The sequence below is a fragment of the Nesoenas mayeri genome, assembly GCF_963082525.1.
Source record: "Nesoenas mayeri genome assembly, chromosome: 14".
NCBI classification, from domain to species: domain Eukaryota; kingdom Metazoa; phylum Chordata; class Aves; order Columbiformes; family Columbidae; genus Nesoenas; species Nesoenas mayeri.
The window spans coordinates 18182097-18253450 of NC_137556.1; positions in this window are offsets into that span (position 1 = coordinate 18182097).

Here is a 71354-nt window from a genome sequence, read left to right on the forward strand (position 1 = left end):
AGAACATGGGGATACTGATCCCTGACCTGTCTGGCAATATTGGGACACTGATCCCTGTCCTTCCTGGGGCCAGGGGGACACTGATCCTTGCCCTGTCTGGGGGCACTGATCCCTGTCCTTCCTGGGGCCATGGGGGCACTGATCTGTGCCCTGCCTGGGGCATATTGGACATGATCCCTGCCCTGCCTGGGGACATGGAGACTGATCTGTGCCCTGCCTGGGGCACTGCAGGCAGCACAGCAGCAGCTCAGATTCCTTGGCATGCTGCAGGCAGGCAGGTGCAGAGGCAGGGCCCCCAGCACCCCCACAGAGCTGGAGTGCCCGGCGGCAGCAGCCCCATGGTAATTGTAGGTCTGCCTGTGCTTAATCACAGCTTTCAGAGCAGGCAGAGCAGCAGCCAGAAAGTGCCATGGAAACCGCCCCAGCACTGCACCCAGGGCTGGGTGACAGGCCCCCAGTACCGCTTTGGGCTGCAGCTCCCACATGTGAGCTGCTCTCAGATCCACTGCTCTGGTGCTGCCACCAGCCCTTCCCCTTCTCCTCTGCATCTCCCACTGCCCAGCCCACTGCCTGCTGCATCCCTTCCCTCCACCCTGTCCCGCTTTCCCAGAACAGCATCTCTGCTCTCTGCCCCTCTCCACTTTCCAGTGTCCCCCCTCTTCTCCTGACACCCCAGCAAACACCCTGGTTCCTACTTGAGAACATACAGTATTTTTTCAGGTTTGAAGAGATATTTCAGCTCTGAGAGGACAGGGGTTTTCCATGGAAATACAGGGCACTGGAGCTTCGATATGTCAGCTGGGAATAAGACTTGGAATAGCAATTTGGGAAGTGGTGATGCACACAACGTGCCACCCCTGATACCCCTGCATGCTGCCCTTCTCATGCCCCTGTCACACATGCCCTTGCTGTGCTGCCCGCATGTGTCCCAAGCCTGTCTCAAGTCCTCACTGTTCATTCAAATGTGGGCAGCTGCCCCCTGGCCATAAGTTTGTGTTACCAGGTTTCCCCTGTGGTGGGCTCTGCCTGTGAGCTTCCATATGGCCTCAGGACCTGCATCCAGGGAGGAGCCCAGGAGGCACCAGGCACCCATGATGCTGACCAGGGTGCTGGGTGGTCGCTTACTCCTGTGGTCTCACCTCTGTTCTGTACCATGACGTACCTGAGGTAGGTTCCCCAACTCTCCCCCATGGCACTATTTTATCAGCATGCAGCTTTTGGGGACATTTCTCACCTTCTCCATGGCCTGGGATGCTGCTGGATACATAGTCTTCCCCACATGGAGGCTGGTCACTTTGGAAGAGGTTGTCATGGGCATGCAGACCTTTGTAGCCTTCTCACCTGCCTTTCTTCCAGCTCAGGGAGTGGACTTTGCTCCTCCGTCCTTACCGTCCGCAAAGGTGTTCTCACATGTAGTCATCGAGGTGGGACTAACAAGAATCACCTGCTAGAAATTAACAAACACCAGAACCCTGGGAAGCCCATCCACATGAGTTGTTTCTGGTCACCAGAGCTATGACCAACTGATTCAGCAGTCCAGTTAAGCAGAGAATGACACATCATGCTCTTGGCAGGCTACGGGATCAAACTTTAGCTGGGTAGACCCAGAAGGAGAGAGTGACTTAGTAAGGTGCAAAGTAGGACTCAAAACACCTCATGGCAGATCCAGACAGAGGTGATGACCTGGAAAGGTGGTGAGTAGAACCCAGATAATCTCATGGAATATCCAGATGAAGATGATGACTTAGAAGGGTGATGGGTAGCAAGACGTGTTTGGGGTTCCCACCTTATCCAGCTTATCCACCCAGCTTATCCAACACCCATACAGGACACCTGAGAGATGTCCAGGCTCCACTACACAAAGCCTGGGCAACTCCATTAGCACTGGTAGCAAGCAAGGAGGCCTGTGCTCTCCTGAGTTTGCTGGAAGGGAGCTTGGGATGCATTTGTTCTCTCAGCAGTTTCCAGTAGGAACATCCCAGTGCTGTTGCTGCCTGGACAGTTCAGTGTGGCTCCACAGGGGCATGGGTCGGTGAAGTCCATCACATGGGGGCTCTCTTCTCCCATGGATTTAGGTCCTCGCACTGATGCATTTTGTCTTGGACTTGTCTTTGTCAGGAAATGCAGGTTGGGGTGCAGTGAGGTGCACCAGGAAGGCTCTGCAGCCAAGTCACTCAACTGCCTGCCTTGTGATGGAGAAATAACTCAGACACCTCCAAGTCCTTAGTTCATTTTCTTGCCTGTATGTTCATTAATCAACAATTCTTATGTAAACAGGCACATCCCCAACCCTCTGCTTCCTATCACCCAGGCAACAGCACAGTAGAGCTGACCCTCCTCTTAGGAGGTGCTCTGGGCTCCCACCTGCTCCACAGCCCTGCCTGTAGCTTTTTGCCTGCTCACTTTGCTCCCACACCTTTTCCTCCCGCAGAGCTTGAATGATCAAGTCTTCAGGCTCCTCTTGCCCAGCAGTGGATCCTGGATCTCCTCATTTACAGCAGCTGCTGAGGCAAGGAGTGAGGAAGCAGCAGCTCAGTGGAGACTGAACTTGGCGACTGTCCTCCTTGGCTGGTGCATGGCCAGAACCTGGTGAACACAGTGCATGAGGATGATTACTAGCTACAGGCATCATGGCAAAGACCAGCCAGACTCACTGCAATGCTGCAAAAACCATAGCTGGGCTCACACTGTGCTGCAGGTCAAATGGGGGGTGAGTAGCCACCCACCCCAGGGTCCAGCTGAACTGCACAAGGTGCAGCGTGGACCAGGGCAGGGAGAGGTGATGGGTGTGTGGGGCAGGGTTCAGAGGTGCCTGCTCTGTTTCAGTTTGGATGGTCTCTCTGAGAAGCTCTCGCAATGCAATGAGCAGATATCCTGTCCTGCCAATTCCACCAGGAACCTCTGCCAGGGCAAGAACAAGTCCTGGAGCTCCCTCAGGGTCCAGCCAGGTGCTGCCAGAGGATCATGCAGGGGATGGCTTCCCCCCTGGGGACTGCGCCACAGCAGGACAGCTCTGGGCTGGAGGAGAAAAGCCCTGAATTGGAGCTGAGAGAATCCAGAGGAGCTCAAGTCATTTAAGGTTGAAGAGAAAGGTTAAAGACAGCAGGAAAAGCAAACATTAGTGGTAGCCATGCAGCTAAGGGGAGTAGGAAAGGCTTTTACAAATATATCAAGGGGAAAAGGAAATACTAGAGAGTCAAGACAAAGTAGGGCCATTAATAAATGAGGAAGGATATTAAATTAATGATGATTCTCAAATGGCTGAGTTAGTGAACTACTTATTGAGATCTTCCTTTAACAAGAACAACAAGGAAAAGTGGCTGAGACAATCAGAAAGCAATGGAGGATGCTGAAAATGTCCTAGATGGAGCAAGGGGAAGGGGACCACTGGACCCCAGATGGCAAGTGCCCGGGATCGAGCAGTGCTAGCACAGCTCACCTGTCCGTGTCTTTCACAGCAGGAGCAGAGGGAATGAGCTCCATGATGAGCTTCAGTGTCTGGAGCAGGCTAATGCTTGGCAAAAGTACCAGAGCAAATAAGGGGTCTGGTAGACCATGGCTTCTTGCCTTGGAGCAGGATGGGACCAGGGTGGAGCTGGAAGGGAGACTCCAGAGAGCTCCAGGTGCTGCCCAGGCTGAGAAGTGCAGCCCATGCTGCATGGATCCAGCATCTTTTGGAAGGGTTGGGGACTGCTGGGGAATAGCAAATACAGAGCTTGTATTTAAAAAGGAGAAGGAAGGGGTCCAGCTAGCCAGGCCTGAGTCCTCTTGGTTCATTAAAGTTTGTTCTTGTAAAACAAGAACCTCTGGCACTGACCTGCCTCTGTTTATCCTCCCATTTTATTTGCACTGAATCAATTAGTGACTGCTCAGCTCAAGGTTGCTCCTGTGCCCACCTCTCCTCCACTGAGAGGAAAAGCTCTGGGAAGGAGATTTTTCTGTTTCTCAAGGATAACCTGAGAAAATTCCGAAGACCCTTCATCTGCTGATCACTGGAAAGGGTTGGTTGGATCCCTGGGATCAAATCAAGGCAGCAGCGACTCTTGCTCATACATCCCCGGGGCTCTGTGGGATTCAGCACAGCTCAATGCCCCAGGCTGCACCCACTGAGGGGGAGCAGGAGCTGATGCAGCCTGAACAATGGCTGGAAACAGTGTCTGACACATGGGATGTGTCCCCATATATGTGGTGCATGTCCCAGATACGGGGAAAGGTGTCTAGTGTCCACCTGGGGATCCTAGGCTGGGTCCTGTGGGACGGCACGGGATGGAGTGAGGTGGGATGGGTGCACATCCCTCAGCAGGGCTAGGCAGAGATGTATGGCAGAGCACATGTACCCGAGAGCTGAGGGCCCAGCTCAGCCCCATTCAGCCCCTGCCTCGATGAGATGCTGAGCTGGTGCAAATGCTGTGGGCTGCACAGGGTGGGCAGGTTACGGGGTGAAGGGTGACCCTTCTCTTTCCCCATCACACCAGGAACCAGGGCTGTGTTGTGGCAGTTCCCGTCCTCGGACAGCTGGGAGCACGCGGGCTGTGGATGTGCCATCTGACAAAGGGGTCTGTGGGGGACAACGTCCAGGAAATGAGGACCCTTGTCAATGTTTTATATGCCCAGACATCCCCAGGGTGTGTTTACGGGGCAGTAAATTAGAGCACTCAGCCAAGTGACATTTGTGTTCTGCAAATGTGATTATTATGCATGATTAGCAGCCAAGTGCACTGAAAAACCCACACTCACAGTGCACGAGAGCGGGACGCTCGCCTGGCCTGCCTACAGCTCCTTGCTCTGGAGATGTACCCCTGGGCAGGCACCTTCTCCCCAGAAAAGCCTCTCCAAAGGACACAATGCAAAGGTGAGCCCCGTGTCAGCATGGGCAGGGACCACCAGCACCACTACCCTGCCCCTCGCTGGGTGTCCCTGGCCCTTCTGCCCTCCCCGGTCCCTGCCCAATGCGCCAGCCGAGGAGTTAAAAGATTTTCTTTCCAGCTGCTGACCTGACTTTCCAGAGGAATGCATCCAAACCCACTTTTTAGCTTTAATTATTTATCTGTAACCAATTTGGCAGGAAAACCAATTAAACGAGTGGGTGATTAATGACCTGCTGATTTTCACAGGTACCTAATTTAAATGTCTATATAATATATAAGCACATTTTGGAGATGCTTCGATGGCTCAGTTTGGTCCCTAGCTGCTCAGACGTGTGTGTAGATGGTGTTGGGAAGATCACTTCTTGGTGAGCCAGTGCCACTGTCTCACTGGAGCATCTTATGCCTCCTGCCAGCCACAGGAGCATGAGGGATGTCTGGCCTGGGATCCCACCACTCTTACTCCATGGCCAGAGCTGTGCTCATCACGTGTCTCCCTTGCCAGTGTTTCTCATCTGACCCAGATGGAAAGGAGCCACCAGGACAAAGGCAGGTGCCATCTCCTAGGCAAAGTGCCCTGTGCCTGAGCCAGGGAGAGACAGGCTGGAGTAACCAATTAACACAGGCAGGACCTGGTGCCAGACTGGACTCTCGGCCCCCAGGATGCTGGGCAGAGGCTTTTGCAGCTTGCACCAGTGTTCACACCTCAGCTGGACACAGATTTTGGTTGTCACTGACTGGCAGGCACAGTAGAGCCAGCCATGCTCTTCCCTCCTGGTCTGTGTGGCTCAGAGTATCCCTGTTCTCCCCCATCCCACCCATCCTTCCCACCACTGCACTGTCCTACCTCCAGGTATTGTCTTCAAGGTGGATGAGGCTGTAGACATCAAGTGGCCTGAGGCAACCAGTCTGGGAAAATGCCTTCGCAGCCCTCAGCCCTGTCTCCCAGAGGGACAGATGCCCTGTGGATGGACAGCAGGAGCTTTGGTTTCTTCACAGCTGCTTCCCATTACAGCCTGGGGCTGGGGCAAGTCAGAGCTGAGGCCAAGGGCTGCCAGAGCCCAAAGCCTTCACATGTCTCTGCAAAGCAGGGCTGTGCCATTGGCTGAGACACCTTGGGGATGGAGGCAGGGGGATGCACCTCGCAGTAACGGGGAGGAGTGGGGAATGGGACCATTGTTGGGATAGAAATGGTAAATCCATTAATCTTTAGTAATACAATTCACCCTGCAAAACAGAAAAGGAAAAGAGACACCTCATTTGTTATCAGGTGCATTGTGAGAGTCAGGTTCTTTAATTATCTCACCAAATTCTACAGCCCATTCATCAAGTTGCCACCACCAGCCTGCCGAGATTACCACCCACAGACCATCTGGGGAGCTGTGGAGGGAGCCGAGGCGCTGCCGGCCCCCAGGCACGCACACGCTCTGCGGCGCAGACACGCACACTGCTGGGGCTGCTCCACACCCCCCTGGACCCCATCTCAGGGCTGTGCCCCATGAGCTGTGGTGGCAGCCCCTCTCCCTACCTGGGAATTCAGCTCCTCAGGAGCACTGGGTGACTCAGAACTGCCCGGCATGTTGTCCTCTACATTGACAGATAGCAACCGGTCCACAGAGATGGCAGCATCCCCAGGAGAGGGGCCAGAGGCCAGGGAGGTACATCATTGGGAGCGATGTCCTGTGCTCTAGTGTCTAAGCAATTGCTGTGGGCTGAGGGAACCATCTCCCAACCTGGGGAAGAGCCTGGGTCTTGCACATGTTGGGATTGGCACAGCTGCAAGTTCCTTAGAGCTCCCGGTGTTTGGGTATGGCTTTATCCAACCTACGGCTGAAGTTTCACCTCTTTCCTTTCTGGATCCTGGTGTTGAGCAGCTCTCTGTCAGGGTGTCAGCCCCAAACCTGCCCCAGTGGGACCCTCTCCAATGCACCAGCAGTTGCCTGGGTGTGCACACAGGAGCATGCTGAAGGCACAAAGGCAGCTGGGGTATATATTGCTTCATCCTGGCTGAACTCCTTGGAAAGTCTCTTCTGGGATGCTCTGGTGACTCGGAGCAGTCTGCTACAGGGATGGAGTGGACTACAGGGGGGAAAAGGATGAGCTCAGTCCCCCTCCTTGGTTGTCTATTAAATCTGCCATGCTGGGTGGAAATGCCCAAGGGAAGAGGCTGTGTCAAATGTTGGGCAGGAGTGGGGCTCTGCAACCAAGATAGACCCAGCTCCTGTCTCATTCGAGCCTGGGAACAGGGCTTTGACATGTGAATATCCACCATGCACATCAGAGCCTACAGGCTCCCAGGGTTTGAGGAACCACTGCCTTGCTTGGGCAGAGCTGCATCCAGGCCTGGCTTGGCATCTCCTGCCATGAGTATGGTGCTGACAGATCTCTGCTGCTTAGCTCCTGCTGTCTGTCCTGGCATGAGGCTGCTCAGCTTGGACAGCCACCGATGGGTCAGGAGGAGATGCTGATGGGATGGATACAGGGAAGCAGAGGATGGTCAGGGCAGCAGGTGCATAAGCAAGAAAGATGGCAAGGAAAGGGACCTGATGGAGACCTGGGATACCGCACCTATCATCAAAAGCAGAGTGTTTTTCATAAGAACAGAGAGACTTGGGCACACACAGGAGGTGCCTGACTGCATGAATTCTCCGTTTGAATAAAGCCTGAGAAGCAAGAGGTGGCTGCACCCCACTTTGTTCCTGGAGCCCCGCTCTGAGCCTGGCCCCAGGTGTGTGGGTGCAGTGTGGGGTATGCAGCCCTGTGCCCCACTCTCCCTACAGACGACTGCTCTCCCTCACCCTCTGCTGGTGCCCTCCAGAAACCCTGCGAATTGGGGAGCACTCCAGTTCCTGGCAACTGAAGCTGTAGTCAAGGGAGCTGGTTTGCAGAGTGCATGGGACCCATGAAGGGCTGGACCGGGCTGCTGGCCCCAAGCCACCTTCCCCCAAACCTCCTGTGAGGGAAACCAGTTCTGGCCCATCTGGAGTCCAGATCGACTCCTGTGAGTAAGAAGGGAGTGGGAGGGAAGGCAGACGTCTCCCTGTTCTTCCCGGCAGCGTAGAGGAGAGAACAGACTATCCTGGGAGCGCAGATGCGGTGGCACAGCACAATGTGTGGAGTGCACTTAACCGTGCCGTGGCCAGGATGAACCTGGGAGAGGTGTTCATGGTGGCCAGACCTTCATCTCCCATTGCTTTTCTGTGAGGGCAGGGAGGGGACCTCCCACCCTGGTCACCCTGGAGAGGTCACAGTGATGGCCACAGGGCACAGTGCAGGATCGTCCAGTCCGGGTGACCTCCCATGCCTGCAGCCCATGGGCTGTGCCGCTGCAATTGCAATTCAAGCTGCGTCCGGGGACAAAGGAGGTAAAAAGCATTGCAGATGCCCTCAGCAAACACTTCCTTTAGTGTGAAATCTTGAGCACAAGAAACCTCACAAAGGCCACGAACAGCCAGTACACAGAGAGATGTTTAGTCAGTGCTGTCACTGAAATCACCTCCTTTTTCCCCAAGGTGCCAAGTGAATTTATTTTAAGGCCTGACAGAAAGCCAAGCTTCCCCTGGGTGCAGTGAACACGCAGCAGCCATGCCAGGTCCCAGCAGCATTGGGACCCTGGAGCAGGAGCAGGACGCTTCCCCTTTGGTATGTTGGGGCACCTCAGCCCCCCATCAGCATCTCTTGCTCTGGGGCATTGCCCTCCAACCACGCACTTGCTGCTTCTGGGACAGGGACCCTACCAGACCTGCCACATGGTGTGTTCATCATAGACAAGGCCTTGCATGGCCCCCAGGGCTGTGATGCTCCGAGCAGGATGCCTGTACCCAAACACAGTCTCCTCTGGTCTGGGATGGAGAGGCAGCACAATGCAGAAGTCAAGTGTCTTCTGCTATGAATATTTGTTCTTTTCTATTTTTTGGTCAAACGAAAACATTTCTGCAGGGAATGACTGTGACTGATTACATTTGTCAGGGTTTTTATCAAGCAATTGAAAGAGCCGGAGATTTTTGGAAACCAAATAAGTGAAATATTTTGGCTAGTCAAAATTGTTTCCAGTAAAAATCCCCAGAAAAAGCAGAGAGAAACGGTTGTAGAAAATTTGCAGCGCAAATTAAAATGTGTTTTTCCAAGGCAAAACAGCTATAGGGAAAATAAATTTCTAAGCACCGTTGCTGAAAGGCTGCTCTGTGCTGAAAGCATCTCCCCATGACAGCACCCAGGGGAGCATCCATGGGTGCTCAGCCCTGGGAGCGCAGCACCAGCCCATGAACAATGGGACCTGCTTTCAGCCTCATTTAACTGGAAAATGGCTGCATGGATTTTGCTCACATTTTCCCCAAAACATCACCTTTAGGCCACAGCAAAGGGAAGAGGATTTCAGGCTGAGCGTGCTGCATCTGGCAGAAGAGCTCTCCCATGCACGGGGGCTGGCAGGGGAGCAAGTAGAGGGGATGTGGTGAGGACACCCTTCGGTTGACAGTGTTGGAAAGCTCAGGGGGTGCCTTAGGAGGGGGATTTGTAAAAGCCGGGGTGCTGAAGGGATTCCCTGAAAAATTCCTAGGAATGTCTAGTGGGAGGGATAGGCAGGGAAGGATACTAACAGGAAAGGATGCCGAGAGGGAAGGAAGCCAGGAGGGAAAATACATTAATGCTCTGTCTTTCCCCTTTGGCTTAAAGATCGGAGCCCTTTAGCTGTCAGGCTCCACGGATGGATTTGTGCCCTGAAAAGGGAGAGGGCAGCACCTTCTCCAGGCAGATCTGCCAGGGCTGTTTCCAGGGCTACAAAGAGGTCTCCTGCAAAGCCAGAGGCTTTTACCAGAGAACCTCGAGCTCCTGGATCCCAATATGGTTGCTTGGGCTTCGGCTGGGGCTAGTGCTCAGGGAAACCCAGCACAGTCAGGCTGGATGGCTGTGCTGTGCCTTACATCATCTTACCGTAGAACTGTGCCATACCCTGGGCACTCTGTGCCACTCTGGTTGTGACATTCTAGCTGCACCCCATCTTGGATGTCCAGAAAATATGAGGCAGCTGAATAGGGTTAAAGTATTTGGCAGAGTCAGGCCTGAGCTGGGGACAGAGTTTGCAGCCTTGTCAACCCATTGTGGGCTGTGGTTTGGGACCTCCGCATCTGTGCCGCATTTCTCATTGCTCCTGGTGTTGTCCCAGCAGCTTTGTGGCCACGAGGATCCTCCTCCTCTTTAAGCCCTGCGCATTCCCGACATGGCACAGTACGGTCTGATCCCTGACCCCAGAGCAGGCTGAGCTCTGTGCTGAATGAGCTGAGCTCCCAGGTTAAAAATAGCTCACGACCATGCAAATCACCAGCTGGATATTAATGCGAATGCAAATAGGCCCTGGCAAAGCTGGCAAAGACACCCTGCCCAGACATTCTTACCTTGAATTTGCAACGTATGGGCTTTTCACATCTGCTGCTGGGGGCTGTATGTTGTTCTGGGTGGCAGAGGCTTAGGCAAGAACAGTGAGGGGCTGCAGATCACCCCTGCCTGGGGCTCAGCTGAGGGTTGGGGAAGGGGCCATGGGACAAAGGGAAGGAGATGGGCCTGGGGAGGGCTGACCACCCTTCCCAGCATCGGTTCCTGCTGGTGTCAGTGGTCAGCACGCCTGAAACCACCAGCATGGGGATGATAAATAACAGAGCCCCAGGCTGTGCTTTTGGGTGCCACATGCAGCTACCACTGTCACAGCACCCAGGGGGATTTGACCACCCTAAAAATGCCAGCCCGGGAATGGGCAAAGCAGCTGTTTCGAGCAAGCTGGTTTCTCCACCCCGGAAACGCCTCGGCAGCCTGCACCCCTGAGAAAAAGCCATTTGCCATCTCTGTTGAAACACTGTGCATGTCAGATGTACTGCTCCTGCGGGCACAGCAATAGTCGAGAAGAGCCAGAGCACTCCACGGGCAGAGAGAGTCATGTGAAAAATGCTCTTGTTCCCTCTTAAGATGCTTGGAAGCAGCCTGAGGGCTTTAGCACTGTGCCGCTTTGGTTTAAGTTTCTCTAATGAGGTTTGCCTTCTATTACTGTCAGGGAACATTTTTCATTGTTGAAGCCACTGTAAATGCAAAGCCTTAAAAATGAGTTTCCATTTCAGATCTGACAGCTCAGCTGCTAATGTAAAATAGAGAAAAACCACAGATCAGGCTGCCTTTTAGTGCAATTAGCCCTCCAAATGGAGCAATTTACATTGGCACACTTGTGTATCTTCCTGCAGAAGCAAAAAAAAAAAAAAAAAACCCTCATTACTTAAGCTCAGACCTTTATGAACAGAAATGAGAGGAAGAGAGAAAAAACACACACCAGGGACCGGAGCTCTGGGATGTGCACTCCCGTCCTGGCGCTGCCACGCTGCTCGCTGCGTGCCGACCTGCCAGCAAGCTGTGGGTTTGTTGGTGGCACAGGGCTGGGTTTGCACATGGTGCCCCCCAGCTGTGCTCCCCGATGTGCTCTCACTGGTGCCTCTCGCAGTGCACGTGCTCGTCCCGGTGCTGTTGGCGCATCCCCTCAGTGGGCAGGTGGGTGCAATGTGCCAGCGTTTGTCAGTGCACGGGAAGGCATTTCTTCCCCGTGCCAAATGCTCCACGTCCCTCCTCTTCCAGAAGGGTTTACAGATTATAACCTCCCATCAATTTTTCAGGCCTTGCAAAAGGCCGCAGCACTCCAGTGCCATTGCCCTTTCTGTGACACATGGGTGGGACCGGCAGCACAGCCACCATGGGCCATGGTGAGGTTCCTCCCAAAATGTGCTGCTGTTTGCTTGTCAACACCTGCGTGGCTTGGAGCCTCGCTCTTCTCACCAGCTCTGTGCCTGCATCCTTAATATCCACCCAAGGCCACGGCGCTGTGGCCCCAGCCTCTCTCAGAATAAAATAAGCTTCCTTCGAGGCCTTGGTGCTCTGATTCACGCGTTGCTCTCACCTCCTCCTCCCCTCCCCGCTCTGTCCCTCTGGCTAATGAGGCCGGAGCGGCTCTGTGTGCAACCCCTCACCTGTGAGGGGAGAGCAGACCTTGAAACACAGTCCAGCCGCAGCCAATTCCAGCAGCCCCTCCACGCATTTATTAATACCATTTGCAAGGATGAAACCCAGCTGCCTTGGCAGGAGGGGGCAGGCAGGATGCCGGCGGGGAAACCCATCCCTGCAGCACACAGAGGACTGACCCTCCTTGGAGGCAGACGTGGGGACGAGCTGGAACTGGCTTAGCAATGCCACATGGGCAGGATGTGCAGCGGCTCTGGGTGGTGATAAACCAGTATTAACTGAGCAGCTCACGAACTGCTTTGGACTTGCAGACAGCTTGGCCGTGGGGGGTGCTCTCTGCCTACCAGTCCTGCAGAGTACAGGGCTGAGCCTGGCGTACTGCAGCCCAGCACAATCACCAGCCTGGTACTCCAGCCTGTCTGCTCCATCTGATTGTTTGACCTCTCTTTTTGCGCATCCTGTGCCTGCATCCATTGCTATTCTCACCCTTCCAGCCCCCAGCACGGGGTTTTGATCCATGAGTCCCCATGGTGAGCTGGCTAGGGTTGCAGTAACTGTCCATGCATGAGAGCAGGCTGTGTGGCTGTGGACCCTGGCAGGATCAGTCCTTCAAACCAGGGTTTTCAGTATCTCCTGAGGTGGCTGCAATGGCCTGGGCGCTCTCCCCAGAACTCATGTGTCTGCGGAGTAAGGAGTTGTGGTTGTGCCTCAGTTACTGGGGGGCACAGAGGAATGGAGGAAGGATGGGTGATGGGTCTCTGCCTCATAAGCAAGGAGAAGTAACCCTTCCCTTTGGCTATCAATCACACCTATCTCACGTGCCCAAATGATCCTGTCAAAGTGACACCAGGCATTTCCCACAAACCTATGCTGACTGGTGCTGGTTACACCACCTTCCTCTGGCTCCTCTGTCATCAAACCCTGTACAATCCACGCTGTGGCATTACCCGGGACAGATGTCAGGTCAACCTTTTCAAACACCAGCATGACACCAGCTGCCTCCACTCACCTGAAACCCCCTTGCTACTCATCTGCTCCCGGAGCAGCAGCATGGCATGGCACAGAGCTCTGCACCCAGCTCTTTCTAACCTCCCTGCTCTGTACCCTCCACCTAAGTCACCCCCTCAACAGCAGAAAGTGCCTCTTCATTTCATCCAGCCAGAGTCTCCATGGGACATCACCCACCAAACCCCCCCGGCCCCGCTGCTGATGCTGGATGTGCAAGATGCTGCAGGTGTCCAAATGCTGCTTCCCATTGTCTCCCACGGTTGTTTTGTCACTTTGCAAGGTTGAAAATGATCGGCTTCCCGTTCCCTCGATTGCTGTGTATTGCCGCTTTCCTTCTCTACAGCTGGTTTCACTTTTGTTTAACGCCACCCGCTTTTCTTAACAGGCCTCTGCTCTCCTGATTGAGGGATTGTCTCTTTGGGTAGCTGGTAAAGTATTCTTCACAGCTCAGAATTATGATTCAAATTTTTCAGATTAAATGTGCTCTTCCAGCTGATTCAGCTCATAATTGTTTTCAGCTTTGTGGAACTGGTCTGCTCAATGCCGCAGGCATGTTCAGCATTGGGGGGGCTCAATTTGAGCCATGCCATGGTTACTCACACCTAAGAAACAACTGCTTTTTAGCTCAGAGATCAATTTCTCTTTATCTGCCAAGATAGTCTGATACAGACTTCCCTGTGCTGCATGAAACTTTTTTTTTTTATTGAGGATATTGATTTATGAATCCACAGCCCCATCGGATACCAGCAAGTATAAGATGCTTGCAGGACACTAGATGTTAAGTACTCTCATGCTGTCATTTCCCTGCCATGCGAGAAACATTTAAGGAGCAGGTCATTCAGCTCCCAGCACGCCCAACTTTGCCTGGTTTGCTGGGTGCAGCTGGATGCTCAGCTCCCTGCACCCAGTGCCAGCTGGCTGGCCAAAAGCAGGGGGAGAAAATGGCACATCGACCTATGGTCTTTGAGCCGTGCGATGGTGTGTGTCTGTCCTGCAGAGCTGATGGCATCTGGCAGGTAGGATCACCCCAAAATCCAGGTAGAGGGACCTGGTAGTGGGTGCCACCTCCTGGACCCAGTGTTTGAGGGTTGTGCAGGCACATAGGGCATTCAGAAGTGTCTGTTAGATGCTGCAGATTTCAGCAGCTGCTTCTCCTGGGACTGATGTTTCATGAATGTCTAGAGGTGCTAACAGTGGGCACGTATGTTTGTGCTTCCTGATGGAAGCTGCTGACCCCAGCCAGCTGAGCTCAGCAGGAGCAGGAATGGCTTCTTCTCTCTCCGGGGACTGTGGCACTGGCTTGTCTGTCCCATGGATCAACACTGAGGGCTGTGCAGTCCCAGGGCACCTGGGAATAGGGACTGCCTTCTGTCACACCACACTACTGTTCTCTCTGCTCCAAACTTCAAGCAGGTCATTGTTTTCTTCCATATCTCCTGTATGATACCCAGTCACCCAGTGCTGAGCCCCCCGCCCACATTTGGGAATGGGCCAGAGAGTGAAGGGTGCCATGTGGCTCCACCAGCATGAAGCTCAGCCTGTCCTGCCAATGCACAGAGCTCCCGGCCCTGTGGTGTGCTGGGCCAGGAGTGTTACCTGGTTTTGCACCCAAGCTGGGGTGTCTGGCATCAGCACCAGCCCTAGCACCATGTCTCCAGAAGGACCAGGGACACACCATGCCATCAATTGCTATCTTTGGTAGCAATCCAGGCTGAGGGAAGAAGGCATGAGTAGAAGTCATGCAGAGAAGGACTTGGGTGTGCTGGGGTATGAAGGACTGGACATGGCAATGTGCTCTTGCAGCTGAGAGGGCAAATTACCTCCTGGGCTGTATCACCAGCAACATGGGCAGCAGGTTGAGGGAGGGGATTCTGCCCCTCTGCTCCAGTCTGGTGAGAATCCCCTGCAGTGCTGGTCCAGCTCTGGGTCCTCAGCACAGGACACACATGGACCTGCTGGAGAGGGGCCAGAGGAGCCACAGGAATGATCTGAGGCTGGAACAGCTCTGCTGGGAGGACAGGCTGAGAGAGCTGGGGTGTTCAGCTGGAGAAGAGAAGACCTTATTGCAGTCTTTCCGTGCTTAAAAGGGGGTGATAAGAAGGATGGGGATGGACTTTTAATCAGGGCCTGTTGTGATAGGACAAGGGGTGATGGTTTTAAACTAAAGGAGGTGAGATTCAGACTGGTGATACTGAGGGTGGTGAGACCCTGGCGCAGGTTGCCCAGAGAGATGGTGGATACCCCATCCTTGGAGACATCCCAGGCCAGGCTGGACGGGTCTCTGAGCAACCTGAGCTGTTGAAGATGTCCCTGCTCATGGCAAGAGTTGGATTGGATGATCTTGGAAGGTCCCTTCCAACCCAACTACTCTATGATTCTGTGATCATGGGAGACCATTGCACTTCCCCCATTTCTGCCCTCATAGCGACTCACTTTGGGCCACTCTGGGGCTCCTGTTTCCCTAGCCCTCACTCCAGAGACCCCAGAAAAGCTGATCACTGATGTGGTTCGTTCACATGGGCACCAGATTTGGGCCAAACCAGCATGCAGGCTTGCTCCAGCTCTGCTTGTGGTTTTGCAGCTCCTTGGAGCTCCTCAGCTCAGGGGGATTTATCTTCCATCAGGCACCAACTGGCATTTGGGTCAGCATCCCCTGCCTGCTTGTTGCCTGTGCTGGGTCAGACCCAACATAGAAAGCTGAATGGCTTTGCTGTCCTGGCACTGACTCTGCCCTGCACTGGTCCTCCCCTTCCTCCAGAGCCAAGAGCTTCCCATTGCCTGTGGTTACTGTTGGATTCCCATCTTCAGCTTGTTGTTTTTTTCTTTCTCTCTTTCCTTTTGCAAATCCATCCCTGTCCTCCCCAGGCTGAAGTGCTCCACATACTGCAGCTTTTTCCTTGCTCCCCACCTCCTCCAGCCAGTGCTGCCCCGCACTGTGGGCACTGCCTGAAAACCCTCTGGGGGCTTCAGCATCTGGCCGGTAGCTGTAGGGGGCTACTGCTGCCCTCCCTTTCCCAAAATGTCAGTGTTGGGGGGGTGAGCCAGGTGGGATTGTCCCACGTGTGTCCCCTGACAGCCATGGCAGGGCTGGGGCAGGGTGGAGGACATGAGGACGGGAGATGGGGCAAGGGGTTCAGCTGATGGGATTTAACCCCCCTGTGCCTTCACACGGAGCTGGCTGAGGACGGATCTGTCCCTCTCCTGGCACCAAACCTGAGAATTCAGAGCTAAAACCAATTCCATGTACAAGGCAATGGGCGACTGCATTTTTCATGAGCCAGATGACTGCAAACAAAACAAGTCTTTTCCAAACAGGGGGATATAGCTTGGCCCATGTTCGGCTACTGCTGCTGGTCACGGTCACTAAGCAAATGAGTGAGGAGCAGATTTGACAGGCCATCATGTTCCCACGATCCACTGACAGGATCTGTCCTTGCTCCCCAGCCTCCAGCCAGCTTTTCACACCAGCAACCGGCAACGGCGGCCACGCTGGGCTCCCCAGGGATGCAGTGGAGCCACCGACACCAACACACATGTGAACAGCCAGCAACACCTCCCTCCACATGACACCCTCCCCATCTCACCGCCCAGTCCTCCCAAACCAGCTCCAGTGTCAGGCTGGGATGGCCCATGGGAAGAGCTGCTTTACTTGTTGCTGTTTCCTTTTTTATTTTTAATTTACTTTTAACACAATTAATTAAAATCCAGCTATCCTCTCCCAAAAGATGCTGTGGAAAAGCATAAACTGAGGAGCAGCCAAGCTGCCAGACAGCTCAGGGATGCCACTGTGTGTTTCATCATGCCAGGGGACATAGGAGGAGGAGCTGCAGTGGGCAGCTCTGGGGTGGCCATTGTTGGCCAAGGCATGAACAGGCCTGCTGGCATCCTCCCAGCCCTGGTGCAGGATGCAACCGGGTCCCAGTCCTGCCATCCAACCCAGGCTAGAGTCTCTCCAGATCAGCAGAGCTTTGCAGAAGTCTCCAGCTGTGCCTTTTCCCAGCAATGCTGAGCATGCAGCACCATCCCTCCAGAGCCAGCAGTGAGCGTGGGGACACAGCAGTGGCCGAGCATGGTGCAGCAAGGCTGGTGGTTATGAGTAACCACCACGTTCACAAGCCTCCAAGCCTTTGATTTTGGTACCGTCTAGACGGGAGCATGTATCAAAGCACAAAAGCTGAGTGCATTTGCAAGAAGGACCTAAAAAGAATGTGCAGCACACCCCCTGCTCTTCCAGAGCTGGTGTCAAAAGCCTTTTGACTCAGAAACTAATGAACAGGTTCCCTAATGACTTCTGAAAATGCTGCCAGAGCCCAAAGTGAAGTGCTGGGAGCCTCAGAAGGGACCTGTTGGCCTATTTTTTTCTTGCAGAACAAGGTTTTTGAACATAGGTCTCCGTGGACATGATGGAGAAGTTCTTCTGGGTGGATGAGACCAGGTGTCTCTGGGAGAGAGGGCATGGGGGGATGGGATGTGTTGCAGGGCTTGTGGTGTTTAAAGAGGGACTTGGCTGTATTTGACTTTGTAACCAGTCCAGAAGGGTCATTGGAGAGTATGGGTTGACCTCGCCCTGCCTTGGTTCCCCCCTTCATGGAAAGTGATGGCTGAACCAGTATTTTAATGATAAATTGGCACAGGCCCACAGAGCCAGTAGGGAGTGATGAGCTCCTGTCCATCATCTGCGTGGTGCCAGCCCCAATAAGTGTCCATCACACATCCAGGGAAAAGAGCCTGCTCCATAAAACCAGTGAGGCAGGGCGCCCTGCGAGCCAGCATGCTTCTCCCACCCAGTCTGTGGAGGTCCAGGGGTACCCCAACCTGTCCTGTGACCAAGGTCACCAGGTCACCATGGGGAGGTCAGGCCTGTCCCCACCATGTCTTGGGTACTGCTATGCACTCACTGGGTCTCTCACCAGCACTCGACCCATTTAGAGGAGCAGAAAGAGTGCGGCTGAGCTTGAGTGTGGGGTTTGATTTATTTATTTATGTCCAGGCAGAGCTTTCCTGATGGAAAATCAATTCTGGCAGGCAGATGACAGCTCCGCACCTGCAATGGGAACAGCGCAAGGCCTGGTGCTGGATCCAGACGCTGCAGGTGACAGCCAGCACATCCCCAGCTGACAACCCCATCCTGGGGGGCACCCCTAGTGTAGGACACAGCCCCTGTGGGCACCCCCAGCCTTGGGTGCCTTGTCTTCATCCCAGGGGCAGTGCTGGCAGCCCCTGAAACATGGGTGGGTGGGAAGCAACAGGTACCCAATGAGCCAGCCCTACCCAAAAGGCTGTGATACTGTTAAATTTGGGGCTACTCTGCCGTCACATCCTCACCAGGGGACAATACTTCTGAGTCTGCTGTCCTCAGGGCAATAGCATCGTGCTCCTCATGCAGAAAGACTTCCAGGGCTCAGCTGGGCTGGTTTGCAACGGTTTTGGGGATGAGTGGGAGGTTTTGGGGGATGCAGTGGTTTTGGGGACCAGTAGCTGTGGATGGGTGCCCACAGCTGTGGGTGATTGCAGCGCAGCAGCCAGAACGTGGATGGTCACAGGGTGCTGTCAACACGTGCCAGGTGGTGTCAGGGGGTGCTGGAGCACAACTGGGTGCCAGCACAGCGCTGAGAAGCAGCTCAGCGTGTGCACATCTGTGCCTTGCACAAGCTGGGAACGCACCACATCTGTGACATCCTGGTGGGCACCCATTCCAGCTGCAGGGGCTGTCCTGATGGGAGGCCCAGGAGACTGCAATTTTCTCCTATCCCTTTCCAGGGCAGTGCCTTGCTGTCCGCTGCGGTGCAGAGGTGCCACCCCATAGGAGGGGTGCTGTGCTTGGACCCTGCCAAAGGCTCCTCAGGGAGCCAGAGGCTGCTCCTAGTGCCAGTGCAGCAGGTCTTGGGGCGGGGCGCTTAGCAACAAGCAGGCAAATTTGTGCCCATTTGGAAGGAAATGGAGATGCTGGAGTCAGAGTAAATAATTAAAGCTGTTAACTACAAAGGAGAAATCAGAGATAACGGAGGGAGCTCAAACAGAAAACCTGGGATTGCCTGCCGCCAGCTTTCCTGGGCACAGTTGCCCCGTTGCCCTGCTCCTCCATGCCCAGCCTCCCTGGGTGCTGTCCCTGCTGTTTCCCCATCATCCCCCCACACCCCAGCCATGGCTTTGCCATCTCCCACCAGTTTTCACACCTCAGCTGCTGGCTTTCACACTCTGGTTTCCTTCTGGTACTGCTGCAGCTCACCCCATCTGCCCATAAGCTTGTGGGTGCCTGCCTGGGCAGCCGTCCACTGTCGCTCTTCCTCCTCCTCTTCTGCCTCGTCTGCAGTCCCCCACTGCCCTCCCTGTGCCTGGCCCCATCACCAGGGAACCCCCCTTCCTGCATGCACGCCTATTGATTCGTCTTGTTTTGCTGCTCCCTCCTGTGCTTCATAAATGTCAACTTTTTTCTCTGACAAAGAAATTTTGTGGTAATGACTCTTTGTGCCGCTTCTAAATCCCCAATTACATAAGAAGCAGCAGCACAAAGCCATTCCCTTTGGTGGAAATCTCCGCGTAATCCCTTTTCCAGAGAAGCAGCTCGCCAGTGACACGCTTCTAACTCTTTGTTTGTTCTTTTGGATCAAATCTAACTGATTGCCGTGACTAATTAACTTTCCCTTTCTTCGGGCCTCTGTTGTCTTAATTAATTTCACAAATACTTCATTCCCAGCTCCCAGCCAACAGACTCAGTGGTGCAAATCACCGGCGAGCAGCAGAGTAGCTCGCAGCATGCCAGCGTTCAGGCTGGGCTGACCTTGTGGGCAGTGCGGTTTCACGGCAGAGACACCCACTCAGCCGTGTCCCCGGTGCCACCGAGTCACTGAGCAGGGCTGTTGGGTGGCGTCCCTCTGGGCACTGATGCTGGTGTGGGTGCACCCAACGTGGCAGGGCAGGAGCTGTGTGTGCGTGCACCATCTCCTGCTGCTGCCCGTGAGGCTGCTCCCTGTGCAGGGCCTAATTCAGGTCCTCTCCAACTTCCAGCACTGACTGCATGTTAATCTTTGGCCTGGGCATTTTCTCCTGCCCTGCAAGCCCCTCCTGAGTCAATGCCCAGGCATGGAGAAATTAAACCCATGCACAGCAAAGTCTGGTGAAGTCTTGCGGCAAAGGACTGGTTTTGTGACAGCTCACCCCATTCCCTGCCTGCTGCATTGTGGTGGAGTGGCCTCTGCCACTGTTCCCCCCAGCTGCCACTCCAGGACCCCTGATGCTTGTGGCATCCCCCAGCATCACTCCTGGGTGAGCAGCAGACGACATAGACCATGTTTTGCAGAAATGGACATGAGGTTTTTAGGGCTAGTTCTTCTGTGGGATGGATATGCATTTCTCTGTGGTTATCCCCCAGGCTGGGTTTTTCAGGCAAGGCCTGGGTTGAGATCAGCATTAAAATATGTCCCGTTGTCCTCTCCAGCACTGCACAATGGAGCTGCATATTCATGAAGGCAGTGCATTACACAGTGGCTAATGCCTTGTGCTGTGTAGTGATCTTTGAGATCCTATCTGCTTTTTCAAGCAGCCTGTTGTGTTCGTTATCAGTCAGTTGGTATCTGGGGTCTGCCCTGGTTGAATAAACATCAGAGCTCTTCCACTCAAAGGCATTCTGTCTGTGGAGTGCAGCAATAGATGCTTGATGGAGATAAAGATTGGGCAGCCCGGCAGCTGGGAGGGAAGGGGAGCAGAGCAGCTGCAGCCCAGGCTGAGGTTGCTGCCCGCCTTTGTGTGTATGGCCTGTGGCCAAAAGTGAGGCTGGTTGCCCTTGACACCCTGTGGGGAGGTGGGGATGGCTTTGGTCTGTGGGAGGATCACAAGTCTTGGGGGAACCTGGGACAGGAGAGTAGGGGCACATGCCTTGGAGACTGCTCTTGGTGTGGCAGATTTTGTAGAGTCATAGGATCATAGAACAGTTTGGGTTGGAAGGGACCTTCAAAGCTCATCCAGTACAAACCCCTGCCATAAGCAGGGACATCTTCACCCAAACCAGGTTGCTCATAGCCTCGTCCAGCCTGGCTTGGCATTTCTCCAGGGATGGTTCATCCACCACCTCTCTGGGCAACCTGGGGCAATGTTTCACTACCTGAGGTGGTGTCCAGCCTGAATCTCCCCTCTTTTAGTTTAAACCCATCACCCCTTGTCCTGTTAGAGCAGGCCCTGCTAAAAAGTCTGTTTCCATCTTTCTTATAGGCCCCTTTTAATTGGCCACCATGTGCCATGTGGCGGGGGATGATCGGGCCACGAGCGTGGCAGGTGTTGTGACATCCCTTTGGCTGTGGCATCTGTTAGATGTGCCCCTGGCACAGACCAGCACGACTGGCAGAGCTTCAGCATCCTGAAATCATGCAAAGTGGTGAGAGGGGGTAGGCAGGAAGTTGTGAGCTCTGAATCTGCGTTGAAGGGTTGATCCTGTTTGCCATCAAGGCCTTTGGTAGCAAATGAAAGAATTGGAGGAAATCCAGGAACTTGGAGGGGATGCTGGGGGTGCAGCCCATCACTCCATCAGGTTCTGGGATCTCTGTGCTTTGGAAAGCATGAGGCATTACTGGAACAGAATGGCTTCGTCCTCAGGCTGCCAGGAGAAATCAGATCCTTCGCAGAGGCTGGATTGAAATCCATTTGCAATTAAGCAAAGGCAGTGCTGCTGCATTTCCTCCCAGGTTGGCCAGCCTTCACAAAGCAGGGAGTGCAATTGACGGCTATGTTGTCATCCCCAGCGGCAGCACCTACCGCTTGCCTCGTGAGCGATAAGGCTTCCACTTCCACTCCCAGGAAACTTGTTTCACTCTTGCAGTGCTTGTAGCTAAAAAGCTTATATCACTAGACAGAAGGGTACTTAGCCCCTGGGGACAGATGCTTCAGCACTGCGGCTTGACTGTCCCACTGGCAAACGGAGGGTAGAGCTTCAGAGGAAAGGGCTAAGGACAAATTTTAAAAGATTTGGTCTCCCTTTGTAGAAACCTTTGATTGAAGTGTGGCAGCTGGGATCGAGTTGGGGCTCATCTCCCCGGCCTCCCACCCCCTCCTACTTCTTCATCTCCCTCTCTTCTGGCTTTTCTTCTTTTCTCTTTTCTCCTTTTACTTTGGAAGGGAGATCAATAAATAAATAAACCAACAGAAATGTTATTTCTCTGGTGAGAGGCTCCTTGAAGTTCAAGAGAAATAACAATCCAACCCCTTGTGCATGCGCAAGCAAGGGAGAAGGGAGGCGATCAGCCCCTGGGGAAAAGCACCAGTGCAACATGTTTGGCCTGTTTCAGAGGGCGGTGACTGACAGTTTAACAGCAGTGTTTGAGGTCTTACTCAGTGGCTCGAAGATTTTGACATGAAAGGGACACCAGGCAAACGAACGGAAGGATCATCTTGCAGGATTAAATGTCCTTGTCACTAACCCATCAAAACATGGCATTATTTTGAAGGGACAAATCATGCCGAGGAGTTTACAGCAGATTAAACCTGAAATCCCAGGGGATATTTGGCAGATAAAACCACCACAGGTGGCATCAGCGTTCCAGGAGCACCGGGTGACTGCACTTCAAGTCCTGAGACAACTAGTCCTCAGGAGGATAAGGATCTGCCTAGCCCCCAAGGAAGCCCCAGCCACTCATCTGCCATGCAAAAGAGTTTGCAAAGCCCTGGAGTTGCTCCCAAATCAACCTGACGCTTTCTCCAGAGGATGAGTGAGCTCGAAATCCAACGTTTATGTAACTGATGCAATGAGTCAGGATTCAAAGACTTTAATCTTGGGGCTTGACTGCAGTCAGAAGTGCCCCAAACTGTCACCTGGAAGAGTTTACAAAGAGAACGCTCCCGCAGACATCCCCCGGCTAACATGCACATCCCTACAAAGACACGCAGCCAAAGCTGTCTGGGTGCATTCCTGAGACCAGGCATGTCCCTGTGTCCCACCAGCAAGGGCAGGGTCCCCAGAGCAGCACCCTGCAGACTGGAGCCAGGAGATGAAGGCTGTGTGTGGGACACAGCCACAGCTCCTCAGCCCAACTTGGGGAAGGGTAGGAGCCAGGGTGAAGGTGGACAAGACCCTCCTGGTTTTTGCCATGCTACAACACTGCCACAGACGAGCTCTGGTTGCATTTGACTGAATGAGGGAGAAGGTTTAGGGAGGTAGCATCCAGGGAAAGTGCCTGCCAGGACAACCTGCATATGGTGGTGCCAGTGAGGAACCATGGGGTAATGATGTGTGTGCTGAGACAAGGTAGAAATGAGGGACAACCTTGGCTCTGAAATGTCAAACCAGCTCCTCTACAGGTGCAGGTGTTGATGGGAATTCAACTTGAACGTGGGCCATAGGATAGAAGAGAGTCTTGCATGGACGGTAGGCAGCTAATCTGAGAGTTATTGGCTATGGGTCAGCAGCACTGGCAGTGGCTGAGAAGAGTGAAACCCAGCACTGAAGAAGCTGAGGTTTCTCGCTCTAAAGCAGACTGTAACTGATAAATGTTGTGACTTCCTCTGCTGCATGCGATCCTTCATGGTTTACAGCAATAACAACCCACTGACCTATGTCTTCACCCCTGCAAAGCTGAGCGCCACAGTACACTGCGCTGACGGGTTACAGGCTTAGCTGGCTTTAATGTCCCAGTTAAGTAGCATTTGGGGAAATCTAATATGAGGACAGGTGCTCCATCCAGAGTATTCTTGCAAGGGTACACTGTGGTGGGAATATTAACACTGTCTTGCAGTCCTTGTCTACAGGATACAGCAAGGTATCTCAGTTAGCAGGTATTGCTGTCAGTCAGTTGACTAGAAAATACTTGTGTGCAAAGTCTGCCCCATAGCCTATTCCACGGGAAGAAGTTGACAGCTTGAAAGAGAACTGCAGCAATTGCTAAATGTCTTCCATGAGGATTTTCACAGCCCAGTGTAAGGAAGAGGGTGCATGGGAAGAAACAGTATGAACACTCCTCTGTCAGCATTGCAATATTGGTTATGGTTGGGTAAGGAGAGACTGCAGGATGGGTAAAGCAAGTCAGAAAACTGGCATCACCTGGGAAATCCAAACTCACAGTGAAGGGACAATGGGGCTGAAATGACATCAGCTTGGAGGGATGGAGACCTGAATATGGTGTGGCTTGAGCCTGTCAAACAGAACCACCACAACCAAGAGCGGCATCTCTCACATGGCTCCTGGAAAGCTCTGGAGCTCGTACCCATCTGCTTTGTGCAGCTAGGCAGCAGCACCGAGAGAGGGAGAATGTCAGAGAGGACCATTTCACTGGCTTTGTCCAAACCTTCTGTGCTGCTAGGAAATCAGTCAGAGGAGCGCGGTGGCAAGAGACATCTTCAGTTACTGCGTTTTAAATTTCTCCTTCTTTCTGAGAAATTCAGTGTGACCAGACCAACCGGTTTCCAAATCACTTACCCTGAGGTAACTTACTCCCCAGAGCGCTGCAGAACGAGCACGTCTCTCCTGTCCTGTCCCCAAGCCACCTGCTTGGCAGAGTGCACGCGGAAGCCAGTGCACGTAGGAAAGAAAGACTCAGAATCGCAAGACACTGGTGGGGACACATCTTCTGGAACTGCCCTAGATTACTACCTGCATTCACGGGTGGTGCAGGACACCTGTATTTGTCCTCTGCCATATAAACAAATTACTAGAGAGACTACCCTCGCCTGTCCGTGACGCCTGCCTGCACCCTGCCAAACATGCAGCCAAGGAGAGGAGCCCAGGGACACCTCGTGACTCTGCCAGCACCCGGTGAGGCTCACAGCTATGCAATGAGGCAACCGGCGGTCGTGACGGCAGACAGGCAACCCAAAGGGCAAAGAAAGGGATGTGGATAAGCCGCCAGCCTGGATCTGTGGGGTTACTGAAGTGGTGCAGGATGAGCAGGTCTGACCAGCACAGGGAGAGACAGCAGGAGGTCTGCTCCGGGTCTGTGCCCAAAGCGGGTGGCTCTCCTGCCAGCTGTTAACACAGCTTCCACAGATAACCCCCAGCACCGCTGCATGGTTGCTACAGCCCTGCCATGAGGATGCAGGCTGAACTGCTGAGCTGATCTGGTTTGAAGGAAAGAAGGGCTGAAGAGAGACGGTTAAGGCTGCTGAGTACTTTGCAGCATCAAAGCGTGGCCTAAGCTCCTCTCCTCTCCCCCTCTATCCTGCTCAGCTTGTTTCAGTGCCTCAGGGATGATCACAAGCCCCAGCTCCATGTCTCTTTTCAAACAGCCTTTTGGTCCATCATTCCAGGGAATTCATTGCTAAATGCTCAAGCCTGCTGTTTGCTGCCTTCACATCACCAGAAAGGCGGTTCCTGCAGGGATGTTGCGGTGGACCTCAGAGGAATCATGGTTCTGAAAGGAACAAAGGGCTGTGAAAGAGCCTGGACCTCCCATTCCTCACATCCAGGCCAGGCCTCAGCCCATATCCATGAGTAGAAACAGCAGCTATGAAAAAAAAGTGGGAAGTGTGAGGAGGTATGCAGGGTACACATAATCAGATTACAAAGTATTCTTCCGTTTTCCACACTCTGATAAGGAGAGGGAAGAGCAACAGTGTTTCATGCTGATAGGAGATGCTGTTCATGGCACAAACAGCTGTGCCTGGAAAATGAGGATGTAGAACCTGGAAATGAGAAAACTGCCCATTAGGTTAATGTGACATTAATGCTGCACGTTGCAGAGACTGGAGTGCCCGCAGTGAGCCTGCAACCCGAGAGCAGCGGGGCCAAGGGGAGCGACGGCCACAGCAGCGCTCGCTCACTGATAGGAGCCGATGGGCTGCCAGCTGGCACCCCTTGTGGCAGCCTCACCGCCCTCCTAAACACGTACGCATTTGGGGTGCTCCATGCCGCCCCCCAAAAAACCTCCGTTCCTTTGCAGGATTGCTGTTGTAGCAGTAAATGAAATGCGATTGCCCTATTACAGTCAGGATATCACTCTAAATTGACTGTTTTATAGTCTTGGGTAATTTAATTTTTTTATTTAGTGAATGGCTTGCCATATGCCCACTGACTGAGCGATACAGCTATAACATGGATCATGTCAGAGCTGCTGGTTGAGAAGAGCTCCCATCGCTGGTCTAGGTCTCCACCGTGTTCAGCCCCGTTGCTGGTCAGGACGGTGGTTTGCTGCAGGAAATCCCTGCTCAAGCAGGCAGAAGAGCCATCCACAGACTCTCAAGGGAGACCAAGCAGGAATGTGTGGGCAGATGGCCCAGCAGTGGGGTGCATGGTTCTGAGACTGGGATTGGCATGGTGAGGATGCATGCGGTGCGGGCACCCCGGCTGCTGCCGAGCGGGGTGTGCAATGGCTGAGGGTGTGATGTGCACCCAGAGCTCTGGCACAGTGCTGGGAGACCAGGGCACTCAGAGAGAGGCTGCATTTTGGGCTGAGAGTACTTGATAAAGCTCCTAGTTATGCATTCATCCTACCTTATCTTTGCCACCCTCCCCTGAGGTAGCAGCATCCCCAGGGCTCATGGGGAGCCAGACTGGCTTAAAATGCTCTGTGAACAGCAGAAGTATTTTCCAGCCAGACTCCTCTTAAAACGTAGGATAGATGGCGAGGAAAGAAAACAGTGGTGTGGCGAGACCCCCTTCAATAGCAGAGATAAGTCTTTCTCAGCCTCACTGCACCACGGGGCTCCCCCTCCCAGTGACTCAGACCATGATTCGGATCATTTTCTCCTAAATGACCTGGCTGTGTTTTTCCAAGTGGATCGCATTCTGTCACTGACTGCCTGCAGTCTCAGCGGGACCCACTCGGTGTGTCCTCTATCCTCCTTGGTGTTTTGATCTCTTCTCCAATTTAGTTTCATCTGCAAATTTCAGGAATGTGTTATTTAGGAGAGCTGCGTGTCTTACTCATTTCAATGAAGACCGCTTGGTAATATTGCTCTTGTTTCTGATTTTAAATCATTTTTTCTAGCTTTCTGCAAAACTCCTGATCTTTTTTTTTTTTTTTTCCCCAATGATTTTTTCACCTAAATTGGGAGAAAACATTTCATATGCACTGGTCATAGTGCGTGTTGTACATACAGGCTGTTCATGGGGTGATTTTGCTTTGCTCCATCATGGGATGCTGTAAGACACAACATGGGATGCCCCTGAGACCCAACAGCCACTGAAAGCATTGTGGGACATATACAAAAATATTTTTTTATTATATGACTCCCTCCATGTCCTGTCTGAAAGCAGACAGGATATGGCACCTCTTGTAGATTCACATCAATGGGCTTGGTGGTCCAGTGCACTGCAGACACACAGATAATCCCATCCCCAGTGCAGGTCTGGTTTAAGACAGGTCAGGCTCAGTGCAGATGTGCCCATTGGAGTGTCTTCAGGGCAGCAATTTGTGCCAGGAGTCTGGCAGCGATGGGAAATATTCCCCATGTGCAGGGGAGGCTGGACCTTTGCTTGTGTCTGTGGCATCCAGTGTCCTTCGGGAAACCCTCTGGAGATGTCTTCTAAGTTACAGAAGAAAAACTAATGAGTAAAATCGTCCTAAAATTGTGAGACCTTTAGGACTCAAAGCCATTTTTGCAAGTACCCTGAGGGCTGTGAAATATTCAACCCTAGCAAAATATTGCTTTCACACTGGAAAGTACTTGCGAATCCCTCACAGTTGGTTCTTCTGTTTACTCTCTCTGCCAAGATTATTAACGAAGGTGTTAAACAAGCAAACCTAGCATTGGTCCCTGTAGTTCCCCTGACACAGACTGATCTTCATAATTGTCCTTTGTCCTCAGCTTTGAGGGTGGTTAGAGTGCTTTGCCAATACAGAGATACCAGGAAGTTCACAAGTAAAGACTTCCCAGTGGAGATACAGATTTTATTGCTAGAACATGGATGAAGTTTCTACAGTGGCTTTGCTGTTCCTATACCCGTATCTCCATCCCTGGGGTTGCCTGGAGGAGAGTGCTGCCTTGCACTGTCGTTGTCTGTAGGACAGTGTCCACGTGGCATCTTTCTAGATGTCTCTGCTGAGTGGAACCACCACATTGCTGGCATATATGGGATGACAAGCCCTACATCTGCCCTTCCTCCACATGCATCCATGCAGGACATAGGGAGGGAGGTGATGCCACATGGAGGGGGGCAGGAAACAATGAGGAGTGAAGGGGGTCTCATCCTGAAAGCAGCTCTTTACAGCAGCTCTGGGGCAGAGAGGGACTAAGTTTTGGGTCCCCTGGCACTGAGAGAAGTCAAGCAGCTGCAAAGGTGCACCATAAGCTTGGAAGATAAACCCAACCACAGTCCCATAGTGTGAGCCCTGGCTAAGCTGGCTGGTAGGACTCTTCCCAGCTGGGAAGGAGAGGCAGCACCTGCCCAGCCCAGACAGCAACTCTCTGCACAAGTCCCTGGCTCCAGTAACCAGCTGTGACCTTAGGAGTAGGTGGGAAAATACAGGATGTGCTTGTTGTTCCACATTACTGATGCATTTGCTGTGGGATGAAGGCTGGAGACCTCCATCAGGTCTCCACCATTGCTGTCATCCTGGTGGGTTTGCCCTTTCTCCCCTGCTCAGATCCCCCAGCCACCATGGGAGTCACTGAGCACCCATTGCCTTCTCTAGAGGTGAAAAAAGGGGGAGTCTATGCCTTGGGGTACCAGCACCCCCTCCCTGCTTCCCCTCACCCCCAGTCTGAGTGCCAAGGCAGTGCCGGGAAGCTGCAACCCAGCTCCTGGGCTCATTAACGCGGAAAGCATGCGTGCCCTGCTACCCGTGCATCGATCTGATAAATGAAGAGCCGCCGATGGTATTTTCTACCCTTTTAAGTGTTAAAATAACATTTTAGTGAAATATGAGTAGGTCAGAGTCAAGTTGCCCCCTTTCATCTTGCAGCACAAAAGCAGGCTGGCTTGGGGAGGGGTGTCTGCACACGTGTGTGTGTGGGTGCTCACACATCTGGGGAGGAGGTTCCTGGGTCCTGAGGGCAGATGCATATGGGGTTGTACACCAACATTTTCTGCATGTCTGTGGGAGAGGATGAAGAGTAAGTGTGGGTGTGCAGATGTCAGTGAAGGCAAGGTGCTGCGCATGGACAAGCATGGAGGTTGGGCTGTGCACAACACTTGGGCACGGGACAACAAGGAAGACCCATACCCGTACATATCATAGTGCAAACCTTCACAGGTGCAAAGCTCTTACACGTACAGAGCTCTTTTGGAAACTTTAGCAACTCATGACTGCTCCTTGAATCTTTCTAGGTCTTCTTTTTGCAATTCCTTTGTGCAAATGCAATGACTTACCCTGGGGATTGGGAAAATGAAGTCCTTGAGCTTGGCCCTACCCGAAGGAGCCCCTGTGCACTCAGTCTCTGCCTGGCAGGAAGATGAGGGCTCAATGCAATCGAAACCAAACCCCACATGAAAAATACGGGGTTTCAGCCTAGTTTAATCTATAAGATGGAGTGGATGGGAAAAAAAATAAGGTAAATGTTCACTAGGCTGCCTAATGATATGCTCAAAATTGAAGTATATCACTGTCTGTTGCTCTTGATGGAGTCAAATGTGTCAGGAAAAGAAGTGTTAGTGGTAGCAGGTTTGGCAGGTCCCAGGGGATCCTGCCCTGTTCCTGGGGACTGATGGCCTGACACTCCTCCTCTGGGATATCCAGCACTTACTGGGCTTGAGGGATCAACTGTAGCTGGCAGTTGCAAGGGTAGAGTGCCATTTTCACACTCTTTTTTGACTGGCCCCTTCAATGCCCAGGATTTCTGTGCATGCCCTGGGACCTGTCTGGAGTTGCCTTGTGCATCCATCCCCTGCCCACCTCAGGCATCTTTCCCCTGCCCATTGCTGCTGATGGCCCTTTGGTTTCCTCTCCTTCCCCTGCCTGCAAGGGAGTGGTTCTTCACACGGCTTTGCATCCCCTCTCTCCAGCCAGCTGAGTCCAGCTCAGCCTCGGGCCCCAGCCCCACTTTCCACCCTGTTGCCCAATGTCTCTTCCTTCACCGCATATCTAGAGTATGATTACTCCGCGCCTTGGGTGAGAGCAAGAGAAATATGTGCTGAGATGACATTTCAGTTATACACGATGCTATTAAAATATGATAAGAACGCTATTAACATTAATAATCCTTTTCATTGTATCATTTAGGGAGCAAAACAAGCCATTAAATATTACGGAGTCATTGGTGCTTTGATGGCTTCAGGGAGGGGAACATTTGGCCGTATTTGTCTACATGCATTCTGAAAATATAACATTATCTCTGGGAAACGGGTTTCTCTGGGCTCATCGTCTCCCTGTGGCTCAGTGGATCCAGGCCAGTTTCTGATGTGGTGGGATGGGCGAGCATTGCAGAAGGGGCAAGGTGGGTTGGCTGGGTCCTAGGTGAGGCAGCGGTGTTGGAGATGGCACCCATGCACCCATATTGGTGCAAAGGGAGAGCAGACAGGCCAGGACAGCCTGGGAAGGGTGAAGGGGATGTCTGTGTGTGAGGAGGCTGAGATGGACTCAGTTGGCTGGAGAGAGGGGATGCAAAGCCATACGTTGCCCATACCCAAGGGAAGGAGAATGCATGGGTTGGGAAAGGGCTGCTTAGTTCAGTGCAGGTTTGCAGATAGTTATGGGTACCTGTCTTGAAGTTTAATTTCCACTGCCCTTCCACCTGCTTCCTCCTCCAGGCTATGTGTAGATGTTATAGTAGGGGAATCACTTGAATTGCCCAATATTAACTGTGTGGTCCAGACCAGAAGCTCTCAGGTAGGGCTCAGCTTTTGAAGCAGACTGCTCCACTTGCTTACTGAGTCTGCTGATTGGTGCTCCCAGCCCTGTCAAACAACCTTTAAGCTCACTACAATTCACCAAAACCTCAGCATAAATCTACGTATTCTCTCTGATGCCCTGCTCAGGCCCCAAAGTTCATTCATGTGGGAGTTTCATGGACACTGAAGAATTAGCTCTTAAATGCTCTGAAAGGCACCTCGCTCCCAGCCACATCCCCAGAGAAGACCAGTCTCTGCATGCCTAATGCTCTGCCTACACTGGTTATGCTCAGTCTGAAGCCTGGCAGCCAGAGCTGGTGACAGCAGCATCCCCTTTCTGCACAGTCATCCACTGGTGAGAGGGCAGCGGGGACCTGAGCTCCTTGCCCTTCTTTTTTAGCTGGAAAAATCCTCTTTTTTGGACAGCTGTCATATGCCAGACCCACTGACTGCTTACTGCTGGACAGGAACCAGTGCCCACTCCTTGCCCAGCCCGTCCCCAGGATTCAGCCACGCAAGGTCCAGGCTGCGAAGTGGCACTGGGGCACAGGGCCAGCGTTCTGCTTTGATCTCTAGTGCTGGGGAGCCCTTTGATACCTACAGGCTGGTTGGTGATGCTGCTGCAGGGACCAGGGCAAGGCAGGGGGGCAGCCAGGTGGTCTGAGTCAGGCTCAGCATGCAGCTGTGCATCCTCCAGCTCATCAGTGACCACTCAGCATGCCAGGCAGGGACAATGCAGCCAAGCCAAGGCCCCTGAGCTGCTCAAATGCCACCAGGGCTGTTGTTATCTGGATGTTTCCCCATGGTGACAGAAGCAAATGAGGGAGAGAACTGAAAAATATGCAGAAGCTTTTGACAGGACTGTCAGAGCACCGAGTGAGCGCTAACAAGGACAACTGTGGGCTCTTTAAACAAATCACTGTCATGTTGCAGGCATATCATTGTTTAACACAGCTACCACAAGTCACCAGAAAAGGTTAAATCAAGAATGGAAGACTTAGTCCTAGGAAATGTGTCACAGCCAGGCTGTCCTCAGGACTGTTCACCTTCTCCCTGCATCGTAGCTGGCTTTAGGTGTGGAGCCCACAGTCCTTGGAGCATCCTTGGGAGGGACCTGCCACCGTGCTTGGTGTTGGAAAGACTGTCCTGTGCAGGTTTGCTCATGGAGGGCACACCAGCAAAACCAGCTGTGCTGCACCTATTCCTTCTGCCCTGCACTGCTGAGGGGCTCAGTAAGAGGCTTATCCCTGTGCACTGACAGCCAAATGCCAGCACATACCTGTAACAACACACCCGGGATGCTCCAGGAATGTGACCTAGACAGCTCTGGGAAGGACACACTTCCCAGTAGGCTCTGTGCCCCCAAGGTTTGCCTGAAGAGGCCTCCTTGGCTATGTTTGACTTGTAGTTGTCCAGGATCCATCATTCAGGAAGCCTCAGGTGTTTCAACATTATGGGCTTACTGGCTTCTCCATGGGGATCAGTACTCTGTTCATGGCTGTGCACGGTTCCACAGGACTAAGGTGTGCAACAGTGAGGTCCTATTGCAGCTGCCCACGGTCCTGCTCCATCCATCCCACCTGCAGGAAGACGATGGGGAGGTGTGCCAAATGGGCCGGGGCTCCTGGATGAGATGGGCTGCTGCAAACCCAGTCCAAGCTCAAACCCTGCTGCATGCTCCTCAAGACACAGCAGTTCCCTGGGAGGTATGAAGGTGTCTCTGTCCTTGGAAACTTTCCAGGCTCAATTAGATGAGACAATGGCCTCAGCTAGTGTTGGATATAGTCCCAAGAGAGGACCAGGGACCTCCAAGGAGCCTTTCCACCCACTGTTGTAGGATTTTGTGCAGAGAAAACATCCTGGTAATATAAGCCATAACTCTTTTTAAAGTGTAAGAAATGAAATAACTGAGATTGCTCGCTGACACCCAGGGTCACTGCATACAATTCACTGCGCAGAACCAAATGTTCCAGCGTATGAAAATCATATGCCAAGGTCACATAAGCAATCCGGACTACGACCTCAGCACTCTGCTCACGCGCAAACCATTAGGCAAGGAAATATATAACAAACAGCCCCCAAAGATCCTAAAGGCCCTACACAGCTCCTACAATGCCTGGCAAGTCTTCTCTATCCATCACGTAGCTTCTCCCAGAGCAGTGCATCAAACTTTAATATCTTACTCTTAGTCACAGAAAGGCTGTAACAAGCCTGGCCTTTCATGCTACACAATCCACCAAATCAAAGGCTCTCTGACAGAACAGAGCACCTGAATATAATCTTTCTCTCTCGTCTAAATCTCATCTCTTTCAGGGCTCTGCATACCCCTCATCCCTGCGATATGCATCAGTATTGCCAAACAGCCCATTTTCCTACTGTGTAAAACAATTGAGCATGTTTCTAATTAGACAAATATCATTAGACATAAGGCTATTGTATGAGAGATGAAGGAAACCCCTATGTGAAATCAGAGCCAAGCCCACTGTGCTACTACAGCAATTGCTTATTCCTCCATCCCTCCTTAAATACAATGCGATGGGGCACTTTGCGCCTATTTCCAAAGATAAAAAGCACACAGAGCCTACTCCTCGGGGTGAAAAACGTTATAGTGAATCAGGCTAAAAAAAAAGGAATGCAAATAGAAGGATGTGAAGAAAATGCCTTCAAAATGGCTGCAAAATAACAACGTTACGACTAATTCCTGGCAGCCAGGGATTTCACAGCTTAGAGGAGATTTTACAGAGGAAAATTTGGGGAAATGGCAACAACAAGTACATTTCCCTACAAAAGAGGTGGTGTGACGATGTGTGCCACTGCCATGGCTGGGCACTGCCCACCCCTGCTGGGTGGTGGGACATCGCTGGTCTCCACATGCCACATGGAGACTGAACCATGCAGCTTGACCCTAATGTCAAGATTTTCCCCTTGGACAAAGTGTCCAGAGAGGGAAGACGTTTCTTGGACATGCTATGAGCTAGGCAGCATCTTTCCAGCCTGTCACTTGCTTTTGTGCAGAGGCCTGGCTTGTCCTGTAAGCACTGGGGCAGGAGCAGAGAAAGGGATGAAGTGGGATTAGTGTGTTGGTTGGGGTCAGGGCATCCTGCTGCAGAAGACATGTGCCATAGGGTATGACTTCCGGCAGCCTGGAGATGCTTCCAGCTCCTTGCCTGCCCACAGCTGCATGTAGAGAGGGTGTTGCACAGACCCTGAAGGACATGGCTGGCAGAGCAGGGCATCCTTTGCCTTGGTGTTGGGACTGAGGCTTGCTGGAGCTGGTCAGCCTTGTTTTCCATCCCTCAGACAAAGCACCCCATGGCTGCAGTTGTTCTGGAGCCCACACACAGCCTGTGTCCAACACTACCCATCCCTTACATGTACATCAGTGGGGACGAGCTGTGGCCAGGAGACCGTGCATCCCCTCCTGGTCCCCAGAGGGATGTCTGGGCTCTGTGCTCTGCCATGGGGTTTTCATGGAATGTGGGCATCTCTGTCAGCGTAGTGCCATGGCTTTCCTTTCCTGGGACCTTTTCTGGGCTCTAGGGTCCACAGGAGGGGAGCAACAGGACTGGGGCAGGGATGGAGAGTAGGAAGACATCTTTAAAGTTCACCACCTGCATCCATCCCCATTTGGGTCCCTGCGCAGCAGGAAAGCATCTCGATTTGCACAGCTGGCAGAGCAATCCCATGATCCCAGTGAATCAGAGATTATTGAGGGGGGAAAACTTGGGGCTTAGGTGGGATCAGGAGGAGGAGAGGAGGATTTGAAGCTGGTCCAAAGGGTTAAGGCACTTGTACTGTCTGAGATTAGGTAGATAAGGAGTCTGGTTTTGATATGAAATCTACCGCCACCTCCTCTGAGCCCAGCTCACATGCTTCAGTATCTTATGGTGCAGGAGGATAAGAGCTTGTCCCAAAGCAATATGTGTCAAAGGGCAGGAGTGGGACCTGGCGGCTCTCCCTTGCCCTCTCCAAGGTGTCTGTGAGTAGTAAGAAGTGTTCCCTGCCTCTACTGCTGTCCTCAGAGATCCTTTCTCTGACATGGCATGTCTTGATGTCTGTTCGTTTGGTCCTGCCTCTCCTCTGCCCTGCCTCTCTCCCCTCTGGACAAGCCCCTTGTTAAGCCTGCAGATGGACAGAGATGCAAATAATTGGCATTTAATGCTTCCTTTTCGCACAGGAATCCATCACCAGTAGTGTCACAACTTTCATGTCTCCAGTCCTGTCCAAGAAAAGGTCACCTCAGTGCCTGTTTCCCTGCTCTGATGGGGTCCAATTCACTTCTTGCCTTGAAGTACTGCTTGCCCACAAGGAAGGACAGCACTGAATCCAGGTGGGAGCCCTGGGTCCCACAGAGATGCTCTGCTATTTCCACTGTTTTCCAGGATCTCGGGTCTCCTCTTGACTGGTTGCTTCTGAAGCCCTCGGCACCACAGCACTGGCCTTGCCCTGCAGTGGGATCTCTGCTGGTACCTGAGTGCTGCTGCAGACACCTCTGCATCTTGGCGTTTGGCTGCTGGATCACAGTACGGCACCCTGCCAGCTACAGAGCAAAGCTGGGTCTGTGGATGTCCTCCATGCCAATGGGTGGCAAGACCTAGGCAATTTTGAGGGTGAGGGTAAGATGAAGGAAATCTAAACAGAGCTAGTGATGTGTAACAGCCGCTGGAAGCAAAAAGAGCAGTCAGTAATGACAACACCTCCTGGCTCTTTTCCTTCTATGGCGCTTCCAAGCGATGTCCCCCTGGGCTGCTATGCAGACACTTCTGGGAGTGGGTCCCAGGCGCCAGCAGCATGCAGCATCTTCCCGTGGGTGCGGGGAGAGGAAAGCAAAAGGGACCTTGTGTAGCTGTGAGAGGCAGCCTGGAAAGGAGACGCAAAATGTGCCTCTGAAAGCAGTCCCCATGCCTTGTGGTGGACAAGGGTGGCAACACAACCCTGCACATGGCCACCATCTCTGGCCAAGCACAACCAGGAGACAGCCTGGATCCTGGGCTCACTCTTGTAAACGCTCTGGAGAGGCAGGAACCAGTGCAGGAGACCCAAATGTGACACTACAGGAGGCTCTGGGTGGCAAATCCCCAAGCGCAGCTCTTGTTCTTTGGAGTCCCTGTGCCCCCTGGAGGGTGGTGAACACTCTTGCCCTGGTGCACTGGCACTGCCTGGCAACAGGGCTCTCATGAGCATGTGGAGGAGTGCTAAGAAAGCCAGAAGGGTTAAAGAGTCCATTTCTAATTGTAAAGAAGCCTCAGGAGTACAAGATCAAAGTGCCAGCAGCCCTGAAGTCGTTGCTGGTTCCTGTGCATCAGGTGGGACCATATGAGCAAAGCAGCACAAGTGATGGGCAGTGGTTAACACTGGTCCCAGTGTCTGCATCAGGGCAGATGCCTTCTGCATCCCCACCACAGAGTGGTGGGTTTGCATCATGCTTGTCCCCCTCTCTGCACCCTGGGCATAGAGAGCTGTCCTGCAGGAGCCTGGGGATGTAGGACACTTGGGCAGGACAGTGGTGGGATATATGCCATCCAGCCACAAGACACCATTCCAGAGCAGCATCCTCTTGATGCCCTCTCTAGCCTTCTGAGAAGAAAATGAATGTCTCCTTATGGCAAGCAAGAGCACCAGACCTGCAAGAGCCGGTAGCGGGAGCTGCATGCTCGTATAGGAAGGAGATCTAATGAGGTGCTTTATTAATTGTGTTGTGAACTTTTCCTTTAATGATTCTCCCCGCAACTCCCTCTAGTTAAAGCTAATGGCCTGTAGCATGTTCAGCAGATGGATTACCCATAGGTGCCCAGGCAGCTGGGCCCAGCTGATGGAGGGTTGTGTGGGGGCTGCCAGCCAGGCACACATCACCTGCTGCTCCCTGGCTTACCAAGGTCCCACAGCACTGACGGGGCTTTGCTGGACCCCTGGGACAGAAAGGGTGCTGGGGCACTCTATCCTTGCCTGGGAACCCAGTGCAGCAGCCTGCAACAGTGATGCTGGTACCAGTATCTCTCTCAAGCCCTTGGTGGTTGAATGAGCAGGTGGTGGGATGGGCTTCCTCATCACTGGGATTCACAATGTGGGGAATTGCTGGGCTTCATTGCCCCATGGTATGACTGTGGCTCTGTTTGGGCCAGCTGGGTCTGTGCTGCAGTGCAGTGTTTCCTTCTTTGCTTCTGCACAAGGCAGAGCTTGGCTTGGAGGTGGCAGAAAAGCCCATCTGGGAGCAGGAGTTCCAGTTCACAGACACCATTTGCAAACCTGGCTGCACCAAGGCAGCGGGGGGGTACTCAGAGGCCAGTATACAGCCACCTCTGCTCATCCTATGGTGTTGGTCTGAGGGCTCCACAGAGCCCATTTGAGTTCAAAGTAGGGATTCAGACTCATTATTTAAGCTATACTAAACCACAGTGAATGCTCCCCCAAAATGACCACATGCCACCAGCTGACACTGATGGCCACTTCCTCTAAAATAGTAGGGGGAAATGATTTGTGTTGCCCCGTCCCAGGCTGACCCTGGCAGATCAGGATGGCCTTTCCACTAAGTCAGCAGTGCACATGCTACCACACAGATTAAACAGTGCCTTGTGAGAAGATATTGATTTCAATCACCAATGGACTGCAGAGGTCATGGTGACCAGCTGCATTAACCGCTGTGCATTAACAAAAAGTGCTTGCTGCGAGCGCAGAGTGCTGTGCTCCACAAAAACTCCCATGGGTGCCACAGCTGAATTCATGATGGGACCACAGAGATGCAGCATGGCCCCACACACCCACCCAAGCCCTGCGTGGTTTGACCACGGGTTGTTCTTCCATGTTCCTTCTCCAGGCACCTCTCATCAGATAACCCTGTGTCTTAGAGTTGCATCCCACCCTACACCCCTTCACAGACCTTCAGCCCTTTTTTATGCTCTCCCCTTTTTCCCTGCTGCTTCTCGCCTGGCATCAGAGCTGCTCTTTTCGTGGTTCACAGCTGAGTCAAGGGTGGGCATGGGCAGCTCCAGAGCTGGCTGCTGGGGCTCATCACACATGCTGGGGCATGTCTGCAGGCTGAGCAGCAGGAAGGGGAATAAATTAGCAGCTTCAAGTGGAGCTGGAGGTTTCCACGTGGGAGTTTGCTTCATTTTTAAAGCAAGTGCTGGTGAAGGCTCTGCATTTCAGCCTGTCCACGTCCCATTAGTGAGTAACATGGATGTGTTTGTATTTAATGTTGGCATTAATTAGTGGTGGGAGATGGGGTGAGCGTGAGCTCCAACTCTCTGCAGATGAGGTGACTCACCCATCCCCTCTACTTTGCCACAGACTTTCTGTTGTAGCTCCGTCAGCCTCAGCTGCCCCCCTGCACCCGGGAACCTCCGCAGAGCTGCTCACACGTGCCCACCATTCCCCCGTGGACCGCACTACGGTGAGTGCCTGATGTAAATTCTCTTCCCAGCCTTGAGTGCTGCCACATGATGAGCCTGTTGCTTTGCAGCTTCAGTCTGCACTGAAAGGTGGGAGTATTTTTAGTCTTGGACCTATTATTTCACCAAGGAACCAGCTTGTGCTATGGGTCTTGTGTAGCACCAGGTCACTCTCCCATGGCTGGGGCTCTCATCCAGCTATGTCGGAGTGTTGAGAACTGCATATATCCCCAAAGCAACACCCTCTCTGAGCCAGGAGCCCTGCAAACAGCAGACACGCTGCTGCTCCCCTGACTCTAGAGGGTTTTGCCCCCAAGTCCATGCTCCCACCATGCTCACCTTGTGTTTTGTGCAGGCACACAGGTTCAGGTGCCTGTGGACATGCTGGGGGAGGTATGGGCACGTCAACCCCTTTGCAACCATCCATCCCATGGTCTCTACTAAGCACCCAGACTGAGGGGTTGTGCTGGGCATAGGGAAGGGATGGGGCAAGATTGGTCAACCTGGGGCTGAGAGCTGCTCAGAGGAGCAGGGAACCAGGAGAGACCTGAGCAGGGGCTGCTTTAGTGCAGGGGAAGTGACAGTTATTGAGATGGAGGCACAGGGCCACAGCGGATGGGTGAGGGGAGCTTAACAAAACTGTATTTCCCCTGTTCTGACTCTTCCTGAGGCCTCTGTACCTGACACTGATCACATTTCTGCTGAAATGAAGCCTGGCAGGGATGTTTAGATGCTCTCTTGGCCACAGAGGTGGTCAGACCCCCTGCCTGGGTGCTGCAGGGCAGCAGGATGGCTGGGCTGCGGGTGCAAGCAGGCATCCCTGCCACTGTCTAGGGGATGTCCCAGGAACAGGCTGAGAGCAGGCTCAGGGAGTGCTCTGGGTGGAGGCCACCATGCAGGGTCTTGAGCAAGTCTGCTAGAGCAGCTACCCAGCGCCGATGTGTCTGGAAACCCCTAAGCTCCCCATGATTTCTCAGAGACACCCCAGATTCCTCATCTGTCATGCACATGCCCTTTTTAGCTCCCCTTCCCCCTGATTAGAGGTTGGGGGAGTGGGCTGTAGAACAGCCCAGCAGCTCCATGTGTCCGTGATGAGAGAGACCACCTCCCTCTGGTGGGCATTGCAACGCACTCTGCCAGACCAACTTTTTGCTTGAGCCACATCCTCAGAAGTCAGCATGCCTTAGTGAACCACACCTTGTCCATCACAAGGACATCCATGGTGACCAATGCCATGTCCTCTGGTGTGAAGTTCCTCCACGGTGCAGCGCTTGGCCAGGCTCGAGCTCCCAGCCATCAGCTGCAGAGCATGTTTATCTGTGCCCCACCAGGGATGGCCTCCAGCCCAGAGGACCTGTCTGTTGGTAGCCCAGGGAAGAAAAACCCTGCTGGGCTCAGTGTGTGGCAGCAGAGCAGCGCAAATTCCCCCATCCGTCTCCATACAAAGGCAGGGAGAAAGCTGTGATCATGGGCACCAGCCCAAGGGGTCCTTCACATCTGTGCCGCCCATGAGAATATGTTTCCTGCCTCTTGAACACAAAGCAGCTGGGTTTTTTGTGTGTGTGTTTTTTTCTTTTTCTTTTTTTTTTTTTTTCCTCCTGTAGCTGGAATTTTGCTGAATGTTTTGTCCTGGATCAGCTGAAAATAGCTCCAGTCAATCTTAACAATTCATTAGCTGAGTTTTGTTGTGAAACTGTTGTTGCTGGTGCTTGCACAGGAGGAGAATGGCTCCAGTGGTGGCAGAGCACCGTGTTTTCTGCCGACAGCCTCCCTGCAGAGTGCTGTGTGCTGGGGCTCTAGTTCAAAGGCAATTTCCACTGTCTGCACTTGCCTGACCCCAGTCCTGGCATTTCTTATGTGCTCGTTTGATGCAACACAATCCAAGGCAATTAGATCATTATCCTGATGCCTGTCTGAATACCAGAGTGGCACTTTCCCAGCACCAGTACCTTTCCTGGGGACCTCTTCCCACGGGAGCCCAGGCCAATGCTGTGGTCATCACCCTTATCATGGTGGGGTGGTTTTGTTTGGTTTTTTTTTTTAATTTTTGGAGTCACTTGGTCTAATACCCTCAATTCAGAGCAGGGGTTAGCGAACCCAGCACACACTTTGCTTCTGGCCTTCCATTATTGCTGTTCAGCTGTGCATCCTGAATGAGCACAGCTGCAGCTGATATCTTCATATCTCCAGCTCTGTGTCTCCCCATTTCCCGCATGGGGAGCAGGGGTTTCATTACCAGCAATGTCCTCTCCTGGCTGCCCTTATATTTATAGCAGTCCTTCGTTTTTATAGCCAATTTTACAGAGTGCCCAGCAGTTAGCTCAAATGCTTCCTCTCATTTCTGCATTATTGCCAATTTCCTGTTCCACAGACTAAATTTATCACATCTTTAATTGTTTGATAACTCCTAGAACCAGCTCAGAGTCACCCTTCCCTACACCAGCCCAGTTCCCTGCGTGCAGGCTTCATGCTCCCATCTCTCGCGCATGTCCCTGTCCCCTCCCTGCGCGTATCTGCACAGAAGATTCCAACCTCAGAGCCAGTCTTGGCATCTCTCGGGTGCTTTTGGCCTCCTTTCTCTCATTTTAATTTGCCAGCCCCAGCCTAGCTCAGCATCCCTACTTTGGTCCATTGCCAGTTTACCCTGGAAGTCGGCATGTGTGGGTCCACCCGCAGACCTTCCTCCTGCCAGGGAAGGTGGCGTTACCCTGCAGACGTTTGCTCTAAGCTGTGTCCTTCACAGCTCATGCCCATCCCAAAAGCAGATGCCAGGACTTCTGACAGGTGTGAACAGCCTCTGGTGGCGATAGGTCCATGGCACCTGCTAGCTGCCTGCATTTGGGCAGTGAGGTGAGTAGGAGAGAGGAGGAAGGATGGTGCTGTATTGGGACAGCCTAGTCCTTCCAGAAGAGTGGTCCAGTCTGTGCCCCGAGGCTGACAACAGCTCTTGGATTAGAATGCAACTCTATGAGATCATTTTTCACTTCAGCTCCTGAAGTCCTCGTGCTTGCTCATTTCTGTGAGCTCTTTGGAAGTCTCTGATGACTCTTGTGGTATCTCCTGTCCTACGTTGCTGAGCCAACAGCATTCTGGCTGCTGTTTGCATCCTCGGTCTGTCCCAGCAGGAGATCTGCAGACCGGCTGCTCAGGCTGTCTTGTGGTGGGTTCTGCTCCAGCAAAGATTTCCCTCCTGACTGCAGGCTGCTTTGCAAGCTTTTCTGGGAAGCTGCCAGTTTTTCTCCTCGATTCAGTTTTAGCTGGACTCCAATTATTACTTTGGTTTTGTTTTGGCTCTGCCAGCCTTCTGGCCACTGGCAATTCGTGTGACTGCTTTTGGTTGCCCACTCTGTCTCGGTGCCACAGCACCACTGCAGAAGCGTGTCTGGGGTGGTGTGCATGGTATGCACGTACAGGAGTGCATGGCCCCGAGCCAGACAACCCTGGACCTCCTTTGACAGGGATCCAGCCTCCTTGCACAGGGTTGCATCCTACTTCCAGGCACCTCGCCAAGTGCTGCAGTGAGCCCTCCATCCAGGTGCTGTGGGTCTGGATGCCTGAAGCCCATCCCCAAAGCTGAACCCCTCAGATTCTCTATCATCCTAGCATGGAGCTTGTGTCTCTGTGCCCTAAAAAGAGCTTCTGGGGCTTCCAGGAAAGGAAGGGACTGTTTGAAGGCATCAGTGTGAAGAGAGGCTTGGGGGGCAGAGGCAAACATGTCCCACACACCAGCCCGTACTGGGTTACCCATTTCAGGGGCTCTGCTTCTTGCCTAATCACAGCTCATAGACACCAAGCAAATGTCATGCCAAGACTTTCTACTGAATAACATCCAAATGTCCCAAGTGTGTGCCCCATTGCTCAGCAGCTGTGCTACCACAGAGCGGGTCGAGCACCACCCCTGTGCAGAACCATGGGAGCACTGCAGCCTCACAGGATGGATCCTTGTCCCCTGCAATATGCATCCATCCGTTTGTGACTAGTTTGCTGTCCTTGTTGCTTCAGGCTGCCTTTGATGCATGTATTAGATGGGTCTCAGTGCTGTGCCCCATTAACACCTAATTGTGTGAAACCTCCAAAGCCCAGGAGGAGCAGTTGGTGCTTGATCCAGGTCCTGTAGCAGCCTTTACATCTCCCCCAAAGCAGCTCTAGCTCTGCAGTGCTGGAGGTGACAGCTACCTTTTAAGGGTAATTTGGAGCCGCAGAATTACCAGGGGGCTTCACGCCTTACATTGTTAGTGCTTGTCAAATATTTATGAAAAAACAATCTGGGGATAATTAATTCAGCAGCGATGGCAAAGCCCGGTTGAGATTTATTTGACGGATATGATTGGAGCATGGACAGAGCTCTGCCAAGTCCAGGGAAGTGTATCATCAATAATAGATTTGTCAATAGATGAAAACATCATCAGATAAGCTAGCCTTGAGTGCCACCTGGCCAGCAGAACCCTGCAATCATCCATGGCCAGTGCCTGAGAGATGTGTTCCAACCTGCCCTGGAAAAACAGCTGCCCCACAGCTGCCAGTGCCACCCTTCTGGGCTGGAGTCCTGGTGGCCAGTGGCAGGGGACCAGCAAGAACATCCCCAGGGCCACTCCACAAAGTTGGCCCCTCAGGGGAAAATAAGTGGTACACAACCAGCTGCAACAGAGAGAGGCTGGGGGTAAAGAGCCCCAGTGCTGGCCATGTGCCACCATTCCTCCGTTTGGTGTCACCGCCATCCCCAGAGGAGCCCCTGCTCTGAGATGCATGACACAAAGGCGACCTTGAGCCCTGGGAGGGCCATGCTCTTTCCCTGAATAGCTACCCTGCCGCGCCATGCCCGCAGGGTACTCCCAACCCTGCCGCCCAGCAGTGGCCGGTCTGGGGCTGCAGGGTCTGGCGAGGGGCCGCACACACTGAGCCCATTCATCCCCCAGAAAGGGGCCCTTGTTCCCTGCAGACAGGCTGCAGGGGCTGGACCAGCTGCAGTGCCATGAGTTTAGCTGGGGCAGTACCAGCCCCGGGCGCTTTGCTGGCTGGCTCCATCAGGGCTGGCCGATGAGTTACATGATGTTTCCTGCTTCTGGCAGCTGCATGCAGGAGTACAGGCAGGAATACAGGCAGAGCCCCATAATCTCCAGCACCAACTCCCCTCCCAAGGCTGGGGCAGGCTGTGCTGGGATATACCCTCCTGTTCCCAATGCACTGGGCAGGGACCAGACCCTGCAGCTCCTGCAGCCATGCCCACTAAATCCCAGCAGCCAGGGGACTGTCACCTTCCCCTGGCACGTGCCACTTGGGGTGGACATGGAGCAGCACAGCGAGGAAGCACTGTGAGCTGGCTTTGGTGGAAGCAGGAGGGGTGCCGGGGGGGGGGGTGTAATGATGATTCCATCCTGCCCTGAAGCATCTCCTCCCTGTTGTTCCTGCTCTGACAAATCCCAGCACCCTGAATCACCTGGTATGAGGGGACATGTGTGGGGCACCTTCCATGGGGCAGGACTGGGGCAGGAGATGCTGGGCTGGACCTGGGGGTCTGTGCCTCCTCAGGCAAGGGTGCTGCTGTTCCCCAGGGGCATTGGGGCTCCCCAGCCACCCGAGTTGCTGGCTCAGGCTGCTTCTCATCCATCTGCTCTCCTGTCACATCCCCGTCTCCCTGATTATTTTAATGAGGATAATGATTCACACCTGGGCAATTCAAACCCACTAACAATAACAATTTTAATTAGTTTCCACTACAAATCTGAAACGTCATCATTAACATTTAAAACGCTTGCGATTGGCAACTCCATAGAAAGCAAGGCCTGAGTGGGCTGGGGGGAGGTGTGGGAGGGGTGGGCAAAGCTCAGGGTGCAGGTGGGATGGGGAACCCACTAGCAGGGGGAAAGGCCAGATACCCACATACAATAGCCCTGAGCGATTTCCTTTCACTTCAGACAGCCCCCAGCCCATCATGGGGATGGGTCGCAGGAAAATGCATCATCCAGGCACTTCAGTGAGTGTGGGCAGGGACCAGCAGCTGGCACTTGGTGGCACCTCAGCTGCTGGCTGTGGCATGTGAGCTGAAGCCTTTGGGGACCTTGTAGGCAGGCAGACCCATGGGTGTGGACATCCATCACCCAGGCAGCAATGCACACCTAGCACAGCAGGCCACCGTGCCCCACACCATGCACAGAAGGCATCAGGTGAAGAGGACTTGTCCCAGGAACTCACCCCACTTCCCCAAGTCTCTCTTGAACCCCAGAAAGCTTTCACTCCTGCCAAAAGCTTTGCTACAGACTTCCTGCCATACCACAGCATCTGAAGACCATGAGCACTGGAGGTTAAACCTGTCCCATTCCTACACCCCTCTGTGTGCCCCACAGCAGCCCCTGGTGCCTCTCCTGCCAGGCAGACGTGTCCAGACCCAGCACAGCTCTGCACAAGCACCCCTGTGAAGATGGGGGAGGCTTTGCAGGGGACCAGGCAAGGATGCTAACATGCTCCTCTCTCACATAAGATGTAAAACTGCCTGGGGAAGAAGTGATGGTGTCCTGGAGGTAGATAAAGGGGCTTTTTCATTGGGGTGGGAGGAGATAGTGCCCTGGAGTGCAGAGCAAGGTTGAGCAGGCTCTAGCTGGTGCCGTCTGTGTGCAGATCATCCACCACCTGTGGGCACATATGAGGAATGGGCCCCAGATTGGGAAGCCTTCCTGACTCAGCCCTTCCAAGCTCACCCCACAGTGCACCTCTTATCTCCAAGGACCCTTATCACCCAGGGTACAGCCGCAGCCAGTGGGTTAAGGGGACAGGGGCTCCTGCAGTGTCTGGAGTGTGGGCAGCATAGGTCTGGGGCTCTGGAGGTGCTAGAAGGAGGTTACGGTTAAACTAGGCTGCAGAAGAGACCTGCTGCTGTCACCCTGCAGATGCTGGGTCCCATGACCCCTCGCCCTTTCCTCTGCATGGCAGGGCACTGCCTACCTGCCTTGATCCTCTGCAGCCTGACACGAGCTAATGTAGCCCCGTGTTCCCACTGCTTCTACATTTGCCTGAGGCCTTTCCTCCACCGGAGGCATCTGTAGCCCCATTCATGGGCTTTACTCTTGTTCAGCTTGCTCAGGCATATGTGGCAGGGGACCACACTCCAAGAAGTTGCTCCAGGCACTACAGGAAACAAGGATAAAAGAAAACAGCAATGGTGCTGTGGTTCAGCTGCTGCTTCTGGGACATGGAGTGCATGTCCCTTAGGATTCTGGGCTCAGCTTTCCCTCGGCACTAGGTCTGTCTTTGCAAAGCAGAGTCCTTCTCAGGCTGCTCCTGCAGCTCCTGGTGCTGATGCTCACCTGTCCCTGGAGGAAGCTGGAGGAAGAAACACTTCCACAGTGCCCAGATCAGGCAACCTGTCAGCAATCACATCAATCATTCAGCCAAGCCTGGCCTCATGGGACGTGTTTAGCAGGAGGATCTGGAATAAAGCTGGGCAAGGATGTCGAGTGGCACATGTGAGGCCCGCGTGCATGTCGGCCCAGCGGCAGGGCGGTGAGAAGCTCTCCTGAAGGCAGCAGAAATGAGCAGAGGAGCTGAAGCTGTGGTTTCAGGGCAACAGGGACTCAGCAGCCCCAGGAGGGTACCCCGGGGATGGGGGAGCAGACAGGGCTCCTCCAGCCCAACATGTCCTGGTAGGCAGGGTGGCACGGGGTGCGGGACCTTGCAGGATGCAGGATGGAGACTGTGGCTGCTGGCAAAGGATGTGGTAGGTGCCTGGGCAAGGGTGACATATAGCCTGGGCAGGATGTTGGGGTCAGACTGGAGACAGGACTGTGGTTCTGATGCTGTTTGATGTCCTTGAAGCTGTTTCCCTTCCAGGGTTCTCTGGCACTCTGCATGCTGATGGAGGGAGCTGCCTGTGTCCCACCGTGCCCAGAGCTTTCCCCCAAGCTGGCAAGCCTGGGAGTCACCAGGACCGGAGCTGTTTCCCACATGCCTGCACTGCCAGCTGTTGTGCAGGAACACGAAGGGGTCTCCTGGGGCTGTGTAGGGGCCCGTGGGTTTGGGGTGCCTGTTGTGAAGGAGGGCACCTGGGAGCGGACAGGGACTGTCTCCACAGCAGCCCAGAGCCACCATTGGTCCAGACAGACTCTGCAGCCCCTCAGCTCCTGGACCCCCACACTGGTGGAGAAAGGCCAGTTGTACGAGCAAATCCCCAAGAGCAGCTGCATTCCAGTGCCAGTGCTCTCCCTCTCAGCATGCTGAGATCCTGCCTGTTTTGTGCCCAGGGTGCAGCGATGTCCAGCCCTGGGACATGGGGCAGTGAAGCGCTGTGCACCTTTCCTGCATCTCTTGTAAACAGGAGGTGCTGGGCAGTGAGGAACAGCGTTGCGGCCAGGTCTCGGGCATGGTGAGTCCTGTTGTGGCCCTGATCCTGCATCCTTCTCTGGGTAGAGACTCCCCTTTACCTCTTCCAGCCAGGAGCCCATCCCCAGGGAGCAGTTGAGACCAGCCTTTTTGCAGAGTAGACATCGTCAGGCTTAGGGCAGGGTGGGCAGCCTTGCCTCCCAGAGCTCTGTAGCTTTAGCATCATGCAGGGGACTCCTGGGCAGACTTGAGGGCTGCAGAGCATCCTGCCCTCACTGACCCACAGCAGAGAGGAAGACCACAGAAGAGATGGGATGATGAAGCTGACACACAGAACTTGAGACAGGGTGGTAGCATCACTGCTGAGAGCCCTGGACCATGCCTGCAGCCAAACCCAGGTTCAGCAGCTTCCCAAGGGTCTGGCTGGCAACAAGCTGCAGGGGCAGAAAGCATGAGTGAAGATTGCAGCCACCTCCTCTCCCTCCCCCAGCTACACCGGCTGTTGTCTTAGTGTAAACAAGGTATTTAATATGCAGAAGCACTCATTAGCATCTCCTGGTTTCAGCGGCGCCGTGTCTGCAGCTGGACTCACGGGACATGTCACAGGAAATCTCTACACACAACTTTTAATTACAGACAAATGGGTGGACACGTTGTCATTACCAGCTCCTGGTGCTTCCTGCCAGTCCAGCTCTATCTCACCTCACCTGAGGACAGGCTGGGGCTGCCTGAGCTGTGGGGGGGTCCTAGGGCAGCAGGGACAAGGGTGGGAACACTGGGGGTGGTGGGCACCTTGCGGGGTAAACAAGGACTTCCCAGTAGCAGAGATGCAGCCCCAGCACTGCCAGCTGGCTGTGGTGTGGAGCCTCCTGCACACTTTTAAGGCTGGGGTCTTGGCAGGGTGGGTCAAACCCTTGTGAGTACGTGTGGTGACATGGATGGAGCCCCCTCTCCTTCTGCTGGAGCCTCCCAGAGCCTTCTTAAATGTGTCCAAGCCTCCATGTCCTCCATAAATTCTTGCTAGACCACAGCCATGGACCGCAGCCATCCTTGACCCCCTGTGCCACTCCTTGAAGTCCTGATGTTCAATGATGATGAAGGGACAAAGGAACACTCAGCCCTTTTCTGGGGTCAAAGCAAAGGATCCTGGAATGGACCCTGCTCTTCCCACTGTGCCAACAGAGAGGCAGCTGTGTGGGCTTGAAGGTTATTGTACAGACAGATGGCTGCTGCTCATCCATCTTTACCCAAAATCAGTGATGTTGGCCCAAATTGGGCACTCCAGCATCCCACTGCCCGTGCATTTCCAGAGCCCAGAGCTGCCCATCTGTGGTGAGATGGGAAGTCAGGTCCTGCTGGCTGCAGAGAGGAGCAGGGGGATGGGGTGGCTGGGTGTAAAATCCACATCCTCAGAGGGAGCAGGTGCCAGGGCCGGTGCTGAGGCATCTCATGTGGTGGAGATGGCAGCCCTAGGCTGACCCACAGCCTGCAGCCAGGCATTGGTGGGGAGTAAGCCAGGGGAGCATCTGGATGGGGACACCCCCTGCACAGCCCAGCTGTGCTCTGGTACTGCTGGAGCCCCACCCTGAACTCCCTTTCTCTGATCCTGGTGTCAAGTGTCTTCCCAGGGCAGCAGTTTGACCTGAGGCATGGGCAGATATGTTGATCGCTCTTTTCATTGCACAAGGAAAGCTTCTGAGCTCCAGGCCTGGTTTCTGATGCTGGGCTGGTTTAGAAAGGAGCAATTGCCCTCCCAGGTTCTCCTCTGAGCCCTGGGACATCAGCCAGCTTGCCACCCCCTGCTTGGGCAAGGCCCACCCGCTCTAGAGCAAAATTTTTCCAAGGCAATCTCATGCAGGTTTGCTTTTGTAAGCAACTAACAGCTGATGATTCCTCACTTGTGTTCCCTTGGGGCTGCTTGTGTGCTGGAGGGAAGGCAGGAAGGGGTATGCAGGCATTTTGCACACAACTTCTGGATGTTTTGGAGGATGCATTAAGCAGTGCTCAGGCTTGGGGACAAGATTCATGGCACAGGGTGCAGCAGACAGCTGACACCAGCGACTGCAGCTGTGCTGGGGCTCCCAGGCAGGTGCCTCCCTGGGGAGGCAGATGGGTGACAGCAGATTATAATGTCTCTTCCTGCAAAGCTTTTATCAAAAGCCATTTGTTAGTTACCAAAGTTATTTGCAATACCATCCCAGCCCTGAAATGCTCCTCCTGAGGTGAGCAGCAGGCAGAAACCAGCAGCCTTACAGGTATCTGTGAGAATGCCCAGCTCATTCTAGCACCAGCCTTCCCATCCCAGTACATCCTGGCAGCTAATGCAAGATAGGATGTGGGGTGCAGGAGGCAGGTTGGGATTTGTGCAGCACTGCAAGGAGGAACCAGCTCATTCACATGTAGTCTGGGCATCTGCATGTTGCATGGTATGCGAGCAGCTGTGCCTTCTCCTTTTTCCCTTGGGGGGACCAAATTGGGGGCCACAGGGGGACCAAAAACTTGGGGCTGGGCTGTATTTCAGGAGTCCACACTCCATACGAGACCATGGACCACCAAGTCTGTGGAAGGACTTACAGCAACTTCCCCAGAGCACTCCCCTAAACACCCACATCACGGCCCTAAACAGCCACATCACCCCAGTCTGTGCGTGTACCAACTGCCTTTGTCATGCACCTAGCCCAGATCTCGGAGGGTATCTTTTCCTCTTTCTCCTCCTTCTCTTCCTCTTTCTCCTCCTCCTGCTTCTCCTCCTCCTCAGGGCTGAGTGTGCTGCTGGCACTACTTTGCTGCATCCTCCCCAGGGACCATCAAGTGAAGCACTGGCAGAGCTGCTCTGCAGCCCAAGGGTCAGTGGAGGTGAGCAGAGAGGTGATGTGCAGGCATGTGTCCTCTCCTCCTGACATAATTTGGGTGCCACTCTCCCCCTCCCCCCATTCTCTATTGCCCTCCCCTGACTGGGGAGTGAGCTGGGATCCCCTGGGAACACCTGACATGGCAGATAAAAGCATCCCACCCATCCACCTACTCCTTTTCCTCTCCAAATGGCAATCTGCTGTCCCTTAAATGGCACTGGCCTTGCGAATCCTCACTGCCAGCCACAACCCAAAATCAGCTGTCTTAAAAATAAAATCCCAGCCTGGCTTGGCACACATGCAGCCCAGGGATGGGACTGAGCAGAAGGAGCTGGGATGTGGTTTGGCAAACGGCAGCCTCTGAGCCCCAGTGCCCTCTTGGCTCCCTGGATGGGTGTGTGCTCATGCACTTATATATAGCCTGGTCTTTTTGTTCCACCATGGACTTGGAGCTGTCATTTCTTCCCCACAATGCTGGCACTGGGACCACATAGCCACATAGCCAGGGTGACACCTCTCCCAAGGGACCATGGTCCTTATCCCAGGGGAAAAGCAGGGGGGATACAACAAGGACACGTGCCAATCTGGCAGGAGGTGGGATTTGGGGGCAGTGAGGTGGGTGTCTGTGCAGGGAGGGCTGGCTGAGGATGCTGGCTGGGTGGGTATGGCTGTGGCAGGCTTGAGTGGGAGCACGGAGAGATGAGGACTGTCCCAGCCAGGAGGAAAGGAGATTGATGATGAAAGCAAGGCTGGAAAAGTCTGAGGGCTTTCCTGGAGATGCTGCGCTGGGAAAATCAGCAAGATTTATATGTGAGCTGGGAAAACTGAGAGAGAGAGTACTGGTAGGAGGGTCTCACCCAGGGCAGTGGGGGGAGAAGTAGTGCTCCATGGTGCTCTCCATGGCAATTGCCAGAGCAGAGGAAGGAGGTCTGGTAGGAGGATTAAGGCATGAGTTTTGGCCATTCTGATCCTAAGCTATTGCCTGAATGGCTGTGAAGTGCAGTGGGTGTCCCGGTGCCACCCTGTGCCCTCCAGAGAGATCCCAACAGTGGTCTAGTGGGGCAGATAGCTGCTGCTTAGCAGGGGGCTCCACCACCATCTGACCTAACAGCAGAGATATGGGTGGTTTTGGGGTAAAAGACACCCAGTGTCTTCCAAAATCCAACAGCAGGGCATCTCCAGCATCCCCTAGCCCCTGCCCTGATGGGGATAAGCCTTGTTCCCTTGAATCCTTCTCAGTCATTGCCTGGGTCTTGCTGCCGCCTGCTGAACTCTGCAAGGAGAAAGCTCCACTTCAGGAAGGTATTTTTAGGCCTGGCTTCTGCAGATTCTTGATGTTCTCAGCCTCTCAGCATAGCTGCCCTCCAAAAACACAGGCCCCTTCCAGTCCGTGTGTCCTGCAGGGTCTATTCCAAGGCGTGCAGCTCTGTGTTGGTGCATCCAGAGGTGAGCTGGCATCACATGGGCTCGTGTACAAAGGCAGAGGTGTCCCAGCTCCACCACGAGCCAGTCAGGGAGAACCTCCCTCACCCCACGTCACCACCACCAGTGACCTGGATTCATCCCTGAGACATGAGCTGGTGACCTCAGCAATAAACAAAGAAGTGGAATAAAACCAGGGCAAGATAGATGCCCGTTTTATAGGCTTTTTAAAAGCTTTTGACTCATTCTGGCAGTCAGAACTAACCTTAAATTGCTATGTGATGGAACTGGTGGAAAATCATCTGGCAACATTGAAGCTGTGCACCAATCTATCAAGTGCAGGATAAAAATAAACAGCATGCAAACAGGCCCTGGGGCTGGCTGGAGGAGCAGAACCCCACGTTAACCTCCGCACCCCAACACAGCTCCCTCCCTTAGCCCTCAGGGCTGGGGCGCGGTGCTTTGCAGGGCTGAGCATCCTCAGTCCCCTCACACACGTGAGGGCTCAGCCCTTTGCAAGGTGGGGCCTGAGGTATCTCCCCCTGTGAGCTTCTGCAGTGGAAACATCCTTGGCTGGGATCCCACCACAGTGCCTGGGCCTCTGCATTGCCCCACAGGACTCAAAGCTGGCAGATTTGCTTCTTTGGCAAGGTTTATAAAATAGACCTAGTGTAAATGTCCTGCTCTGAGGAGTGAGGGGGGGTGTGATTCCTAAACAGAGCTGGGATGTCTGCTCTAGAGAGGAGGAACATCCCAGCTGAACCCAGCCTCTCCAAGGGCCAATGCAACAAGGAGCATTGCCTAGCATCCGCCCAACATCTGGCTGGAAGAGTGGGCTCCATTCACTGTGCATGTCAGAAAGCCAGATAGAAACCCAACCCCATGAGCAAGCCCAACTGTGAGAGGCCAGCACCAGCCACTTAGGGCACGATGGTAGCATGATCTGTTACCTCCCTTTGGGGTCTCACTGCCCTGACAGAAGCATCTCCAGGACAACTGACCTGCTCATAGCTGCAGCCTCAGGTCACAAACCTTGTGTTTGATCCCCAGATCTGATGTGCCTCCAGCACTGGTGATTTACCAGGAGCATCCCCACCAGGCCTGCATACAAGCAAACACGCCAGTGGCTGGGACCCATGAGGAGCTGAGCACAGAGATGGGCGCGAGCCCCTGGCACCCTCAGTGTGGCTCTCTCCCAGGATGTGACACGTGTTTCAAGGTACCCAGGGACCAGGGTGGATGTGCAGTCCTGGTACCAGCTGGCAGCATGGTGGCCAGTGAGCTCATGTCACCCTGGGGACACAGAGCCCACGTGACTGCTCTGCTGCCTTGCAGCAGAGAACATTTGTGGCCTCAGATGTGCTGCTCCGCTCTGGAGGGCTTTGAAGCAGCTTCTAATGCATTTCTAATTCCTGCTTATCACCAGAGCCTGTCGGAGCTTGTCTTCCCAGCCCCTCTCAGTGCCACGCTCTCAGCTCAGCCCCATGACAGGAAGATCTCAGCTTCAGACCCGTGATTTTTGCCTGAAACATCTCCCCACAAGCCTCTTCCTCAGCTTGCACTTGTGGCAAGGGGAGCTGACACCACAACAGCCTGCCCCTCTCCCACTCCTTGCATCTCTTTGCATTGGGTGGGATGAGGTTCTGGCTCTTGCCAGGTTCAGTCAACATCTCTGGGCTGGCAGATGTCACTCTGCTCAGCTCATTACAGCTTCTCTGTCCACAGGCCAGGTCACCTCTAGGAGTGGGGGGAAGCCCTTGCAGGATGAACTCTGTGATTCATCTCCAACCCCAGAGGCCCTGAGAGACCTTCAAGGGGCGACATCTCTGCTGGATAGGACAAGTGAAGTGTCACCTATGCCAGAGCTGTGGGGCAGGGAGCTGGGTACCAAGCCCTGTGCCCTCCCATTTCAGCCCCTGGCAGCACTGGGAGGGCAGTGGAAGGGGCAGCCTTGGCATCCCTGCACCAGCCAGCACTCACGGGGAAGGTGCTTCTGCTCCTATATCCCATGTGATGGGGAAATGGCTCCGCGCAAAGTGCTCAGAGGCTGTGGATGGGAAGTGCCCTCTGCACTATGCTGAAAGCTGTTATTAGCGCTAATGGCTCTTTTGCTGGGGATATTCAAATAGCAACCACTCAATTTTCATTGCAAATCTTTCCCCCCCTCCTCACTCACCCCCGAGAGGAAGACAAAGGCTCCTCACTGCAGAGTCCCAGCAAAGCTGCTCTGGTTGAGGGAGCCCACCCAGCTCCCAGGCTCCAGGGGCTGAGCAGGCTGCAGACACATGGTCTGGATGTTTGCAAAGGAAAGGCCCGAAGCAGCTGCTAAACCAGCACTGCGGGAGCAAACAAGGCTCCCTTGTGCAAGGAGCAGATGTACCCAGGCAGAAAGCAGGGACAGAGCAGAGCAGGCACAGCCCATCAAGACCACGGGTACCGGTGGGTGCCAAAAGCTGGCAGAGGCAGTGCAGAAGTGCAGAACATCTCCCCTTTGTGCTCCACAGCCCGGGGATGGGGTGGGTGGGCTTGGGGTTGGCTCCATGGTCTGGGGGCAGATGGTGGCCCAGCCTGCCTGGCACTGGCTGCTGTATTTGCATTTCTGGGATTCACAGAAAATGAGAGTGATATTTTTTTTTACTTAGTAAGCACAGAGTTTATGTTGGTTGAAAATTGACTCAATAAATATTTCAGCTGGTATTTTAAATGCATGCGCGGGCTTCAAAGGCTATTATGAGAGCAAATTTATATAAACAGGCACTGAAACACACTGGCCAGAGCACATTATGGACCGAAGTATGAAGACCGTTCCCAGGGGAGCTGTTCTTGCCACTGCCCAGTTCCGATAAAGTAACTTCCCTTGAAAATGGGTAGGGATGGGGCCTGGGACTTGCACCCCTGAAATGCCAGTGGATACTGCTCACTGGGGAGGATGCTGAGCTGGCGATTTGCAATATGGGGGTGCAAGCCTCGGTGCTGCCTTGCTCTTGGAAAACTCGGACCATTGATGTCTCTGCAGGTGGCTTTGGGACCTGCCAGCAAGTGATGAGGAGACATGGATGTTGCTATGGGGGTTGTGGCATGGGACCCGCTGCTGCCTGGTACTCCCTGGTGCTGCAGAAATGAGCTGAGCAGGGGCAAGGGACGGTCATCTTGCCCCGGTTTGGTGGAGAGAGGGAGGCAGTTAGCGCTTGCAGAGCCCTCCCTGCACACCCGTGCACTGAAATGGCCTCACGGGCAGGCTGCCAGGCATGCATGGCTTGGCCAGCTCGGGCTCTGCAGCTCCTGGCATCACTCATGCCCTGAGCTGCTCTGAGATGCCTCATCCCAGCAAGGCACAGCCAGCCATGCTGCCAAAAGCAGGGACCTTGTTTTGGGCACCTTGACACCTCTGTCACCCCCACCAGGCATTCTGTCCCTGCTCCCTGCCTGCCTCCCCATCGGTGCTGGTGCAGGCACACGTGCTGGAACACAGCAGACCTGGAAATGCTCAGCCAGCCAGACAAGTGGAAACCTCTCCTCTCCATTTGGAAATTAAACGGGAGCTTAAAATATTGCTGAAGCCAATCGATGGGGTGGGCAGGAGCCCAGCATGGTCCTTGCCAAGAGCCATCCTGCATGGAAGGGAGGGGTTCGGGGTCCCGGCAGCCTCATCCATGGCTCCAGCAGCGTCACCTCAGATGTCCCCAGTCCTTTTCCCCTCAACCAGAGCATCCTCACAGCTGCATGGGGACTTCCATTGTCCCAAGCCCTGCCTCATGGTCACAGCATCCCTGGGGTGACAGCTGAGGGTGGCCCTTGTGCCTCAGTGCCTCAAGCTGCATCCCTGACACCCAGTGCAGATCAGTTACAGATCTGCTGGAAGGCGGGGGGCAGAGACCCTTGTGCCAGGATTAGAGCAGTTTACTCTGAGATTAGAGCACTGTTTAGCCATGGCACGGTGCAGTAACCCTGCTCTGCTTTACTGAGCTCTGTGGGATTAAGACTTTGTTTTAAGGGATTAGGGCGATTAGGAGTGTTGTGGGGGATGCTGCAGGACACAGCATTGCTTACTGGTGCCACATGGCAAACAAACACTGAGTCAAAAGGAGTCAGTCCCTTGACTGGCTGGGAGGGCTCTGGAGATGCCCCAGACTCATGCTTCTGTCTCCAAGGGCTGCTGGTCCTTCATGGATCCTTGCCCAGGGCATCAGGGCCATCCACAGAGCAGCAGAAAATGTGGTCTGCTGAGCCCTGCTGGTGGGATGCAAACGTACCCTGTACTGAGCCCAAGCCTGGTCTGGCCCCATCTGCCTCATCCACACAGCTCAGCTGTGTTTTTACTTAATTCCAGCACAAAACTGTCGCATAGACCCATGCAGCAGTGAGGGAGCAGACACAACGTGTGGGACGCCCTTGGAGAGTAGGGACATATGCACAGAAACATCATGAGCTGTCCCCAAGTCCCCATGCCCAGTAGGGACCTCTCATCCCTGGCACATTGGACAGCAGCCTCTGGCCCCGGGACCCTCGTGCCACCCCAGCACCACAAACCAGCAGCCCTGGGGTACAGGCTGTGTCAGTGCAGCAGCTCCTGGCCCCACTCAGCCCTCCACACGAGGATACTGCTGCAGGCAGAGCTGGTGTCTGCATCCCATGCTTACCTCCTGCTGCTCAAGGCTGCTGGGGAGAGAGGTGCTCTCTCTGCCCAGTTTCCCGGTGAGGTGAGGTGCTCCTGTGAGTCCCTTGCTCCCCAAGCTGTCCTCAGGACCTCAGCTTCCTCTCCGAAACACCCCTCTGGGGTAGGAACTGTTGGAGCCCAGCACAAGGAGTTCAGCAGCGTTCAAAGCAGGACTAGAGTAACAGCTCTCCTCCAGTCTATCAGTGAGGGAGTGAGGCTGAAATGGCAAAACCCACCCAAGGTTAGAAGCTGGAAAAGCCAAAGAATGGCATCTGGAGACCTTGGCCCTGGGTGTCCAGCTGGGTGCGATGTTCTGTGTAACTGAGTGCAATGGCAGGCAGCCCCATGCCATAGTGGCAGTGCCAAGGAGGGTTTTCTGGGCTCCCACATCTCAGCCCTCATCCTCTGCCAATATATCAGCTTGCTGCGTTATGCTGCAGCCCAGATCACTGAATCGATCCAGCTACAAAGGACTTGGCTCCATTCCTGGCACAGCCCCACCAGCAGTACAGGTGAGGGCAGGCGAGAGGTTGTGGCAAGTGAGGCGGGTGCAGTGGGAGCCCCACCCTGCAGGCCCTGACAGCTCCTGGGCCAGCAGACCTCGAGCTTGGGGGGCTGCAGGGAGCAGAGCAGCCCCCAGACCTCTGCTCCTTGCTCACAGCCAAGATCCCAAAGTCACATCTGTCCTTACCATCTCAGATTGACACAAAGCTCTTTGCTCAGGTCCTACAACTCTCTTCTCTCCCTTCATTGCCTCACAGGTAAACCCCTGGAAAGGGGCTACAAGCTCTTACTGACCCACAGGCTATGTTGCACAAGGTGAGACTGTGGGATTTGGGCTGGTTTAGCTGGTCAGGAGCTAACAACAGCATGCAACTACCTGAAGAGAAGTGGCAAAGGTTTTGGAGGTGAACATGTCTGTGGTGACAGGTGCTATCCTGGGCATCCAGAGCTTGCACTTTGGCAGCTTGTGCTGGATGTAAGGAAAAGCTTCTTCCCCCAGTGCAGGTTGTCAGAGAGGAGGGAGGATCTGCCTCCATGGAGGTCTGGGCAGGCAAAGCCAGGGCTGAGCTTGCCTGGTGCTGGCAGTGTCACCGTGCACGAAGACATGGGCAGTACAGCCGCAGCACGCATGTGCATGCAGCCGTGCACCGCCCGGGAAGTGTAAAGTCACACTTGCAGAGATGTGATTGCACGCATTAAGTGAGGACCACACACCAGCACACACACTGGGAAGCACATGCATGCAATTGCTGTGAGTATTTCAGCCACTGGCATTTTGCAGAGGGATAAGTTCCATGCAGGGAAATTTTCTCCTTTGCAAAGAAAATGTGTAAATATTGCTTTGGGCATGGCCACGCTTGGACCTCAGGGCAGACCCAGCAAACTGGGACTTCAGGTCTCCCATGGCCAGTGTCAGTGCCCGGCTCATGATGAGGGTCAGCCTATTCTCAGCCACTTATTTGGGAGAGGATGGGGCTGTGCTGGGGACTGGCCATGCCTGGAGAAAAGAGATTTTGCAGGTCTGGGGTTGAGCTGGAGAGGATTTGCAGAGGAGGGAGGATTGGGTGGGTTGAGGTGGGGAGCTACTGCCTGGGGGCTGGGGCAAGCAGAGATGGTTTTCATCCTTTCCCCTCCTCCAGCCTGTAAGGAGAGCTTTATTCTAAATCCTTTTCCGCTGCTCACTCCCCCCGAGATTGTTCTGTGCTGCAATGGTTTAATATTGAAGAGAGACAAATGAGTGACTCACACACATATGCAGAGGATAAAAATACCCAGGCCCTGTGCATCCCACGTCCCACGGGCTGGACTCGCGTGGCGTGGTATCATGTACTGATAAGGGTGGTGGCCGAAACATTGTGGCAAAACCAGTTCATCCAGCCACAGGAGATTATACATTCAGTATAGGGTGAACTGCAATTTATATATCAACAACAAGCTAACGAGCCACAGACCAGGCTGGCCAATACAGGAGGCGGGGGATGTGCTGGGGGACACAGAGCTCCACCTTCTGATAGCCCCAGCATGGCACAAAGGGGGAAAGCTGAGACCCTTCAACATGGCCCGAGACTTGTTGATCTTCTGCAATCACCCCTCCCCCCCCAGACTTTCCTCTACTCGGAGGGCTATAAAAAAGCTCATTTAAAGCAGCACTGACAGGGAACCCACCACCCTGAGGATCCCCTTGCCCACCATCCTCTTCATGGGAACTGGACCAGACACCGGAGGATGCTGCGATCCTGAACTACAAACCCCAGCATCCTCATTGCAGGACAGTGGACATCATCAGACAAGTCCCATCATGCACGCTGCGGAGCCGTAAGGGTGGCTGGATCCCTCACCTTTTCTTTCTTTCTTCCTTTTTCTTTGCTCTTTTCTTCTCTCTTTCTCTTTTTTTCCCCTATATCCCCATTTCCTTGCCTTTTCTTCTGTGAGTGGTATAATAACATAAGACTCGCAACCCTACCTGCGCCGTGAACTCCTCTATATAAATCCCTTCTCTGTTGAGTTATTCATTAATTAGAGCTAAGTGAGGTAAATCTTTCTACCACCAAATAATCTATAAATGATTCGTGGGCCATGCTGTAAAATAAAAATAGTTGAATTTTTTTTTTGGACCTTAAGTACTGTGTGTACTGTTTTCCAACCAAAGGGGACCCACAAACCTGAGTCACTTCACCCCCTCGACTCATACCTGAGGGTGGGATGTGACAGGTGGCTGTGCAGAGCAGGGTGGACAGGCATGTCAGGGGTGACACAGCTGCTCCCACGAGCAGAGCAGGGGACTGGATGCTCTGTGGACTCAGTGAGAGCTACCAGTGCTGCCTTGGTGTTCAGGTAATGTCACTCTCACCCCAAGCAGCTCCAGCTCTGCTGGCCACAAATGAAGGGACCTGGGCATGTGTGATGGTCAGGCCAGAGCAGGTTGTGCTAACCCTGGCTTTCCTACTCCCAGGTGGAGGAAGGAGGTTTGAAAGCAGAGGCTTTGCCTTTCTTGCCTTTCACATAGCTGTTTTTGAAAATGGGACACTTTGCAGTGGTTTTGCATACTTTATGCTGCTTTTTGCATGCTTTCTGATGAAAGACTCCCATGTTGGTGAGGGAACACACTGCTGTTAGTGGCCCAGAGACCATTCAAGCTCATTCCTCCTGTTGCTTTGTCTCTCAGTGCAGAGCTGGTGGGCGATAGTTGTCCTATTCCCTTGCAGAGCTTGCTGTCTGATGTGTCGGTGTCAGGCAGCGGCCCGGTTGGGAGGGGACATCACCCAAATATCTCTGGAGGTTGGTCAAACCCTGTTGATCTGCAGAGCATGGCACTGGCTGAACAGCGTGAGCACACAAGGCACAGAGGGATTTGCCTGTGGGGTGTTTTGTGCAGGTCTGTGTTCTGGGAATGGGCAGAGAAGCACTCCAATAACCTGTGCTGGGACCTACAATCTCTTGGTGGGTAGTGATCAGTGCTAGCTTGTAGGAGGCACAAAAGGAATTGCGAGAACAAGAAAAAAAATGGTGGAGAAAAAAGAATCCTTAACGTAGCAGGTTGGCAAGAAGAGGAGATGCCCTTTGGGTGAAAGTTTCCATGACACAGCCCGATAGAGCTCCCTGCCAGAACATGTTTGGTGGTAAGTAGTCCTCTGCTTCATGTTGCTGCCTCTTCCATGTTTCTGAGGAAGAGGACAGCAGCCAGAGGAGCTCCACAGGTGTACTCATGGCACCTGTAGGCGTGTGGCTGCTGTGGTGGGAGTCATCAGTGATGTGCTCCGTTCCCAGGTCCACGCAGCATCTGACTTCTCATTGGGTTCCCTGGGCCCACATCCTGGGAGGTAATGGGGCGCAATGGGGATGTGGGGATGGAATGTGGGGTGGAGTCTGAGCACCCCATGGTGCCTGTGCCCTGTGCACCCAGCCAAGTAACCCACATCCTGGGTGTTGCTCGCCTAGCTAGTGGGATGACCACTATCAGTTTGCCCAGAGAAGGGTTTGATGAGGAGCAGGAGACTCTCCTGTCTTGGCTATGATTTCAGCTCTCTTCAGGCTTTTTAGGGTCCTGCCCTATTCCTCACAATGCTTCTGAAGTGTGAGCTGTCTCCCCCTGCCTCCCTGACCTACTGGTACCCATCAAGGGGTCTTCTTGCAAGCAGCTCTGAAACTCTGGTGGGTTTTGGTTCACCAGAAAGTTCCCAGGCAGGAGGAGAGGGGAGGCCCAGATGCTCATGACACCAAGACCACTAGTGATGCATCCCACAGTGAGGCGTGGACCACCTGAGCCACCCCCGCATCATAGCTGCAAGCAGCCGCGTGGGGAAAAATGTCCCTCCCTGTAACCTGGCAGGCTCTGGAGACCACGTTTCTGGCATTTAGCTGGAAGTTGAAGTGCAAGAGACGGGGGTCTGGCAGGGTTCCCAGCACTCTCTGCTTTACTGGTAGCAGAGTGGGGAGCTGCCACGGCCGGGCGGGAGGCCAGCCAGGGGCTGGGGAGGATGCTCTTGCAGGGATGCAGCCCTGGGAGCTGATTGAAGAGAGAGAGGGTGGAATGCCAGGATGGGCAGAAAGCATGGTGGGAAGTGAGGAAGGGTGCCAGCCAGGGGCGGCGGGTGAGGTGGGAGCCTCGCTCGGTGCCAGGCTGCAGGTCACCTCCGGGTGCTGTGCCGGAGCTCAGGCGTGTTAGCAGATGCAAATTGCTCCAGCCCCGTCCACCCACTCTGCTTAGCTCTCCTGCATGGCTCCGTGCACACGCCTGCTTTCCCAAAGGCAGATGTGAAAAAACAAGAGGCTGTTTGTCACTCTCTTTAAATCTGTGTGCAAGTGAGCATGGGGACGTGCTCCTGGGCTGAAGATAGCTCACTTCCATCACAGGGTGCCAGCTGGAGACTGAAGAACCAGCTCCAAGGGGATTCCTGCTTTGGCTACAGCTGCTTTGTGATTCGTGGGTGTCTTGTGTTTTGGGGGTCTCTCCCCACTCTGCTGGCCTTGCTCATGCAAGGTGGTGGTATCCTGGGCAGTGGGTGCAACTGGAGCAGCAGTGGGACAGCACTGGGCTCTCCTGCTCCTGGTTGTGCACTCCCAGAGTACACCAGCCCACTCAATGGGTGGGGGTCATGCAGGGAACAACCTTGTAGAACTAAGACAGGTTAAAATACATGTATATATATGGCAAAATAAAGGGCTATTTTTACCCTGAATTAGTTCCTGGATGTGGACCTGACCCCTCTCGGTAGCCTGCACAGCTGTGCCAGAAATGCTGGGTGGCACTGGGACAGGAGCAAGGGGATGTGGGAGGGGATATCCTGACCTGGCACGGGTGCCACTGCAGGCTGGACACACACCAGGACACAGGGTCACCTCCCAGAGGGGTTTACACCAGGCTGCAGCTTGCCCAAGCCAGCTGGAGCACCAGAAGGTTGAGAGCTGCTCAGCCACCCCATTCCCAGCTGCCACCCCAACTCACGACAATGCAGACGTGAGTCAGTTTGATATAAAAAAGGATCCTTTTCTCTTTTTTCTTTTGCTGTATCCCTTCCTAGCTGGATAGCTTGCTGAGCTGTCTGCTCCACAGCCTCCCCATGGCCAGTGCCAGCACAGCGAGAGAGTGAGACTGTTTATTCTCAGCAGAGATGGACATTCCCTGCAGATGGAAGCATTTCTGCAGCCTATTCCCCAGGGCTAGATCCAATATCAATACCCCTCTCACTGCTCCCATTGCTTTCTTACTCTTCAGGACACATTTATCTGTCTTTTGTGGGAACTTAAACCCATCTTGGCAGCCAGTGCTCTCATCTCAGAAAGAAAACGAGGGCTGAAGCCTCCTGCTTGGGGTGCTAGGGAGCTGGGAGGGAAACCCATGGTGCGTTTCATGGCACTACATCTCCCATCAATTGCATGACATGATCTGTGCCATGCCCGGCTCATCAGGAGGTCACAGGACTGAGCTTGTCCATTGTCCAGGGCTGTGCTGTCAGGGCAGATGCTCCTGCAAACATCTACCTTGTCTTTTCTTTGTGACTGGACTATCTTCCAGCCAGGCAGGGGGGTTCCTTATAATGGAGACAGGTGAACCTTTGGGAAAGCCAAGAACTTATGCTGTGGAGCTCAGCATTTCTTAGCACATGCATGTGCCACCTGTAGCTGCTCTTCTCTCCTCTGCTCAGGACCGCAGCTGCCCTCTCCTCAGTGCCTGCAGGGATGCTAATGCTCACTTGCTATGGCTCACGCATATTTTTTCTCAAAACACCAACCTCAGTTTGGCAGGAACAGCCTGCACTGCTTGTTCCTAGTTATAACTCTCAGCTGGGTGTATTAAATAGGATGGTTGGATGGCCTGTGCTGGGCTGAGGACTGCCGTCTCTTCATCACTGTTTACTGCTCTGCCAGGCTCATGTGTCAGCTGCAAATATTAGCAGCAAGATTTTAGATTTACTTCCAGACCACTGATGAAAACGTGGCATAGCAATGAACAGCGCTTTTGCTGGTCTGCATGTCCTCTGGGGAAGTTTCCAGCATGAGCATTTTGGAGTGCAGGGTCAGATTCACGAGTGGAGGGGACACTTTGGGCTGGCGGGTGTGACACCCCCCACCACGACCATCCTGCCTACATGAGCTGCTGTGTGTCTGTAAGTCACCACCCGGCACATGAAGAGACCCGAGATGTGTTTGCAGTGGCCGTTTTCTGCCATGGAGGTTCAGCGGCTACTTCACCAGCGGCACAACCAGTCAGGCAGCACATGTAGGGGGTGGAGCAGGGAAAGGAAATGCTGCCCTCAAATTAGCCCACCTGGGTGGTGAATCAGAGCCTTTCCTGACCCTGGCTATTCAACTACCGATTAATTGAATAAACATGCCATAATAACAGCTCATAAGCTGTAATGTGGCACCCATTATGTGTGCGCACCCTGATCCTGGGGCAGATATGGGCAGAAAGCATCTCACCTGTTTTGTACCTGGCAAGGAAAGCCTGTGCAGGTGAGAAAACCTCCAGACAGCAAAGTGAGACTCTTCCAGGCTTTGCAGGGTTGAGCTGTGCCCCAGCAGTCAGACACCATGCCACCAGCACACGCTTCAGCATCATTGCTGTTTGAAAGAAAATCTAATCCTTGTATTTTCTTTTCTTGTCCATTATGTTCTATATGAGACAGCAAGAGAGACTGTATGACTCAGTTCTTTGCAATGCGGTTCCTCTGTAGCTTCCTGTGTCTCTGAGACTGTCACCAGCTGAGGGTCGCTACATTGGTTTTGTCTTTCTAGCTAAATTCCTCTTCTGTGGGAAATGCGGGGTCCTCCAGGACTGAATTCCCCTGGGCAAATTGCCTGTCCTGCTGGAGGATGGGGTGAGCTTGCGTGGGCCCCCTTGCAAATGCGGGCAGCAGGACACAGAAGCCTGACTCCACAGAGGATGTACGGGGAAAGAGGGGGTCACATTTTTGGGGTGAAACGCAGCCCAAGTAAAATCATCCTGAACAGGAGACTCCTGCAGCTCGGGGTCCTGTGCTTCGGGTGGTCTGGTGCTACTGCAGGAAGCCGTGGGCTTTCTGCTGCCGATGGGACACACGCTCATCGGAGCTTGCTTGCATTTTCTCAATGTGAGCATTTAGAGCAGGTTTGCTCTGTGGGTCTGCTGAGAAGTGTGGTAGGCATTTTCATGCACTGATAATCTGTAACAATAGGGTGAAAATCTCTCCTGCATTGTTGTCAAGTTTCAAATCTCTGATGGGTTGGAACAGAGACAAAGCTCTTTTGGTTTGCTCCTTTTCCATCTCTCATCATTCGGGCTGAGTGGGCAGATCTCTACAGAGCTAGGCAAGCAGGGAGCTGCGAGATGTTTTCTAGTTTCATGCTCTTTACACTGTGATGTGTCCTCCAGGACCTCTTGTTTCCATTTTGTTGGATGAGAGGCAGTGTGTGGCCCATTGCTCGCCTTCAGATCCATTCCCCAAGGTCTCAGGTGTTTACCTGAGCACGGGGAGCAGCTCTGGCACAGCCAACCCCTGTATTCCGCACAGCTCTTGAGGTGCTGCCTACCCAGAGATCAGAGGAATTGCAGTCTATGTTGGCTATCCCTGAGAGTCCAGGAGCTTTCAAAGCAGGGAGCAAACCTTGCTCTTTATGGGCACTTTGATGAGTAATGGTGAGAGAAGGACAGGGAAGGGTTGAGTTTGCAGGATCTTTCTGGAGATGGAAGTGCCACCCTGGGCACCAGCAGTTCCTGCTCCGTCTGCACCCCTGTGCATCTCTGTGTCTCCCTGTGCTGCCCAAACCTCCCTGTGTCATGGATCTCCACAGGCCACTGACACCCTTCTCTGCTGCCACTGGTGGGAAGGTGCCATCTCCAACATCTATAACTGGAGTGTCCAGGGTGTTGTAGCTCAGGGGCATGTCCCCATCACCCTCAGCCCTATGCCTCCATTATTGCTGGTGCTGTATTAATCTACCTCCTGTGCAGAACAGGCACACCAACACAGCAAACATCCCTACCCCAACCCCACAGCGATGCTTCTGCTGTTGCGCCCACTGCAACACCCCCACCCCAAGCACAATGTCGCCCCATGACAGCAGTGTCACCCCCAGCCCCTCTGTCATCAGCCCCGAGCCTCTTGCTGATGCATTTCCCCCTGGCCTGGTGGTTCCTCTGTCATACTGGGCAGGAGACGGGGAAGGATATAACCCCCTGCTGGTATTTACCCAGCCCGTCTCCCCAGGAGCTGCACCTCCCACAATGTCTGGAGGCAGCGTGGGGAGCTGCCAGCTGGGCTGAGCTGCCTGGGCACCCATCTCCGCTGCGAGGGCTGTGCCGTGGAGCCCACGCCGGCAGCACCGGGCCATGCCACAAGGCTCATTTATATTCCTTAGCGTGTGGTGCGTGCCTGTGTCTGCTCTGGGTGGCTCTGGCTCTCTGCTAGCAGGTGGCCCACTGGGGTTTGCTGGCAGCCGTAAGGGGAGGGTATTTTTAGTTTTCCACTCCTTCTTGCTGTGGGCGGTATGTGGCATTTATTTGTCTTTAAAGTATTTGTAATCACGGTGGCAGGCTGCTTACACCACAGGAGTGATGGCACTGAGCTGAAACGTGCTAAAGGTACCATCACTAACACTTGACCTCCTGGGTGATGGGGCTGTGGTTCTACAGGCTCTCCCCACATCCATGCCCAAAAGTCCAGCTGGCTCTCCTAATGTCAGAGGAAAGCTGGATAGCTTGGTTAGAAATGTAAGAAACGCATGCCAGCCATGTAGGTAGAAGCATAGGTGAACTTCCAGGGTCACAAATCCATCTGTGTTTACACAGGCACTATCGCTGAAGCCATGCTCAGGTTCTATGAGAAAGCATTTGGGTGTCCTGCCTCCCCACACCCTTGGGAGATGCCATCTCTAATCAGGCAAGAGCTGCCTTCTCTTTCTATCTTGTATGTGTCTATGCCCAGGTTGGACCCACTTTTTCTCATGCCAACCCCTTGGCTCAGCTCCTGATGTTCCCAGGCCTGCATCCAAGCTCCCTGCCTGCCTGTCCTGCTCCTCCTTGCCTGCCTGTGCACCTTCCGCACACGTGCCTGGGGAGAAAACACCTTATAGCTGTGAAATTGTGCCTTGCAGGAAAATGCTATCTGACCTATCAGGGTAGCTCTCTGCAGGAAGCCCTGTGTCTTTCTGAAACCTCCGCAGGCTGCTGGAGCCTCCCTGGCACATGGAGTCCTTGCTGCAGGGCTCACACGTTCCCTGGCACAGGGGAGAGCCCCGCTGGAGGCAGCTCTGTGGCATGGGGCCAGGTGTAGCATCACACTTGCTGGAGCACGGTGCCTGCATGAGGGTGTGTGCATGCTGCAGCACGCTGGGGAGGGTGAGTCCAGCCTCTCTGACAGCTTTGGCTGCTTCTTGAATGGGTGTCACACCTCTGGCTTATCAACATGTGCTGCTTCCCCTCCATCCCCTCTCACCCCACCTGATCACAGGGGCTGACTCCCTGTGAGCACACTGAGGTGCAGTGTGTCAGAACCAGACTTTCCAAATCTGGCATCAGCCCAGATTTGCTGCTGCCGCTCCTTGTGCTGGCATTAGAAACTCAGATTTGTGGCAGGGGGAGCATTATCTGGTGTTTGCAAGAGTATCAGCTGCAGGAACTGTGTAGGAACTGAGAACAGGGCAGAACACAGAGGCTGGGAAAGCAGATGCCAAAATGAACCTTGGAGACATCTCCCAGAACCGAACAGGAGAATGGTCTGGCTGTTTCCATGTCCTGGACTCTCTGTTCTTCACCCCAGGTTAAGACGTGTTTGTACAGTCTGCGCGCATCTTTGTGTACACACATGTCTCTGTGTGCAAGCTCATGGTATCGCCCCTGCTGTGACACAACTCTGGGGAATGTCCAGGCTTTGGCAACCACCATAGCAAGGACCTGTTGCAGCAACCACCCAGTGCCTGCATGGCAGAGAGCAGACAGGACCTGACTGACTCACTGCAGGTCCAGACACCGTGGGAGGACTGGTTTCAGTTTCAGCTCCACCAGGCTCGCAGTATGACCAGTGACATCTCCTGGCTTGTGCCCACACCACCAGTTGTAGCAGGAACCCAGGTTCAAAGGTTGTGTCTGACAATCACACTGCTTGTGTGTGTTCCACCTGAGAGCCTTCACGTTGCCTGGGAGTAATAGAGGACAAAATTTCTGCTGAATGGTAGTGCACTTGGCCACTGCATGTCCAAAAGATGTCCCCATGTGAGTGGGAGCTTACATCTTCATATGGATCCATGTGTGTTTCTTCAGGAGCTCTGCCAACACCGGTACCTTAACACCATCAGTGTCTCTATGCACACAGTGGAGCAGCAGAAATGGAGGTACGGTGAGCGCAGGTGCCTGCATGTCCCCAGCAAGCCAGTCTGCATCTCAGGGGGTCAGACATCATGAACAACCGGGGAAGATCCTCTCCCTGGGTACCCTAAAGCCTCCTGCTCTCATTGCAGCTGGATGTCTGCAGCACTAGGTCTGGAGCAATGCCCCACAGGTTCTGGGTGATGGACGAGCAGGCAGAGAAACCTTCTCAATACAGATGCAGGATGATGCAGTAACCGTGGATACCAGAAAGGTAATTGGTGAGAAAGGAAAAATCTGAAAAAGGCACCTGCTGCTGAATTCAGCAATCGCAAAGCTCTTTGAGGTAGCTGTCGATTTACACATCAAAAGAGGAAACTGAGAAAAGCCAGCCCAAAGGTTGCGGCTGAACTGTGCTCAGGTCCTCACCCAGATGGCTACTGGCCTCAGCAGATGGGGTAGGACGTGTCCCTCCCAGCTCAAACTGCCTCCCTGTTGAGTCTGCTCTGAGCTGTTCCTTTATAGGCAGTGGGGGACATGGACACCTCTGGAAGACAATTTGTGACATTCTCGGGTAGCTCCAAGACAGGTCTCTCAGCTGCTTCTGGAGCAGCCCACGGATGAAAGTCCTGAGGCTTGGCTATGTGAGGGAATGACCAGTGGGATGGAAATCACCACTGCAAAGTTTTTGTGGCCAGGGATCCCACACATGTGTGGCTAGACAGTCATCATCTCTGATGCCTCAGCTGCCATGGTAGGGGTTGTTTTCCTCAGCCTTTGGCCTTGTGATTTGTGCTGTAACCTTGTCCCAAGCTTCATGGAGGGATGGGCAGTGGAAGGGGCATTCCCCACCCAGGGTGCTCATACCTACAAAATCCCCTGGTTTCTCTCTTGCCCTCCCACCATCAAACATTTTTAAGAGTGCTGGCACCACATGTACACAGATCAGGATGGAGGGATTGCTTTCTGTACCATGGGTGAAAAAAAGGCTTCTGAGGGGTTTTTTGGAACCAACCAGCTGTTGCCAGGATAGTTTTGCAGGCCAAAATATCTTCTTTCATAAAGCAGATTTTGGACCATCACCACTACCAGTTTCAGTTGCAGCTCCTTCTGTTCATGGATTTGGGCCTAGAGGAGAACAAAAATGGGGTGCTGAAGGATAAGCTATTTCACAAGGGACTTCTCCTTGAACTGACCTCATCTTGTACATGGCTGGGCTGGTAATGGAGTGAGAGTGGGGCTCAGCTGCAGGCCTGGGCTCAGCATCTCTGAATGCAGCTCTTCAGGATGACAACCCCAATTTCCATGGTGTTTCACAACCTATCAGTGGGGCACACTGGCTCTTGAGGTTCTGCTGAAGGGGATAGGCATCACATTGTCCCCATCTGCCATTAGATTTGTCCATCCAGCTCCTGTCTTGTCTTGTTTCACAGCTATTCTCCACACACACTGGGTTTTGGACCTGCAACCCTGCCTTTGCTGAGCTCTGATGCCTGTTGTGTCTTTTTTCTGCACATCCTTTTATAAACAACATCTCCCAGGACAGCTTCTGTGGTACAAGGCGTGGGGCCAGGATGAAGTCTTCCCTGAGGTCTTGGTGCTTGCAAGAGATGCACCTTTCCACACTGGCCCAGTGGTCCCCTTCAGCCCTAGCCATGGCATTTCCAGCCAGCAAACCTCAAGGAAGCTGTTTGCCAAATGCAACAAAACCAACCACAGCTGATTGCACCGGTGTGCCCTCCTCCAGGGACGTGGGGGTGAGGAACAACCGTCTGCCACCCACTATTGGGTGTCTGACTGTGTCACGGTGCAGAGATGAGGGGAACATCCTGTATTGTCCCCAGACTTCCATCAGCCAGACAAAGCCAGGAGCTGTGCTCAGAAACTGAGGCCAGGATGGAACCTCGGCTGCTCCCAGAGATCAGGAGGGACAAAGCGGTGGCCTGACGGGGCTGGAGCAGCTTGTGGCCGGCTGGCCCCAGCCTCAGAGACAGCCCACATTAGCAGCCCGCCTGGAGTCTTGTGTATTAGCTGTGAATTAATGTCCTGCAGAGACTGGGAACTGGGATCATGCGGGGATTAAAGAGGCATTACCCCTTTGTTAAAGCTGATGTTTTTGGGATAATCTGGAAGCTTTAGCTAATACATTATTACAGAAACTCCTTCAATCACAGCGGCAGACAGTAAGCAGATTTGGATATTACTGCATAACTGTGCGCAGGCCTGCTGCTGCTGTTCTTCTCTGCCTGGGCGGCATTGTGGCACAGCCATGCGTGTTCTGCTCTGAGAGCTCTGCAGAGATCCTGTGGTGGCCTTGTCATGTAGAAGACATCTCTGTCTGGAGATGCTACACACACACCAAAAGAAGGCTGTGTTGTGGCCAAGGTGCTCAGGACTCCTCTGGGGAAATCAGCAGCTTTGGAGACACTGAAGAGGCTTTGTCCATGGAGGAGAGCACTGGGAGCTCCAGCTTGGGTATCTGGATCCCCAGGCCAAGCAGCACAAAGCATCTCTGGAGAAGGCGGAAGCTGTTACTGGTGCTGGCAGCACACACCTCCCGTTGGTGCTGCTGCCCCATTGGATCTGTTACTGCTTGGATCCAAAAACTGCTCCCTTCTATTTTCTCCAGAACTGCAGCAGGTCTAACACAAGATAGCCTTTCTTCATCCCAGTGTGGACAGCAGCACCAGGATTTGAGGCTGGGGGAATAAGTCACTCGTCCACGCTCCCAGTGGTCCCAAGCGTGCAAGGCTTCACAGGGGGCTTCTTGGCATCACATTTCCAAGCCTTATTGGGATTTGGTGGAGACACATTCCCAGTTTTCTGTTACTCCATCACATGTTGTGTCTCCCCAGCTGTGACCCCACAGGGCACGGGGGCTGCCAATGGTGGTCTCCTGACTCCTGACAGCCTGGAAGGGTGTGGGAAGGTCGTGTGTTCGACAACTCATCACTGTTCTGGACTGTGCAGGTGAGGCCAGGCCCTCTGGTACTCACCAGCAGAAATCATGGCAAGACACTGATGATCTGCAACGTCCCTCTCCTCTGGCTGAAAATACTGGTGCTTTGCAAGTGTTCTGTCTGTGCTGAACACAGTCAGCCTCCCTTCCTGGAGCCCTCCACCCTGCACAGGTTCCTGCCTGCTGGCAGATGGTCCTGAAGCTCAGCACTTCCAATCCCTCTACAAAAGGTTATGGAAATGGGAAAGTCATAGGCAAAGATGGCAAAATCCTGCTGGGACCAGTCACCTGAGCATGTGGCATGGTCTCTGCAGAGGGACATGTGGAGCAGGAGGCAGGTAGGCTCTGGCAGCACCTGTGAAACCAGCAATTGCAGGAGCTGTTCCTGTCAGGGCATCAGCTTTCTGCCCCGGTACTGTCCATGCCAGGTGATGCCACATTTCACCCCTGTGCACGCACTTCCCAAGACTTGCCATGCCACCACAGCTGGAAGGCCACACAGGACATGTCATTCATGCATCCACAAAGCTTATGCTTGCCCTCGCATCAGCATGAGCCCAAGTCCTCTCCCTCCCCATGGAAGTTACCACTTAGGATGTCCTCCCCTGTAGGTCTGTTACAAGCCAGAGCTGGGTTTAACCTCAAGTCCCTGCTTGTGACTTTGCCTCTGATCCTGATTGTCATGGATGCTATGACTCCCACAAACCAATCCCAGAGACATGGAGGCAGGTGGTTAAAGCTGCCATGCCTGGGATCAAAGGACGGACATTTCTCTCTGTGACACATCTCCTAGGAGTGGTGGATGGAGATGAAGAAGGCTCTGCAGAGCTGCAAGAGAGGCAGAGACCTGCGTGTGTCAGTGTGCCATGTGATGGGACTCGGTCTCCAGCCTGCTTAGCAGTGCCTTGGGAACAACTGGGAAGAGAAACAGGGAAGGTTCATATTGCTCTTATGGCAGATGCATGAGACTGTTTGTGCCAAATGCTGTTGAGAAAATAGATATTAACCTCCAGAGAGCTAACAGAGAGAAAGAGAAAATGGAGCGGGTAAAACGTGGGATGGAAATAGGGAGGCAGTAATGGCTGAGAGCACACACAGCCAACACAATGCACGCTCAGGGGAACCTGCTGGGGTGGGGACATGGATGAAACATGGAGCTGCAGGACCACCTGGTGAAACAGGGAGGCATCCCAAAATGAAATCCTCACACAGGAGCAGGAAGCCATATTCCTAAACTCATCCTCTTCTGGTGAGGAAGCAAAAGGCAGAGATGGAGGATACAAAGCTGCAATGCTGGAATGTACAAAAGGTAGCAAATCCCCGAGCCTGAATGACACATCTGGAGTCCTCAAAGAGCTAAAAACCAAGTGACTAAGCTCTTAGCAATAACACACAAATTCACATCCTCCAACTATTGGACCGGGGGCAGTAAATGCTGGGCCTACATTTTAAAGAAGGCCCCGGGGTGTGCTAGGGATTACAAACCAATAAGCTTTGCTTCAGCATGAGGAAATTGTTGAAACAATTATGCAGAAACGTAATTAGAAATCTCATAGAGCAGGGGTTCCTGAGCTGCCGTATCCAGCCACTTCAAATGAGTGCACATCACTTGAGCAGATCCTCTTTTCTAGGCCAGGTTATTTGCAGGTCCAGTCCCCTCATGGACACACAGGTTGTGCCCATGCAACAGGAGGAATGGTCTGGAGACAGGATGGAGGGGCTGGCAGAACTGCCACCAAAGCTGTGAGCAGACCTCAGGGCCTCAGGAACAGCAGGATTCTTATCAGACAGAGGGGTTTAGACTTTGGCAAGCCACTGGCACCCATACTAACAGCAGTGGGTCAGACCCAGAATATACCAGGGCATGTGCCTTTGCCCCTGTGCTCCAAAGAGTCACTTTCCTCTTCATTTCCCCAAGATGCTCACCCAGCATGGATGCTCCACACAAACAAGAAGGCACTTGCTGGGAGGAAGGAGAACATTCAGGCATGGGAGGGAACCTGCTGTTCATGCACAGACAAGGAAGAGACTGTGGGAACACTGAGTGGCTCCATCCCCAGTGTTTCTGCATATTTGCACATCAGGATCCAGTCCCTGACTGAGAACCGGCCCCTGCTGCCAGCACTGTTGCTCCGGGGTACTGCAGTGCCGGGAAGACACTGGCAGCCACGCAGGAGGTGACCATTCACTCATGTTGTGTCTTCTCCTGCTTCAGGGCACCTTTTGCACTGCCCCATATCGAACCTCTGATTTGGGAACACCTCAAGGAAGGTAAATTCTGCAGAGCTCACCCCCGTTGGTGGAATCAGCCAAGAATTAAAGTTGCCTCATTTTCTTAGAAAACCAGACTGAAATATAGGGAACATAAACCAAACACCCAAATGACCAAATAGCCATCAGTCCTCTGCAGCCAGCCAGG